At 39.0% G+C, this 72,089-nt stretch overlaps 2 protein-coding genes across 5 annotated transcripts; one reads left to right on the top strand and one right to left on the bottom strand.

Moving 5' to 3' along the window:
* Window positions 1–13,707: 13,707 nt before the first annotated feature.
* Window positions 13,708–14,073, top strand: LOC117273312 (uncharacterized mitochondrial protein AtMg00810-like). The gene has a single exon (XM_033652461.2). It carries the CDS (start codon window positions 13,708–13,710, stop codon window positions 14,071–14,073), a length of 366 nt encoding a protein of 121 aa, XP_033508352.2.
* A 3,831-nt stretch (window positions 14,074–17,904) lies between these two features.
* On the bottom strand, window positions 17,905–31,659 carry LOC104119818 (methyl-CpG-binding domain protein 4-like protein). Of its 4 annotated transcripts, XR_011414494.1 has the most exons (7): window positions 29,293–31,658; window positions 27,321–27,517; window positions 27,081–27,205; window positions 25,955–26,035; window positions 22,332–23,891; window positions 18,888–21,019; window positions 17,905–18,794 (listed from the first exon to the last, which is right to left on the bottom strand). XR_011414494.1 is itself a non-coding variant. In XM_070196513.1 (4 exons), the coding sequence occupies exons 2-4, from the start codon at window positions 31,312–31,314 to the stop codon at window positions 27,100–27,102; spliced, it is 2,325 nt and encodes a 774-aa protein (XP_070052614.1). In that variant the 5' UTR covers window positions 31,315–31,336; window positions 31,442–31,659; the 3' UTR covers window positions 26,841–27,099. The 4 variants fall into 4 exon arrangements, 1 of the variants encoding a protein (XP_070052614.1); XR_011414493.1 differs by lacking the exon at window positions 25,955–26,035; XM_070196513.1 differs by lacking the exons at window positions 17,905–18,794; window positions 18,888–21,019; window positions 22,332–23,891; window positions 25,955–26,035 and having other exon boundaries at window positions 26,841–27,205; window positions 29,293–31,336; window positions 31,442–31,659.
* Window positions 31,660–72,089: the final 40,430 nt, after the last annotated feature.

Below are 72,089 nucleotides of genomic sequence, written 5' to 3'. Positions count from 1 at the left end.
GCTCTGATACCAACTTGTCACGACCCCAAATTTCCTCTGTAGGATGTCGTGATGGTACCTAGTCTCTAAGACTAGGTAAGCCTATCAATGCAGAATATAACTGAATATAAAACTAAAATTTAATCCTTAACAGTCGAATAAATAAAAACTGCAATTTAACAATTTCAACTCCCAAAACCCGGTAGGAATAAGTCACAAGCTTCTAAGAATTTATTCTCTATGTCTCTATACATTAGAGTCTAAAGCAAATAAGGAAGACAACATAATAAGATAGAAGGGGACTCCGGAGTCTGTGGACGCTGGCAGATATACCTCGAAGTCTCCGTACACCGGTAGCTCACTGATATCTAGGCTGCTAAGAAGTACCTGATCTTCACAAAAAGATGTGCAGAAGTGTAGTATGAGTACACCACAGCGATACCGAGTAAGTGCCAAGCCTAACCTCGGTATAGTAGTGATGAGGTCAGGTCAGGCCATACTGGAATACTAAAAGACATGGTGACATGTTTAACAATATAATAACAATAAATGACAATGGAAATGAATCAAGTAAGTAGTATGTCACCATCAAATTTCACAAAATAGAATAAGTAATACCTTGCGGCAGGAAAACAGAAATTTTCAGCTTTAATAAAATCACGACAGTAATCAAAGGCAAATGCAGCCATAAAGAAATATCAACAAGGGCGCTCCCGAGGTACCGCCTCGTAGTCCCAAATCATAAATAAATTCACAATATCTCATTTTCTTATATCACCGCGGGAGCCTTCATATTTAATTTTAAAGAAAATATTTTTTCCGAAATAGCATCCCGCATTTTAGCCACCCTTATCACACCGCATGACTTCTAGGAGTCCCCCTACTAGCCACGCGAATCAAGCCACTCTTATCTCACAGCATGCGTTTCAACACCCAGACCTTATACTACCACATGCGTATCAATATATCACAATTTGCACTTCAAGTGCCCAAATATTTTAACTTGCCAAAATAAATCAACATCTAGAATAGTTTTCCACAATAAGGATCTCACTGCTCAATCACACTAAATACAAAAGTCTTCACCAAATATTCAGCAAAATAATATCCATTATTTTCACAATACGGAGCTCACGGCTCAATCACAATGAATACAAAAATCTTCACAAAATAACCAGCAAAATTAATATTTCCTCAAATTAACATCTTGACTTAACGTCCAATTATTAAATGTAAAATACTTCATTTTTAATAATATTTAATTTAAGGAAATTCAACATTCAAATAATGCACAGAATAAAAGAAAGCAAAGTTTCGACTAAACGGGTAAAAACAATTAGTAGGAAAAATGTCAGGAAAATTTAGGAATATAATATAGATCAATGATGATGAATATAATCGGATAAAATAATTTAATTAATGTGTGACAGAGATATACACAATTTAAAAACCAGAGTTTTTCACATTTAGCCTGTGTACATACTTGTAACCTCGTGTACACGACTTTCAACACATTATAATTATCACATCAATACCAATCCTATGGGGAATTTCCTCCACATAAAGTTAGACAAGTCACTTACCTCGACATGCTCCAATTTAATCCACTAGTAGGCCTTTTATCCAACTCTGAATGGCTCGAATCTAGCCAAAATAATTCAATACAGTCAACAAAAACTATAGGAATCAATTTCATCAGAAAATACTACATTTTTCAATAAAAATTTGAAATTAACTCAAAAATCGCCTGTGGGGCCCATGTATCGGAATCCGGCGAAAGTTACAAAATCCGACAACACATTCAATTACGAGTCCAACCATACCAATTTCACTCAAATCCAACTCCAAATCAACACCGAAATCTCAAAAATTCGTTTCTATGAGATTTCTAAAAATTTTCCAAATTTCAATCTCAAAACACAAATTAAATGGTGAAAGCAGACGATGGATTCCGGTAATCTAACCATAATTGAGTTAAGAACACTTACCCCGATGTTTTCTCTGAAAATCTCCCAAAAATCGCCTCTCCCCAAGCTTCAATTTGTCAAAAATGAAAAATGGGACGAAGTCCCCTACTTAACTTAAAGTTCTGTCCAGGATGCCCTCGATCCTCCCTCGATTCTGGCCCTCTATCATGGCCTCGATCATGGCCCTCGATCCTGGGCCTCGATCCAGCTCCTCGATCCTGGGCCTCGGTCCTGGCCCTCGATCATGGCTTCGATTTCTTCCCCCGAATTTCCAGCAGAAACATTGCAGCAGCTATTTAAGTCCAACTTTTGATCCGTTAACCATCTGAAACTCACCCGAGGCTCTCGGGACCTCAACCAAATACACCAACAACTCCTAAACCATCATACAAACTTATTTGAAACCTCAAATCACATAAAACGGTGCTAAAATCACGAATCATACCCCAATTCAAGCTTAAGGAACTTAAAAATTTCCAACTTCTACATTCGGTGTCGAAACCTATCAAATCAAGCCTGATTGACCTCAAATTTTGTACACAAGTCATAAATGACATAACGGAGCTTTGAAAATATTTGGAATTGGATTCCGACCCCGATATCAAAAAGTTAACTCCCCGGTCAAACTTCCAAACTTAAATTCTTATTTTAGCCATTTCAAGCCTAATTTAACTACGGACATCCAAATAAAATTCCGATCATGCTCATAAGTTCAAAGATCACCATACGGAGCTGTTGGAATCATCAAAATTCTATTCCGGGGTCGTTTACACATAAGTCGACATCCAGCCAACCTTTTCAACTTAAGTTTTAAACTTTGGAACTAAGTGTTCCAATTCATTCTAAAATCTCTCCGGACCTGAACCGACTGCCCGGCAAGTCACATAACAGTTATAAAGCACAGAATGAGTAGTAAATAGGGGAATGGGGCTACAACTTTTAAAACGACTAGTCGGGTCGTTACACATCTACTTGAGATAGCTCGGACACTTTTATTCCAAATGAAGGTTCCTAAACAGTTCTGGGCTGATGCGGTCTCTACGGCTTGCTTTCTGATTAATCGCATGTCGTCTACTGTGCTTGGTGGTAATGTGCCTTACAGTGTTCCTTTTCCAAACAAGGCATTATTTCCGGTGGAACCTAAGGTATTTGGAAGCACATGTTATGTTCGAGATGTTCGACCATAGGTTACCAAGTTGTATCCCAAGGCATTGAAGTGTGTTTTCCTTGGATATTCTCGCCTTCAGAAGGGGTATCGATGTTATTCTACTGAACTTGGCAAATATTTGTTGTCAATTGATGTGGTATTTTTAGAGACTACACCATTCTTCTATACACCTCCCATTTCTACAAAACAGGGGGAGGAAGATGAGTGGCTAGTATATCAGGTTACATGTACTTTGACAGAACAACGAGATGATGTTCCTCCATATCCTAGTTCATCTATCGAGCACCAATCCACTATTCTGCCTTTAGTACCTGCTCCAACTATGTTAGCAAGACCGCCAATTGTTCAAGTTTACTCACGGAGGCAACAGATGAATGATACATGTTCTGCATCATTTCCTTCGTCATCAGTTCCTTCATCATCATATTTGCCTCCACCTGACCCTCCAGAAAACCTTGACCTTCCAATTGCTCTTCGCAAAGGTATACGTACTTGCAAATCCACATATTCCATTTCTCATTTTGTTTCCTACATCCACTTGTCTCCCACATCTAGATCTTTGATTGTGTCTCTAGACTCTATTTCTATACCCAAAATGGTAAAAGAAGCTTTGAATCATCCTGGATGGTCTGAAGCAATGCTTGAGGAAATACATGCCTTAGAGAAAAACCACACTTGGGATTTAGTGGATTTACCTAGTGGAAAGAAAGCAATGGGATGCAAGTGGGTCTTCACGGTCAAAGTTAATCTTGACGGCTCTGTGGCGAGACTTAAAGATAGACTTGTGGCTAAGGGGTATACTCAGACTTATGGAGTGGATTATTCAAACACATTCTCTCTGGTTTCCAAATTTACTTATGTCCGCTTGTTCATTTCTCTAGTTTCTTCTAAGAATTGACCTTTGCATCAATTGGATATTAAGAACACATTTCTTCATGCTGATCTCCATGAAGAGGTATATATGGAGCAACCACCTGGTTATGTTGCTCAGCGGGGGTATGTGTGATGACCCAAAAGGTCATCTTATGTTTTAGAACTCGAATCTGCACTTTTAAGCCTTAAAAATCTCATGTTTACCCTCCTCAATTTGCGTGCGCAGTCCGGGCAGGTTTCCGAAAAACTTTTATGTTGAAAACTAATGAAAATAAGAATTTTTCCTTAAAAGTTGATTTTAGTTGACTTCGGTCAATATTTTTAGTAAACAGGCCCGGATCCATGCTTTAATGGTCCTGGTAGGTCCGTATCGAATTATGGGACCTGGGCATATACCCGGAATCGAATTCGGAGGTCCTTAGCTTGAGTTATGATTTTTTGATGAAAATTAAAAGTTTGGAAATTATTTATTTTTAAGAATTGATTGATATTTGGCATTGTTAGTATCGGGTCCGTATTTTGGTTTCGAAGCCCGGTACAGGTTCATTATGATATTTAAGACATGTCTGTGAAATTTGGTGAGAAACCGAGTTGATTTGACGTGATTCGGACGTCCAGTTGAGGAAATAGAAATTTTAAAGTATTCTTGAGAATTTCATTTGATTTGGTGCTAAATTTAGAGTTCTAGGTGTTATTTTGGCGATTTGATCACGCGAGCAGGTCCGCATGATGTTTTTAGTCTTGCGTGCATGTTTGGTTTGGAGCCCCGAGGGCTCGGGTGCCATTTGGGCGATGCGCGAATTGAGTTCAAACCTCAAAAGGCTGCTGGTGCACCAAATCTGGTGTGCCCGCACCTGCGAGCCTTTGGTCGCAGGTGCGAGAGAAAGCTCCACAGATGCAACCCAGGCCTGGACTTCTTTTCTTCGCGAATGTGGACTTTTCTCCGCAGGAGCGGGACCGTAGGAGCGGGACCGCAGAAGCGGAACCCTGTCCGCAGGTGCGGCCCCAGTTGGCCCAGTCCTTCTCCGCAGGAGCGCATATCCCGTCCGCACATGCGGATGTGCAGGTGCGAAGGTCGCTGGGCAGTGAGCATTTATTTCGGACTCCAGCCATTTTTCTTCTTGTTTTAAAAAGGATAGGAGGCCTAGGGCGATTTTTCAAAGACATTTTCTTCCCCAAATCATAGGTAAGTGTTCCTTAACTCGTTTCTTTCAATCTTTTACTTCATTTTACTAGAATTCAACCAAAAAAATCTAGAGTTTCATGGTAGAATTAGGGGTTAGGGTAGAAACTAGGGATTTCGGGAATTTGGGGATTTAGACCTCAATTTGAGGTCGGATTCCAAAACTAATTACATATACGGGCTCGGGGGTGAATGGGTAAAAGGATTTTGGTCCGAACCTCGAGTTTTGACCAAGCGGGGCCGGGGTCGATTTTTCGACTCTTTGGAGGAAAATTTGAAAAATTTAATTTATGCAATATAATTGATTCCTTTAGCAATATTTGATATTATTGAGTCATTCTTTAATAGATACGAGTGGTTTGGAGGTGAATTCCAAAGGAAAAGCTGTGATTGAGAATTAAGTGGCCTTCGGAGTGAGGTAAGTGTTGTGTCTAACCCTGACTTGAGGGAATTAGGAACCTTAGATTTCTTGCTAAGTGAAATCCATGTGAGCGGCGTATATGTGAGGTGACGAGTGCCTATGCACCGCCAAATTTACCTATTTCTCCATGTTTCTCTATTTTTCTTATATTGTCATTTCCTATGTCAAATTGATACGTGTTATGCTAGTATTGTTCAATTTATAGTGCTTATCATGTTTACGGATTTTCTAGTGATAATTGAGTTCTTATTTCAAGTTGAGATTGATATTATGGAACCAGGTATTGAAGTAAGGTGTGTACTTGTTATTCTGTCTCCCTGTTGTTATATATGCATTGCATTATGGTAAGGGAGAGTGTTAATGCACGAAGGGTGATATCGTGCCATATTGTGAGTGTTAATGCACGAAGGGTGATGCCATGCCATATTATGAGTGTTAATGCACGAAGGGTGATATCGTGCCATATTGTGAGTGTTAATGCAGGAAGGGTGATGCCGTACCATATTGTGAGTGTTAATGCACGAAGGGTGATGCCGTTCCATGATATGAGAGTAAAAGCACGAAGGGTGATGTCGTGTCGTTTCTATTAATTTTATGGTGAGATTGAGAGTAAAAGCACGACGGGTGATGCCGTGCATTTTTCCTTACTATATTCATTATTTCTGTTGATTCATGGTATATTGACTGCTCCGGTGATCATTCTGTTGTAGTTCTATATCTTGTAGTCCCCTCAGTATGTTCCCCTCCCGACATTTCCTATTTAGTTCTTCATTTCTGTTATTTGTATATACACTGTTGAATTGTACAGGTTGATTTGTAGGTGCCTTGCCTTAGCCTCGTCACTATTTCGTCGAGGTTAGGCTCGACACTTACCAGTACATAGGGTAGGTTGTACTGATACTGCACTCTGCACTTTCTGTGTAGATTTTGATACCGGCTCTGGTTGATCGAGATTTTTACTATTGGCCCGCTGTCCGGAGACTCAAGGTAGATCCGTCGGCGTCCACAGACTTTGAAGTCCACGTCTATAATTTATGTTCTACTGTTTCTTTTATTCAGATAGTTGTATTTCTTTCAGACTATTACTTGTAGTAAATTCTAGAATGCTCGTGAATTGTGACTCCAGATCCGGTTAGTAGCAATTAATACAGTTTTATGATATTCCGTACATATTATTTTTCATTTGAGTTAATTATTGTTATTTACTAAATCGAAATAAGAAAATGGTTTATTGATTCTCTAACGTTGGCTTGCCTGGCAAGTGAAATGTTAGGCACCATCATGGTCCCGTCGGTGGGAAATTTTAGGTCGTAACAGTTGGTATCAGAGCTCTAGGTTGCTTAGGTCTCACGATTCACGAGCAAGCTTAGTAGAGTCTGGAGGATCGGTACGGACACGTCTGTGCTTATCTTCCAGAGGCTATGAAGTTTAGGAACAAGTTTCACTTCTATTTTTCTCTGTCGTGCAATTTTGCTTTCTCAATACTGATTGAACTCTTCTACTCTTATTCTCTCGCAGATGGCGAGAAGATGTACCGCTTCCTCTGTTGAGCAGCAGCCAGAGCCTCCAGTGACAGCTCCTACGTGGGGCAGAGGTCGAGGTCGAGGTTGAGGCCGTGCCAGAGGCCGAGGCAGGGGTAGGGCTCAGCCTAGGTCCCGGGCAGCAGCCCCAACAGTGGAGCCTCAAATAGAGATTGACGAGGAGGTTCCAGCCCAGACTGTTCATGTTGGACCAGCTTAGGTTCCGGAGGGGTTCATTGCTACCCTAGTACTTCAGAACGCTTTGGTCTGTTTGGTGGGCCTTATGGAGAGTGTGGCCCAGACTAGCGCATTTCCCATGGCACCAGCAGTCTCTCAGGCTGGAGGAGGAGCCCAAACTCCTACCACTCCCGCTCTGGAGCAGATAGCTCCCCAGTATCAGGCTCCAGCAGCTCAGCCAATCGGATTAGTTCAGCCGGTTAATGTGGCACAGGTCGGAGATGGGCCAGCTATGTCTTCTGAGGCTTTATGGAGATTGGACAGGTTTACCAAGCTCTTTCCTATTCACTTCAGTGGTGCTCCTTCAGAGGACCCCCAGGAGTATCTTGACAGTTGTCACGAGGTTCTACGGAACATGGGTATAGTGGAGACCAATGGGGTCGATTTTGCTGCATTTCAGATGGCTGGTTCCGCCAAGAAATGGTGGAGAGATTACTTGTTGACCAGACCAGCTGGGTCGCCTGCTCTTACTTGGGACTAGTTCTCTCAGCTCTTCAAAGAGAAGTTTCTACCTATCACATTGAGAGAGGAGTGTCGCCGTCAGTTTGAGCATCTCCAGCAGGGCGGTATGACTGTTACTTGGTATGAGACCCGTTTTGTGGATTTGGCCCGTCATGCCATTATTCTACTTCCCACCGAGAGAGAGAGGGTGAGGAGGTTTATTGATGGACTTGCTCAGCCTATCAGATTGCAGATAGCTAAGGAGACTGGGAGTGAGATTTCTTTTCAGGCGGCTGCTAATGTCGCCAGACGAGTCGAGATGGTTCTTACTCAGGGAGGTCAGGGGTCTGACAAGAGGTCTCGTCATTCCGGTGAGTTCAGCGGTGCCTCATCTAGAGGCACGAGTACTTTTGGTAGAGGCCATCCTCCCAGGTCGTTTCATTCAGCGCTCCAGGCATCCTACAGTGCCCCAGGTGATCGTGGCCCTCAGATGTATTATTCTGACCAGCTAGCTTACAGTGCACCATCAGCTCCTATTAGTGCACCTCCACTCCAGAGTTATCAGGGTGGTTATTCAGGTCGACATGGTCAGTTTCAAGGTCAACAATCACAGCAACCGAGGTTATGTTATACTTGTGGTGATCCGAGGCATATTGCTAGATTTTTCCCTCGGGCAATGGGCAGCTCACAGCATCAGAATTCTCGTGCCATGGTTCCGGCACCAGTTGCTGCACCACCTGCTTAGCCAGTCAGAAGCAGGGGTCAGGCAGCCAGAGGTAGGGGCCAGACAATTAGAGGTGGAGGTCAGGTCGTTAGAAGTGGAGACCAGCTAGATAGAGGTCATCCCAGGGATGTAGTTCAGGGTGGTGGGGCCCTGCCTCGGTGTTATTCTTTTCCAGCCTGGCCTGAGGCTGAGTTATCTGACGTTGTTATCACAGGTATTGTTTCAGTTTGCAGTAGAGATGCTTCAGTTCTATTTGATCCGGGATCTACTTACTCCTATGTGTCTTCCTATTTTGCTTCCTATTTGGTTGTGCCCCGTGATTCTTTGAGTGCTCCTGTGAATGTGTCCACACCAGTGAGAGATGCTATTGTTGTATATCGTGTTTATCGTTCGTGTGTGGTCACCATTGGAAGTCTTGAGACTCGTGTAGATCTTCTATTTCTCGACATGGTTGATTTTGATGTCATACTGGGTATGGATTGGCTATCACCTTATCATGCTAAATTAGATTGTCACGCCAAGACGGTGACCTTAGCCTTGCAGGGTTTGCCTCGATTAGAGTGGAGAGGGAATCTTGGCCATTCTGCCAGCAGGGTTATCTCTTATGTGAAGGCTCGGCATATGGTCGAGAAGGGGTGTCTAGCTTATTTGGCTTATGTCCGTGATTCTAGTGCGGAGCTTCCTTCCATAGATTCAATGCCGGTTGTTCGTGAGTTTCCAGAGGTGTTTCCTGCAGACATGTCGGGGATGCCACCCGACAGGGATATTAATTTCTGCATTGATTTGGCTCCGGGCACTCAGCCTATTTCCATTTCGCCATATCGCATGGCCCCGCCAGACTTGAAAGAATTGAAGGAGCAGTTGCAAGATTTGCTGGATAAGGGCTTCATTAGACCTGGTGTCTCGCCCTGGGGTGCACCTGTGTTGTTTGTGAAGAAGAAAGATGGATCGATGAGGATGTGTATAGATTATCGGCAGTTGAACAAAGTCACCATCAAGAATAAATATCCATTGCCGAGGATTAATGATTTATTTGATCAGCTTCAAGGTGCCAAGCTATTTTCAAAGATTGATTTGAGATATGGCTACCATCAGTTGAGGATTAGGGCACCCGATGCTCCTAAGACAGCTTTTCGGACTCGGTATGGGCATTATGAGTTTCTAGTGATGTCATTTGGGCTGACAAATGCCCCAGCAGCATTCATGGATTCGATGAACCGGGTGTTCAAACCCTACTTGGATTCCTTTGTGGTTGTGTTTATTGATGATATCTTGATCTACTCCCACAGTCGAGAGGAGCATGAGCAGCACCTTCGGATCGTTCTTCAGACTCTGAAAGACAGCCAGTTATATGCTAAGTTCTCAAAATGCGAGTTTTGGTTGAGTTCAGTTGCTTTCTTGGGTCACGTTGTATCAGTAGAGGGTATTCAGGTAGATCCTAAGACGATTGAGGCAGTCCAGAACTGGCCCAGACCCACATCAGCTACAGAGGTCCATAGTTTCCTGGGTTTGGCGGGCTATTACCATCGATTTGTGGAGGGGTTTTCATCCATAGCAGCCTCGTTAACCAGATTGACCTAGAAGGGTGCCCCGTTCAGGTGGTCAGACGAGTGTGAAGCAAGCTTTCAGAAGCTCAAGACAGCTTTGACTACGGCACCGGTATTGGTGTTACCCACAAGTTCAGGATCTTATACAGTATATTATGACGCATCTCGTATTGGTCTGGGTGCGGTATTGATGCAGGGTGGCAAGGTTATTGCATATGCTTCACGGCAGTTGAAGGTTCACGAGAAGAATTACCATGTTCATGATCTAGAGCTGGCAGCCATTGTTCTTGCACTGAAGATTTGGAGGCACTATCTTTACGGCGTGCCATATGAGTTATTCACTGATCATCGAAGCTTGCAGTATTTATTTAAGCAGAAGGAACTCAATTTGAGGCAGAGGGGGTGGCTGGAGCTATTGAAAGACTATGATATCACCATATTGTATCATCCTGGGAAGGCCAATGTGGTGGCCGATGCTTTGAGTAGAAAGTCAGTCAGTATGGGTAGCCTTGCATATATTCCAGTTGGTGAGAGACCGCTTACATTGGATGTTCAGGCCTTGCCCAACCAGTTAGTGAGGTTAGATGTTTCTGAGCCCAGCCGTGTTCTAGCTTGTACAGTTGCTCGGTCTTCTTTATATGAGCACATCAGAGATCGGCAGGATGACGATCCTCATTTACTTGTCCTTAGAGACACAGTGTGGCACGGTGATGCCAAGCAGGTTACTGTTGAAGATGATGGAGTTTTGAGGATGCAGGGTCGTATTTGTGTGCCTAATGTGGATGGACTTCATGAGTTAATCCTTGAGAAGTCCCATAGTTCCCAGTATTCTATTCATCTGGGCGTTGCCAAGATGTATCAGGACTTGAGGCAGCATTATTGGTGGAGGCGAATGAAGAAGGACATAGTTGCCTATGTAGCTCAGTGCCTAAATTGCCAGCAGGTAAAGTGTGAGCATTAGAGACCTGGTGGTTTACTTTAGAGGTTAGATATTCCTGAGTGGAAGTAAGAGCGTATCACTATGGACTTTGTTGTTGGACTCCCACGGACTCAGAGGAAGTTCGATGCAGTTTGGGTCATTGTGGACAGGCTAACTAAGTCAGCGCATTTCATTCCTGTGGCAGTTACCTATTCCTCGGAGCGGTTGGCAAAGATTTATATTCGTGAGATCGTCCGTATTCACGGTGTGCCTGTGTCTATCATTTCTGATCGAGGTACGCAGTTTACCTCGCACTTTTGGAGGGCAATTCAGTGTGAGTTGGGTACGCAGGTTGAGTTGAGCACAGCATTTCATCCTCAGACGGATGGGCAGTCCGAGCGTACTATTCAGATGTTGGAGGATATGCTCTACGCCTATGTTATTGACTTTGGAGGTTCTTGGGGTCAGATTTTGCCGTTAGTGGAGTTTGCCTACAATAACATCTACCAGTCGAGCATTCAGATGGCTCCCTATGAGGCATTATATGGTAGACGGTGTAGGTTGCTAGTTGGGTGGTTCGAGCCGGGGGAGGCTCGGTTATTGGGTACAAATTTAGTTCAGGAGGCCTTGGATAAGGTCAAGATTATTCAGGATCGACTTCGCACAACTCAGTCTAGGCAGAAGAGTTATGCCGACCGTAGAGTTCATGATGTTGCATTCATGGTCGGAGAGAGAGTATTACTTCGGGTACCACCCATGAAGGGTGTAATGAGGTTCGGAAAGAAGGGCAAGTTGAGCCCTGATATATCACATTTTGAGATTCTGGAGAGAGTGGGAGAGGTGGCTTACAGGCTTGCGTTGCCACCCAGTTTAGCAGTTGTTCATCCGGTATTCCATGTGTCCATGCTTCGAAAGTATCACGGTGATCCGTCCTATGTATTAGATTTTAGCTCTGTCTAATTGGACAAGGATTTGACTTACGAGGAGGAGCCGGTGGTAATTCTAGCCCGGGAAGTCCGCCAGTTGAGATCAAAGAGTTACCATTCAGTTCGAGTGCAGTGGAGCGGTCAGCCTATTGAGGCAGCTACTTGGGAGTCTGAGTCCGATATACGGAGTAGATATCCCCACCTTTTCACCAGCCCAGGTACTTTTCTATGTCCGTTCGAGGACGAACGGTTGTTTTAGAGGTGGAGAATGTGATGACCCAAAAGGTCATCTTATGTTTTAGAACTCGAATCTGCGCTCTTAAGCCTTAAAAATCTCTTTTTTACCCTCCTCGATTTGCGTGCGCAGTCCGGACAGGTTTTCGAAAAGCTTTTATGTTGAAAACTAATGAAAATAAAAAATTTTGCCTTAAAAGTTAATTTTAGTTGACTTCGGTCAACATTTTTGGTAAACGGGCCCGGATCCGTGCTTTACCTATCCCGATAGGTCCGTATCGAATTATGGGACCTGGGTGTATGCCCGGAATCGAATTTTGAGGTCCCTAGCTTGAGTTATGAATTTTTGATGAAAATTAAAAGTTTGAAAATTGTTTGTTTTTAAGAATTGATTGATATTTGGTATTATTAGTATCGGGTCTGTATTTTGGTTCCGGAGCCCGGTACAGGTTCATTATGATATTTAAGACATGTCTATGAAATTTGGTGAGAAACGGAGTTGATTTGACGTGATTCGGACGTCCAGTTGAGGAAATAGAAATTCTAAAGTGTTCTTGAGAATTTCATTTGATTGGTGCTAAATTTAGAGTTCTAGGTGTTATTTTGGCGATTTGATCGCGCGAGCAGGTCCGTATGATGTTTTTAGACTTGCGTGCATGTTTGGTTTGGAGCCCCGAGGGCTCGGGTGCCATTCGGGCGATGCGCGAGTTGAGTTCAAACCTCAACAAGGCTGCTGGTGCACCAAATCTGGTGTGCCCGCACCTGCGAGCCTTTGGTCGCAGGTGCGAACGAAAGCCCCGCAGATGCGACCCAGGCCTGGACGTCGTTTCTCCGCAGATGCGGACTTTTCTCCGCATGAGCAGGACCGCAGAAGCAGAACCCTGTTCGCAGGTGCGGCTCCAGTTGGCCCAATCCTTCTCCAGAGGAGCGCATATCCCGTCCGTACATGCGGATGCGCAGGTGCGACCAAAGCACCGCAGGTGCGAAGGTCGCTCGGCAGTGAGCATTTATTTCAGACTCCAGCCATTTTTCTTCTTGTTTTCAATGGGATAGGAGGCCTAGGGCGATTTTTCAAAGACATTTTCTTCCCCAAATCATAGGTAAGTGTTCCTTAACTCGTTTCTTTCAATCTTTTACTTCATTTTACTAAAATTCAACCAAAAAAAACTAGAGTTTCATGGTAGAATTAGGGGTTAGTGTAGAAACTAGGAATTTCGGAAATTTGGGGATTTAGACCTCAATTTGAGGTCGGATTCCAAAACTAATTACATATACGGGCTCGGGGTGAATGGATAAAAGGATTTTGGTCCGAACCTCGGGTTTTGACCAAGCGGGCCCGGGGTCGATTTTTCGACTTTTTGGAGGAAAATTTGGGAAATTTAATTTATACAATATAATTGATTCCTTTAGCAATATTTGATATTATTGAGTCATTTTTAATAGATACGAGTGGTTTGGAGGTGAAATAACTAGAAGCACGAAGGAAATTTTTTCTATCTCAGAGAAAGTATATTCTTGACTTATTAGCAGAAACTGGTAAGTTGGCTGCTAAGCCTTGCAGTACTCCAATGGTTCCTACTTTGCATCTTATGAAAGATTATGGTGATCCATTTAATGAACCAGATAGATACATGAGGTTAGTTGGGAGATTAAACTATCTCAATGTAACTCATCCAGATATTACTTTTGCAGTAAGTATGGTTTGCCAGTTCATGTCCGCGCCCATAGTTAAACAATGGGAGGCTTTGGAGAAGATCCTATATTACTTAAAAAGATCTCTTGGACTTGGAATATTATACAGCAATCACAGTCATTCTCGCATTGATTGTTTTGTAGATGCAGATTGGGCTGGATCCAAGATTGATAGAAGATCTACTACTAGTTACTGTGTATTTGTTGGTGGAAACTTGGTATCATGGAGAAGTAAGAAATAGAATATTGTATCTCGGTCCAGTGAAGAATCTGAGTACAGAGCTATGGCACAATCAACATGTGAGATAATGTGGATACATCACCTTTTAACTGAAATTGGGTTGAAGCATCATACTCCATCAAAACTTCGGTGTGATAATCAAGTTGCACTCCATATTGCCTCAAATCTAGTGTATCATGAAATAACCAAACATATTGAAGTTGACTGTCATTTTATTCGTGAGAAGAGTTAGGAGAACTTGATTTCCACTGGCTACGTGAAGACAGGAGAGCAGCTAGCTGATTTGCTCACTAAAGCATTGAATGGCACTAGCTTGAGGGGGAGTGTTATAGCAGAGCAGCTAGCCGATTACCATTGTAACAAGCTGGGCATGATCAATATATATGCTCCAGCATGAGGGGGAGTATTACAGAATGAACCTAGACGCTTTACACAATGAACATAGATTATTTTTTAGTAGTATACATAACCCATATATAGATAGCAGATTTGTAGAAATCTCTTTTATTTCTTTCCTTAATTAGCACCTAATGTACTTGTATATATATGTATCACGACATGGAATAATACACAAATTTGATTCTTCCATACCTTATTAATTACAAAGTGCCATATCTTTACATCTCTAAAGTTCGCAAAATATATTAACGTGGGAATTCTGCTGATTTTATTTTTCCTTCGGGTGAGAGATTTTCATTTTCCTGAGTTAAAAAGGATGAAGTCTGCTTTTTTAATTTCCTTAGATATTTTCTATGCTCTTACTTTGTTGTCAAGTTTGGCATTTCTTCTTGATTTTATTTCTGGGGTTCTGAATAACTCTAATCAAGAATGTTAAAAGAGGAGGAATTTTAATTTTACTCAAGAAAGATTTTACTGAGTAGTACATTATTATTAGGTATGTCGTCACTTATAAAATTCCAGGGATGCAATCGCAATCAACGAATGCGACTTGTAAATCGTAATCCGCTTAAAATGTAATCTTATATGTGACATAGCATATGTGATTGAGTCGCATTCAGAAAACGCAATGTATAAATCGCAATCAATGAATGAGACTTATAAATCTCATTTGATGATGCGGCTTATAAATCGGGATCCTGGAATGCATCTTTTTAATCACAATCATGAAATGAGCTTATAAATTTATATCTCTAAAGTTCGAAAATTTATTAACGTGGGAATTCTGCTGAATGTTTTCCCTTCGGGTGAGAGATATTCATTTTCCTCGGTTATAAAGGATGAAGTCTGCTTTTTTTAATTTCCTTAGATATTTTCTATGCTCTTACTTTGCTGTCAAGTTTGGCATTTCTTCTTAATTTTATTTCGGGATTCTGAATAACTCTACTCAAGAATGTTAAAAGAGGAGGAATTTTGATTTTACTCAAGAAAGATGCTACTGAGTAGTACATCACCTGACTATTATCATGTATGACGTCACTTATAAAATTCCACATATGCAATCGCAATCAACGAATACAACTTAAAATGCAATCCGCATATATGACATAAATTGCAGTCTGCATATGTGACTGAGTCACAATCAGCAAACGCAACTTATTATCGCAATCGATATTGAATGAGACTTATAAAGTATTTAGTGAATGCGACTTATAAATCTCTAGCAGCGAATGAGACATATAAGCCGCAATCATTAAATGAGACTTATAAATTTATATCTCTAAAGATGGAAAAGTATAGTAAAGTGGGAATTCTGCTGAATTTTTTTTTTCGTCAGATTTGTATTTTCCTGGGTTAAAAAAGATGAAGTCTATTTTTTTAATTACTTTTGATATTTTTGTGCTCTTACTTTGCTGTCAAGTTTGGCATTTCTTCTTGATTTATAGAGAAGTAATATTCTACATCCATTTAGAACACAGGACGATTCAAGAGAAACTTAGTAGTAGCTAATTGGTCTTGACTTCTTGATAGTTAGGTTATTTTCATTAAGTTGACAGAATATGGTTCTTAAAAATAAATCAATATTTATGGTTTAACTCATTAAAGGTAAGGTATGACAATTGACTACAGCTCACTAATTTTAGTATGGCCGCCACCTTCTTCAACATGTTTTCAGTTGGATCGTGAGAGTTCTCAAAAGTCTTGGTAAAAGCTTGCCATATTTCATCGTGCTTCGATCGTAAAACAACACCCAAATTAATTCGTAACTGCATAATAACATGGGGATCATGATCGCATTTCTTTATATCTAACTTTTTCTGTTAACACTTAGCTAGACAATATTGCAATAGAAATAAAATAGAAGCAAATGGAATTTATTTCAAAAAAAGCAATTCTTTAACACAACAACATATAACATTGTTAACTAATATTGTTTAGTAGTAAGTAATAAATAATACTATACCTTTTGGTTGCGAAATGTTGTGTAAGTTGTAGAACTCCTGTGTGACAAAGGAAAAGAAATTAAAAATTGATTAGTTGCTTTAGGCATACTGTCAAACACCTTAGCTATAGTATGCACAGCGTTGTAGTAGAATATGCACCTCTGCAGAGAATATTCGTAAGAGGCATTTGAACAAATAATGCATATATAGAACTTTCAAAGGACATGAAGAAAGAACGGGAAAAAAAAGTATCATGCATCAAAAAATACAAAATGGTACACTTTAATTGAGAAGAAAAAGAACAAAAAGGCACAATCCGTAGAGAATTTCATAAGTGAAATGAAGATTTCTAAATCAGTAATCTCTATGACAAAGAGAATCAAACTTTTACTTACTCACTAAGTTGTATCGCATCAGGAGGAACAAAATATAGGCAAAAGACTACAAAGAATATGATTTACAACTACTGAAATCCATGCACAACACCTTAGTAAAATCGCCGGTGAGAGAGGGAAAGGGGTTCGGTATACATTTTTAGATGGTAAAATACGGTACGCGTGTTTTATCAAGAGGAAAACAGTATACCTGTTACGGAACAGTGCAGTATAATAGATTCGTAGTTTCAAATTTGTCGTGTTCTTCTCAGGTTTACAACACAATTTAATTTGCTTTTCACACGATTCTTTGGTGCAATGTTCGTCCACTCCAACTCACTTATATATAGTAGTAAAGTAATTTGACAATATTTAGCAATGAAATAAATAGTATTAAGACAAGAAAATAAATGTTGGATGAAGAACCTGACCAGTCCTTAATTGAATTCAAGCAAACTTAATTCTTTTCCAGGAAACTTGTGACAATTTTGTTCTTCCCTAATAGTTTTAAGTGAGATTAACCAAACCTTTTTTATTTTTTCAAAAAGAAGAAAATTAACTAAAGCTAAGGAAAGAAAATATACAAAACTAAAGTAGTTCAATGTTATAAATAGTAAACAAACATATTTATAGAGAAAAAGAAGACACATTAAATTATACAATGTATACTAATTTTTAAAACGACAAACCAAACGTTCAACAAGAAATAATATTTACATTGTAATCCATGCATTATTAATCCCTACGTAACTAATACCTACATAACTAATCCTTACATAATCAATACATGCATAACTGATTCTTGCCTAACTAATCCATGTATAACTAATCTCTAACTTATGTTCGAACCAAACAATCCCAAAGGTTTGGAACTATGCTCCATCAATGCAATTTTTAAGAAATATGCTCCATCGGTGTCTTACTTGTAGTGTCAATAAAAAGGACAAATAAAAAAAGAAAAATATAAGGTAAAATCACTTCCTTATAAAACTGTATTTTTCTGGAGAAAATGTAGTAGTCAAATATTCTTTTACCGAGTACAATCTAAGATATGCAACTAGACGTCTATACTCCAGCTTCTTTTATTAACGTATATTACTTATCAAAGCAATTAACTAGTATCAAACATTAACAATTTTCTTTAATTTATAAAAGTGCTTAATGAAAATTTACTCATTCTCCACAAAAAAACAAAAAAGATGAAAACAATTAGATATTTACACTATGCATGTCAACCGCTACTTCACCAGAGCATATCTCAAAATAGAAACAAATACATAGTCGTTAAGAAAACATAGTCGAAGTGTCAAGCTTCTATCCAGAAGCGGTTTCGGCGAACCAAATAGTTTTGACCAAAATTCTGTATTTGTGTTAAGAAACTCACAGACTATGTATAAATTGTTTATCCAGAATCCAGTAAACCTTTCGGGTCTCATATTTTGGCCGAGTTTACCGTACCTCCGTCCCCTATGTTAGGCGGCTGTAATATTTTGCTACATTCTACCGCTGTTACGCCAGAATAAAAGGTTCCACACGAGCTCCCGTTATGCGGCGTGGTGGACTCTTATTGTAGTGTGAGCCTTGAAAGTACCCGAAGTTAGGCAATCAGCATGAATTCCTTTAAATGGATCCCTCTTTTTTAATGATCGCTTTTTTTAGAATTCAGAACCTATAAACTCAAGATTCTGGATCCGCAGCTGCTTCTACCCACATACATACTTTACCTTTGCCTGTGGCACCAGCAAGTGTTCCATCCATATAAGGATGAGCAGCCAATCACTACGGATTAGTAGGCATATCATCACTTTGCAAAGTACACACAACCTTCTTCTCAACCGTAGAAATGATATCCACTCCACTTTTGTCATCATCAATCTTCTTTTCAACGTTATTAATATTGTCATCAATCACCTCTACTTTTTTGAGCTTTCCTTTTTCTTTTATGCTTCTGCTTTTCCTGAATCTTGCCAATGTACTCATATGAGTCATCCCAGCCCCAGATTCCTCTGTTCCAAAAGTGGATTAGATATTTTACAAGAAAATAGCTCTTTAAAAATGTAACACAGTTTTCTTGTGAACTTGAAAAGAATTTATGTTACCTTAATGTGGAAATATATTCACCATTTAGGTTGTTGTCGGGTATTAGGAACTTCTCATAGTTTTCTCCTCCAAATAGACCAATAGTATTTTCCAAGCTGTGTTAAACTTGAAATTACCAACGTAACTACTGATCAAGGAGATACCAAACAGTTGATAGAATCAAAACAGACAGTCAAGTTTCTCAAGAAAAGTAAGCAGAAGAACAGAACTGACAAGAGTGGTTTGATGCTTTTACTATGAAGACCTTTTCCTCTTAAATTTTCCTACAAAAACATCTTCACAAGAATATATACTTTCTAAAAGCATTAACAATATTCTTTTGAAACATTTCACTATCAAATATTTGTTTTGAAAGTACTTCTACGATTTGAAGTAATTTTGATATCTAAATTCACTGAATTATCAAATTTCATGACATACTAGTGAAGTTGAACATTTGATTTTTATTTCCTAAATAAGCAGCTTTTATTCCCTCTTTTCTGTCAAATTCTTAAAGCATTTCCTGTATGTAGGAAATTAGGAATCAAAGGGGCTTCACTAGTAGCACAAACTTTGTTGTTGCAAGAAAACTCCCACAAGGTGTAAAGCACGCGGAATGAATTGGACCGCCATGTCTAATAGTTGTCAACGATTTTGGTTGATCTCTGCTAATACTCCTCAAGTCCCACACAGAGAAAGTCCTATCTACAAAGCTTGTAACTGCAATATTAGGATCATCTGACATGCAATGTATCGTATTGATTCTCTCTTCGTGCAATCCCCATAATGATAATAGTGTGCTAGCCCTTAAATCAAATATTTTTAACACTCCACAACTTCGTCACCAAAATATAAACAGTTTACGTGCTCTACTCGATGACATGTGGAATATATTGCATAAATATCCTGATATACGTTGATCATAACTTGAAGTAAATATCTGCAAGTACATATGCAAGAAATGTCGAACTAATTAACTACTATGATCAATAACCACACTAGAGACATGAAGATGATGTTATATATGAAAATTGAAATAGCTCATATGCTGTACATGAATAGCTTTTCATTTTCACTGTCAGTTCTCACATATTTTGGGTTTTAGTTAGATTATTATTACAATAGTCATCACAATTTTTTAAAGTCCTAAAGAAAATTGAAAGAGGAAAAGTTAAATCGAACTTTAAAGGCTTTATGCCAAGCATTACTATGAAATTATATGTCACTAAAAAAACAGGAATTAGCTATGAAAGTTATCGCTAATCTATCACTAAATAGGCTGTAGCTAATAAGATTTTTTGATCATCCGTCATTAATTAGGATTAGCACCCGATTCTTTAGTTTAGCAACTGAATTTGTCTGTCGCTAATTCCTTCTTTTTTTTGTACTTTCCACTTCACTATTTTGATCAGCCAGCTAAGATAATGCAGCAACAATTCAACTTCCTACAAGGTGACTACTTATGTGTAAATATACAGATAGTCCCCACATATATTTCACTTCTAACAAACGTAGTGCAATTCTTTTTCTTTCTTTTGGGTACTTACAAAAACACTATAAAGTTAAAGCTTGTTCGCACCAATTACTAGTTAGCAGAGAAATCTGAAGATTAATATAATCCGACAGACAATAGTATGAATCTTAATTAAGTACTCATAAAAATAGAAAAGCAAAACAGAGTTATCACCTTCAACATGGAGAATGGCTCAATTGAAATTCCAGATATTTTGGAATGGTGAGGTTGAAACAGATAAATTCCAATGTCCCCGTTCTCCTCTTCAAAATCCACATTCCATAGCCCAAAATAGCCAAGCTCATCGCCTACAACAATTACTTTCATATTCGCTGCGGAAGAAACTTCACAGCTGAAATGGCACCTTTCACTATTTGTGTTCTTCCATTGGGGTTCAACTCTAACCTTTCCAGATCAACTTGCCGATCAGTAAGTGTTGTATCCAATAGCGGATCATGTCTTCTCAAACTTCTTATTGTTTTAACCATACCATCGCACGAAAATTCCTCACAAGTAGAAGACTTTTTAGATAATTTCATTGCGTCAATTTTATCACTGAGGCCATCACTCAATTCTGGTGGCATTCCTTGACTTCTACGAGATATGCGGCGAATAATACTTGTCGCTTCAACTTCATCTCTACAATCGAATTCATCATACACATAAAATTAATCAGAACTGGAAAATGATATGCATGTCTATCTACTGGTTCGGGGTACTGAATAATTAAGAGTTTAATAGTACAACAATGCAAACAGTACCGACTGATGTTATTATTTTGGAGAAAGAACGAGATATATAGAACCTTTTGCTTCTTTGCCGCTTGGAAGCTGCTCTTTCGTTATCTGCCATTGCTAATGATTAAGTGAACACGAGAAAGGTCACTCAACAAACAAAGGAGAGGAGCGATGCAGGAGTTGAGGAGAGGAGTAATTAATATGCCGTAAAAGATCAATAGTTTGTAGGAGAGAATACCAAAAGTCATTTGATTAATTGTCTGAATCTTAATCAGTTCCTATCATGCTTCCCAAAGAAGTTCACGAATGAATGAACATAAAGCAATTCCTCTTGGGAACAAATTAGCTCGTTACATTTATATTAAAATCCTTTTCTACTTGTTAAAGCATACAATGGAAAAGGCACTTGAACAAACTGCCTGCCAAGTTTGCCTTAACAGCAGATTGAGCATAGCATATTCGTCATGCTTCCCCAGAACAATAAATGCTATGCTCAATCCGCTGTTAAGGCTGGCCTGTACAAGCACACTCTTCAACTTTCCCTAGATCCGCTGTTCAGAATTTTGAGGAATTGGGTCTTCTTCCACATTCAGATGGGAGTTGGAAACTACTTCCCCGAAGGTATTCCGAGCTTGCCTTAAACTTAGACAAACACTTCAGAAAACCACAAAAATAAGAAACAGAAGCAAAAGCTATTGAAAGCTCTATCCCCGATCAACGTGTAAATCTTTCCCATTTCCATCGTGCTTAATTTCACATATATTGTCCAGAGCTTCACCTCGAGAGAACCCTAAGATTAGTGCAGATTAATAGTATTTTATATGCTAATTTGATTTCTATTAGAGGTTTATTAACTCATTTTCCTCTCTAGTTCGATATAGGTGCTTGGAGATGTTATTGAGTCCCTTGCTGGGTCGATCTTCATTTCAGAGCATACAAACTCTTCTGGAACCATTGATTACACCTCATATAAATAAACATCTAAAAACCCAGTCACTGACTAAGAAACAGCAAGTTTTATCTTATGAACTCCAACACCAAAATTCTCTTAGGTCAATATGCAAAGTCGCCAATCATGTATATATAAACATCTCCCAAAGGCAAAAACAAAGCCTTCAATTATAAAAGCTAATATCATCACAGGAGGTGAGAACTGCTTTGCTTACTGTCTAAAATGCAGCTTCAATATAGATATAAAGACTTCAGATAAGTACCTCTGCAAGGGTTGGCAACATCGCTTTCATCCTTGAAGTTCTTCACTTCAGTTGTAGCTCAAAAATGATTTGACTGAAGTAACCGCATGTAATCTTTATCATTCACATATATCAGCCAATTCAATGTCATACTGGAGCCATGAGTCTGGCGCCTGGCGGTACTGGAGGCCTAGCCTATTTCCCAGAGCTGCATCGACAAAAGGCATGAACACAGAAACTTTTTAAGCGTTGGAATCACAACAAGGAAGTCTAAATGATGTGCATTTTCAGCAAGGACTTGTATATAACCCAAATATGGTGGAACAATGAGTCTTCCCTTTTCACCAACAGGCAAACCTGAACAACTTGTAAGGTTATAGTTTAGCAACGCCTAAGGGACAGTAGAATAGAGTGCTTAAGATATAAAGGAAATGGTTTCAGTCTATGAAAATGATTACCTTCAATGACAATGTTCATTGTTCAATACCTTTACCATTTTCTTGTCACCTGATCAAAGACAGGCAAAATAAATTTAAAGAGATATTTATGTACAGATATCAAAAGTTTTCAGATGGGGCTTACCTTGCCACTTCTTACATTCTTGAAATCATTTATACCTCTCAAGAAGAAAATTTAAAAATCAATTTTGCCTCTTCAGATTCATCTTTGCACTATCCACTTTCCTCCTCCTCGTTGTAGTTTATTCTCTGCTATTACAAAATCTACCAGACCCTTCTTTTCATTTCCTGCTTGGAATGTAACCTGACCATTCTTTTTTGACGGAACCAAAAAGGTCGATTATTGATGCAAATCAAAAGTAAGCAACTCAACCTTGATTTGGGTTCTTCTAATATTCTCCACTCTTAATGAAAGTATAAAGTTTAGGCAAATTCAATTATGGACGTCTGTCCTTTATTCTTCTTTTGATTGTTTTCAGGCTTGAGAACTTAAACTCTCTTATCTCGTGGATACTGGTCATTGTTCAGAAGGCTTCTTATAGTCTGTCCATTAAGATGTATTGCACTGCTATGATTTATGTGATCATTCTGGTTATCCTGTGTCTATGAACTCACAGGAAGCAAAAAAAGGTATTAACCAAAAGGATGTTCTACAAATTAAGGGCCAAAAACGAAGAATATAATAACCTAGAATGACAAAAACGGACAAAAACTTCCAAAAAGAAACGGCACAACAAAATGAAACGAAGAACAGAAGGAAAAGGCCCAGCATAATCTACCCGAGTATAAGTTACTCTCAGACAGGATTTACAACATTTCATATCATTACCCTCCCTTAACTTCGAGCGGGAAAGGGATGATAGTGATTTTTTTTTTTTTTGATAAGGATGATAGTGATAAAAGTATTTCAGTGCAAAGGTTACCACAACAATGAGGACCAATATTGGTAAGAACAAGCATCAGTCGAAATGGGAGTTGGCTTATAGTAATTCTAGTCAAGGAATGAGTCATCCCCAGAGAAATAATAAAAGCGATAAATTGAGCCTAATTTACCAGACAGACGGTGCTTTGAAAAGCCTTACCTTTCTTTTGTCCTTGCTGGTGGAACCATTCTTGCAAACATCTAGCAGATAATTAAAGCTCTAAGTCAATGAGAACTCCATTTGTTCATCATGGCGCAAATAGTGCACAGCGAGAGGAAACAAAAGATGAATGTTTAATATGGATGGTTAAGGATTGCTGTAAGAGGATAATCTTGACAAGTGCAAATAAAAGGAACCTTTTCTGTAAGCTTCAAATCCCCCATAGTACCTTTTCAAGATCTGATGGTATGAACATATCTATGTGCCTTTAACTCACACAAACAATGCCGAATCAAATATACTAAGACAACAAAAGTGCATCACAGTCATTGTATCAAAATAAGAGCATTTAGTAAAAGCTCAAACAGAACGTGACTAACAATTTAAAAATTGTTATTTGAGTTCAGGAGCAAAACACATTCATTTGCTATAGAAGGAAATGAGCGCGCGCTAATCTAATAAGACTTACTTAAGAAACATACAGAATCTCCAGAATTTATTTGCAAACTTAAGTAAATACAAGCCTTTAGTGTATGGATGATGTGAATGTTCCTGTCTCCTCGGCTATATAGTACAAGCCTATAGAACAGAAGGTAAGGTCGTATGAGGTGCACATTCCTGATGCTTCAAAAGACCACCAAGATCCAAACTCTAAGGAACCAATATCCTAAAGGTTCCAAACCTTCCAAAAGTGATAGGTATGTGTTGCTTCTTGACATGAAAGCTCCTTAAGCACACAATTAGGGATATCCTAGTTTCCTTATATATAGTTGGCCAAATACATAAAAGACAGGAAGAGACTATATCTTTTTTCAGCTGAGAAGTTGAATGATGTTGTGGTACATACTAAGATATGATATGCTATGCACATGGATTTCTTCCTGCTAACATTCTTACAACTATTTTTCGTTTACTCTTAAATCAAGCTCTTTCTGACTACAAGTATCATAAGTTCTACAAACTTGATATTTCTACTATCTGGGGCAACAGTAGAGGGGGTTCCTATTCAGTCAAAGAAAGCTATCACAACATGAGCTCTAACAAAGCTTTGATTGACCAGTGGCCATGGAAAGTGGTCTGGAAGACAAAAATTCCCCCTAAGGTTAGTGGTTTCTGTTGGATAACACTACAGGGTGCTTGCCTAACTCAGGATAACCTTCTCAGAAGGGGTTTCCAACTTGCCAACAGATGCCGTATGTGCCTTAGCAATCATGAAACAATCAATCACCTGTTCCTCCACTGTACAGTTGCAGCAGACATTTGGTCGATGTTTATTTCACTTTTTGGTCTACATTGGACTATGCCTCGGAATGTCAGGGATGCCTTTGTGAGCTGGAGCTCCTGGAAAGTTGAGAAGTCCATCAAGAGAATCTGGTCTATGGTTCCTGCTGTTATTTTGTGGTGCATATGGACAGAGAGGAATCAAAGATGCTTTGATGGCATTTCAACTGCCAGACACAAACTTAAGGCTAGATGTTTAGTTTTACTTTTTTGCTGGGTGAACCACACCCCTGCGTATAACCCTGACCTTTTCTTGGACTTTATCAGCTCCATAGTATTGTAATAGGTTTTTGTCCTTCCTAGGAGCTGATATCTCCTTTTCTTTTGTAATCATTGCATCTTCTGGATGCATTTTAATTAATATACAACTTACTTCATCAAAAAAAAAAACTTGATATTTCTACTATCTAATTCCATGATGGGAGGGAAGGGAGATTGGTAGAGTCAAATCACATAACTGCCCGGAGATACACCAATTATCGACTACGTATAGATCTATCACATGCTTTAAAAACAAGAAGTGAATCTTCAAATCTGAATAAGTTGGTTCACTATCAAAAGATAGGCAGCCAGGCTATTGACACTCTGCGTCTTAAAAGTTGATATGCTGCGACGAAATATCTAATAATCTACTCAAGTAGGTTAGTTGATGCATTTCATATAAACAATAGGCTCATGAACCAATATATACCTATATTAATTGTTCAGAAGACTGAGAAGTTCTTCCAACTATTAGAAACATCGACTGCAAACGCAGTATCACTTGCAATATGGCTGATAATTTACCAATTAACTTATAATGCAAAAGCTAAACTGACCATACCTTCTTTTAGCAAATCATAAAGAGTGACCATATCAACACCACGTAGAAAAGGTCCTTCCCACTTAATAATTGATACCATGCCTAATAGATAGAATCATAGGATTCACTAATTATCCAGAAAAGCAACAGCATGAGAAACCAGATAAAATTATAATCAACTGTTACTTTATGATAAGCTTGCTAACACAAACCCAATATCAGGTTTGTACTCCCAAATCCAGTACAGCTTCGCAATTTGACTACCCAAATAGAACAGGTTAGTTTTGGTTGGAGATTCAATCCTTATATCAGAAAAACCAGATCCCCAAATAACTAAAGTGCATGTTCAACCAATTCAAGAAAAATATTATTTATTAACCTAGAAATACAATTGAGTACTAACTAGTAATTAGACATCCTAAAAAGAGTAACACCAATTCAAAAAAAAAAAAACAATTCAAAAATTGCAACAGATAGAAACTAATATCTGGAGCTAAGAAACAGACAATCGAAGAATTGAGAGCATTTAGCCGCATTGGGTCCGTTGAGAATTGCGGTCCAGGAAGGAGCTTACCGCTTGACTAATATCACCTTAAACTATTTTTCAATTACAGTGCTAATTCGCACAGAGTTCATAAAGATGTTGGTTTAGAATACACAGTAATTCTATCGTGAATTTTGTAATTCAATTTTGTTTAAACAATAATTCAAATACACGCTTTCAAGAATCTACTCCTGAATGTGCATGTAAATAACAGGTCCTAATATTAACTTGCATGCACAGAATCAACCAAGAAAATATCCACACACACAAAAAAAAAAAAAAAAAGCGTGCTCATCGTACTTCATACTGTAGATTTGGTTAGACGTAACAAAGAAAGAGAAAGAAAAAATCACAAGAAAGTAATTCTATAGAATGTCGATGGTTTTTTTGTCACTTCAAAACAAAGTCCCAAACATTACATTGTACAACAGCTAAAAATTAGAATCTCCACAATTCCCCTGCCCCACCCTTTGCCATCTAATATAGTAGTAAAAATTCAAAAGATGTAACCGACCCCCCAAAATGTGCCACCTACTACTGAGACCTATTGTCCATAACACTATGCATCGAGCTTTTTGCTATTAACTTATAGTCCATGAATACCTTGAGACGGAGCCACATCTTAAAGTTCATGGAGGAATTCCCAATATTTGTTTAGCATATGATCATCTGGATGTACTTGATGCCACTTGCCCGTACAAAATATTGCATATGCATCAACTGCATACCTGGAAAGTTAAGAGAAGCAAAAGAGTTGTCAAGTCAGTTTCTCTTTTGTGATGACAAGTTAAAATCCATTAGTTGTGTGCTACAGTGCAAAGCTCATTGTATATATTCCCTTACTTGCCAATACCATTAAGATGTGTCACATGAGTCCAACTTTCTCCCAGATATTCTTGAGAGAGCTTTTGAATCATTCGTGCTCTCTTTTTATGTATTCCTAAAGGTCGTATCAACTTTTCAATATCCTCCGGAGCAACCTCTGTAGCAGCCGCTGCATTTGGACAGAGTGTGAAAAACTCTGATAGGACTCTGCAAACCTATGTTCGTTGTGGGCAAGTGTTAGTAGGAATCCATATCCAACAAACATCTCTGGGAAGCTGAAACGGAACTCAGATATTCTTTCAAATAATATTCGGTATACTTATAAGTAGAATCCTGGGAACAAAGCTATTACACCAAATTTAAGACTCAATAACTATATAGCTCTCATGCTTCTTCAGGAGTATCTGCGCAGTTCACTTCTAGTCAACAAGCAACCAAATTGCAGAAGAAGGGGAATGCTAAGGTAATCCTATCTTCTTTCCTAAAGCTTTCAATAATGCTCATATTTTTGTGGTTTTATGCTGTTATGGTGTACATTTTTGTAGATAGGTACAACCCAGTCCTCATCTTTTCTAAGTCCACATCTTATTAGTCCAAGCATCTTCTCGTCAAGATGAGTTTGACGATAGCTACCTTTCTTCCTTGTTAAACCCTAAAAAGAAGTATTATGTGGGCACTGTAAAATGATTGAAAAATGAGCCAAATGATATCAAAGAGAGACTTTCTCTTGCTTTCCCTGTCAGAAAAAATATGAATATACCATATATGTCAGCAAGTGTTAACGTGGATCATGCTCATGTTCTAAACAGTAAGCTACCTTTCAAAGCAGCTAAGTGTTTATTGGCTGCCCCATACAAAATTGCCTTATTTAGTAAGTTTAAAAACAATCTTTGATCATGAAATAAATTTCAAAGTTTGGTCAGACGGGGCAAAGCACGTTTGACAATGTTCTTCAAGGAGGACATCCTCCTTTTTATGTGCGGGCTATGAAATACTCCCTCTGTCCCAATTTATGGTATACTCTTTACTTTTTAATTTGTCCCAAAAAGGATGTCACTTTTCTATATTTAGAAACAATTTAACTTTAAAAACTCAATTCTACCCTTAATAAGATGATTTATAGCCACACAAATATGAAATGTCTAAGGCTTGTTTTAGACCACAAGTTTCAAAAGTCTTCTTTTCTTTCTTACCCTCTGTGTAAAGTCAAACTGTGCCACATAAATTGAAATGAAGAGAGTAACAAACTCTGTCATGATATTTAATGCTTTTTCATTATAAATAAATTCAATTGGACAAAGTATTTAACTTACACATTGTCCATAACTAATGCAAAACAATAAAAAGATCCCCAATGATACTTCAGTTTTGATGCTTGGGCCTATCCTTGCCTATGTTCCATTATGTTGCTGGGATGGTAGTTCCTTCATGGAAAGGCATTCAGAACATCAGAAACATTTACATTTGTCAAGTAGCTGATATTTTGACACAATAATTTTACTAATAAACTGCCTATATATCCCCTTTTTGAGAATGGAAATCTGCCTAAGATACCCTTTTTGGGTCTAAAAATTGTTTGCTTCCTAATTGTCCATTGGATGCTGCTGTCACTGTTTCTAATGTAATTATGAGGAATAAAACGCGTTAACATGGCTTATGAGCACAACAATGCCAGAAAAGACCAAGAATACACCTTTTGTTCATGTTCCGTAACTTAATATACAGGAAACTTTATCTAGCCAGATAAACCAAACATCTCAAGAATCAGCGACAGCTTAAATTTCAGCTCATCATCTTTCAAACCATAATACCAAACAAATGTGATGCCACACAGAATTCAATCAATTCCTACAATGTGAACAAGACAATGCAAATATTTTACCTCCCTACTTCATGACAACTTTATTTACGAACAACTTTATTTACGAACAATCATAAGTTTGCTGTCTGCTTAGGAATGATTAAGAAAGGGAACAGTGGCTACAATTACCTGCAAGCCAGTGGTGCAATTTAGAAGCATACAGATAACCAACACCCTCCAAGGATCATGAGCATGGTCTTCTTGCAGGAGACTGAAATGGGATCGGGGAGGTATCCATGTGTTATCTTCAGTCCTCCTTAAATAAGCCTTGTCTCTCTTCTGGGCAGCAGAGAGATAATTTTTCCGCTTTTTTGAGTCTGTTCCACCTCCTACCGTGCTGATCACTGCATTCTCTTTTTCACAATGTGCATTATGGAAGTAGGGAGAAACCTTTCTCCCAGTGACGCACTTCTTTGAGGGCGAGTTTGGTCTATCCTTCCCTACCTTTATTTCTTCTCCTACTTCTGAGTTATCAAAGTAAGGGGAAACCACTCGAACTTTGGCTCGTGATTTTTTGTCAGTTTTTTCATCTTTTTTCCTCACACGCTTTAGAGTCCTTCCTTTCTTCATTTCGGTTTCTCCATTCTCCGAGAGACAAGGTTTCGGGTTTTTTGAGTCAGTTCCACCTCCTACCATGCTGATCACTGCATTCTCGTTTTCATGATGTGCATTAAGAAAGTAGGGAGAAACCTTTTTTCCAGTGATGCAGCTCTTTGAAGGCGAGTTTGGTCTATCCTTCCCTGCGTTTATTTCGTCTCCCACTTCTGAGTTAACAAAGTAAGGGGAAATAACTCGAACTTTGGCTTCTGACTTTTTGTTACATTTTCCATTTCTTTTCGTCACACGTTTTAGGGACCTTCCTTTCTTCATTTCAGTTTCTATGTTGTCTGAGCTCACGAAGTAGGGGGAAACAACTCGTACGTTCTGTTCAACGCATTCATCATTTACCTTGTCACAATTTGAAACACAAACTCTTTTTGTCTCAATTATGGTTTCATCCATCAGATTCTGAGATATGCAGGGTCTGCTACCTTCTTTCCCAAGAAGTGACAAATGACTCTCAGATCCAGTCATAGAGCCAGATATTGAAGCCTTTTGGATTGTTTTCATCCTATGAGAGAAAGGACTACAAACTTGTGACCCAATGGCATTCTTGTCATCTTCAGTTCTCCTTTTAACAGAACTAAAGTTTCCACTTTTGTATGCAAACTGTGAAAAGAGATCATCAATACTAGTAGCTACAACATTATCACCACGCTTTACCGGCAACGAAGCAACAGTAGTACATCCCTCATCTAAATCACCAGATTGTTTAATATCCTTCTCATTAATATCTTTGCTTGTCACTTCCCACTTGGTATTAGGAGGACCATTCAGGACGGGGTTCACATCCATTTCCCTCTTATCTGGATTTGCATCTGTTTCATAAGTAGAACCAAGTCCGTTTCCTGCTCTCGCATCAGCGATACCATGTTTAGCATTTCTCTTTTTCTTCCTTTTGTTACTCTTCTGATGCATTTCCAAAGTAACCTCCACGCACTCAGTCTTGATAGGCTTCACACACAAATCAGAATTAATAGCTTCATCAGATTTACTACTTCCATTCTCCTCACAGTCAGGCACTTTCTTGAAATATGGAGAACAGCTTGCCATCTTAACTTGCTCTTCAGGACCCTTAATGTCACAATAATTCTCTCTCTGCTTCTTCCTTTTCAATTTTCTCCTCTTTATTCCTTTATTATTCCGCTCCAGAACCAGCATAACATCATTACTGATACCATCGATACATACATCCTCATTACTGGTTTTTGCTTCAGTAGAAACATATTTATCACAACTCAGAGCCGTATTCCTTTTTCTTCTCGCTTTCCTCCTCTTTTTCCCATTATTATTATGCTCCATATATACACATACATCCTGCATATCATCATTACTGATTTTTGCTTCTGTAGAAACATTATTATCACAACTCAGAGCCCTATTCGTTTTTCTTCTCCCTTTCCTCCTTTTTTTTGCTGTTGTATTTGAAAATCCGTCACGAGATTGATTTACCGAGAATGCCATCCCCAATTTCTCATAATTTATCGTCTTTCTATTTTTAACTTCAATTGTTTGTCCAGAAATCGCACAGACACTCTCGGTAGGCTCCATATCTGAGTCTCTATTGTGTTATCTTTTCACCACAAAAAGTTGAAACAAAAATCAAACCCAGTTCTCAAACAAAAAACTCAGTAATTCTAAGGGAAACCCCAGAAAAGGGCTCAGAGAAGAACCTAACCTGCAAAAGTGAACACCGGCGCTTCGGACGGTGGAATTAGGCGCAAAAATCGAAGTGGGTTAGAATATTCTAGCGCTTCTCTGATTTTTCTTTTTTCCTAATATATCAAAAGAAAACATTTTTATCGGATGTCCCCGAAAGGACCAAAAGAAAACATAAGTTCATGAAATTATAATCTCTAATTCTTAAAAAACAAAATTCAGCTTCCCGAGGCTCATTGTTTAAAGTTCCTATATGGGAACTGGGTTTGATTTTTATATGTGTGTGTACGGGTAAAATCGAGTTCGGTGTTCGATCTAGCTTGAAAAATGGAGGGTCAAGGTCGGTACATCTGTAATAGGGTAAAAATCGAAGTTCAAGGTTTGATCTGACATACAACATGGTCAGCCGAAGGCGGAATATAATATTCAAGATCGGACCCAAAGCATCATCAAAACTAGCCATCGAAATTATCACATTTGCCCTCGAGTCTACCGAAGGCGTAACCGGTCATGTTTCTAACGATCTCGGAGAAAGCTCTGCCAACTCATCCGACAAGGGTCTGTGATTCTTGTCATTAACCGATCATTATGGCAGAAATCACGGAATTAGTCAAAAAGGGAATCAACGATCTTCAAAAATTAAGGACTTATGTTTTTTATAGTACAATTAAATAATACCCCTAAGGGGTAGGTCTCCATCAATATATAAATGGGACTTGACAATCCATTAAGGACATTGTAACGTATGCTCATAAGCAATACATTTTCCAAGCTCCTACTCTTTGATATTTTTTCTGTCAATAAAAGTGTATTCAACTCAATGGTGGATGGCATTCATAAATTGAAATCATCCAATTCATGTGGTTTGCAGTTATTTTATCGCTATTTATTTTAATTGCAATCTAATTTATCGCTTTGTATCAAGTTAATCCACATGTCCTTAAAACCACTAAGAAATTCAATTGTTATCCGATTTTGAGGGTAAACAGTTTGGCGCCCACCGTGGGGCTAAGGATAATAGTGGTTATTTGATACAAATCTTCATAACACACACTACTTTACACTTGCTCTTTGAAGTATCTTTGATTTCAGGCTAAAAATGTCAAACTCACAATTAGCACCCCTATATATCGACAACGAGTCCGGTCATCAGGGTGAGAATAACAACATAGCGCCTGGTAACGTAGGGCCACTCGCTGGTCCCATAGGAATTTCGATCGCAGTTCTGATTGATGTTAATTCCCATGTGGCGATCGACGCCAACTTACATACCGACCCCGAAAATAGCATATGTGGTGGGGTCGATCGGCGGCTCGAAACACACGAAACAATGAAGAAGATGGGATCAACCTACGGATGATCTTCGAAATGATGCTAGCTCAACAGGTGGCGATAGCTCAATTGCAGAGCTAAAGCCAGATGCCGAGCAAAGTTGAACCCGATCCGCCCCGTGAAGTCACCCGCATAAATGAACCGGTCATAATAAGGTCAAATGAACAAGAATCAGGTACTAACCCCGAGATTATAAAGATGTTCGAGGAGCTGACAAAGAGGATAGAATCAGGGGAAAAGAAAATCGAAGCAAACAACAAAAAGGTGAAAACCTACAATTCCAGAGTAGATCAAATCCCAGAGGTACCTTCGATATTAAAAGGACTGGATTCTAGGAAGTTCGTGCTAAAACCCTTTTCCTCCAAGCACGGCTCCTAAGCCGATCCCCAAGAAATTATGTATGCCCAAAATACCTAAGTATAACGGGACAACCGATCCAAACGAGCATGTAACTTCTTACACGTGTGCCATCAAAGGGAACGACTTGGAAGACGACGAGATCGAGTCTGTTCTACTAAAAAAAAATGTATCACAACTTACCTTCTAATTCTATTGATTTATTTGCTATGCTTGCAGACTCCTTCGTGAAAGCACATATTGGTGCCATCAAGGCCTCTACAATCCGATCCAGCTCAAAGGGACCCTAACCAGATGTGCAAATATCATGGCACTCACGGTTATAAAACGGAAGAGTGTCGACAGATGAGAGAAGAAATAGCTTGTTTATTCAACAATGGGCACCTTCGAGAATTCTTGAGCGACCGAGCCAAGAACCACTTTAGAAACAGGGATTCTAATAAACATACAGGACAAGAAGATACAGAAACATCAACACGTCATAAATATGATCATCGGTGGAATCGATATCCCACAAGGGGCGATGTTGAAACGCACCAAAGTATCCATCACTAGGGAGAAACGAACTCAAGACTTCGTACCGGGAGGAATTTTATCTTTCAGCGACGAAGATGCGGAAGTGACCATACAACCTCACAATGATGCACTGGTAATATCTGTACTCGTAAATAAAACTCGAATTAAACATGTGTTGATTGATCCAGGTAGCTCGGCCAATATCGTTCGGTCGAGGGTCGTAGAACAGCTCGGCCTACGATACAAAGTCGTGCCTCCAGTCCGAATTCTAAACGGGTTCAACATGGCATGTGAAACCACTAAGGGGGAGATAACGTTACCAGTCAATATCACCTGAACCATACGTGAGGCCAAGTTTTATGTGATCGAAGGAAACATGAGGTACAACGCCCTTTCTCGAAAGGCCGTGGATCTACAACATGAGGCCAGTGCCCTCAACTCTTCACCAAGTGTTAAAATTCCCAACTCCGGAAGGGGTTAAGACGGTCTATGGGGAACAACCGACCGCAAAAGAGATATTTGCAGTCAAATAAGTGATTCCAATATCAATACTCACAACATCGAAAGAACCAAATTCGGGTGCAAACTAAGAGACCAAATAGCAGTCACTAACACCGGCCACGACCCAATCGGATGAGTAGGGGACTTATGAAGACGATGATTATGGGCCCCCCTATATTTTATAATTCCCAATGACTATGACTCAACCAAATCAGTGGTCGAAGAGCTGGAACAGGTTATATTGGTTGAGCATCTCCCCGATCGGAAGGTATACCTAGGCACGTGGTTAATTCCCGAGCTCAGGAAAAAACTTATTCAATTCCTTGTAACTAATATAGATTGTTTCTCTTGGTCCTATCTTGATATGACAGGGGTCCCACCGGAGGTAACCACTCACAAACTAAGCCTAGACCCGAAAATAAATCCGGTCAGGCAGAAGAGGAGGCCCCAATCCAAGGTTAAACATGTTTTTATCAAGGACGAGGTATCTAAACTCCTTAAAATAGGGTCCATTCGGGAGGTTAAATACCCGGATTAGTTGGAAAACGTAGTGGTAGTCCCTAAAAAGGGAATAAACTAAGAATGTGTGTAGATTACAAATATTCAAATAAAGCATGCCCCAAAGGCTCTTTTCCTTTCCCCAACATCGACCGTATGATCGACACCACGACCGGCCACGAGATCCTTGGTTTTTTCGATGCCTATTCCGGGTACAACCAAATACGGATGGACCTAGGTGATCATGAAAAAAAAACCCTTCATCACTAAATACGGCACATATTGTTATAATGTAATGCCATTTGGATTAAAAAATGCTGGTGCCACATACCAACGCTTAGTAAATCGGATGTTCGAAGAACAAATAGGAAAATCGATGGAAGTTTACATTGACGATATGTTGGTTAAGTCCCTGCGAGCAGAGGACCATTTAAAATATTTGCAAGAAACCTTCAGCATATTAAAGAGGTACAATATGAAGTTGAACCTAGAAAAATATGCATTCGGAGTCGGATCGAGTAAATTCCTTGGGTTTATGGTATCCAACCGAGGAATCGAGATCAACTCGGACAAAATCAAAGCCATAGAAGATATCACAGTCGTAGACAACGTAAAGGTCGTGCAAAGGCTAATCGGGCGCATAGCCGCTCTGATGGAGCTCAAAAGATACTTATCGAGCACACCACTGCTTCATACACCAAAGACATATGAACAACTGTATTTGTACTTGGCGGTCTCGGAGATAGCGGTAAGTGGAGTCCTAGTTCGGGAGGAACGAGGTACGCAATCCGATTTATTATGTTAGTAGGACCTTAGGTGAGGCCAAAACTAGGTACCCCCACCTAGAAAAACTGGTGTTCGCCTTGCTAAGCGCCTCTAGGAAACTAAAATCATACTTCAAATGTCACCCCATATGTGTCGTAACAACTTACCCATTAAGGAACGTAATGCATAATCCCAAACTTTCTGGCCGATTGGCCAAATGGGCAGTGGAAGTAAGTGGTTACGATATTGAGTACCGACCTCGGACCGCCATTAAGTCCCAAATTTTGGCTGACTTCGTGGCTGACTTTACGCCGACCTTAATACTCGAGATCGAAAGAGAATTATTGATTAACTCGGGGACTTCCTCGGGAATATGGACCCTCTTTACGGATGGCACTTCAAACGCAAAAGGGTCCGGTCTTGGCATCATACTAAAGCCACCAACATGTAAAATAATTAGGCAATCTATTAAGACTGTAAAATTGACTAACAACGAGGCCGAATATGAGGCCATGATTAGAGGCCTTAAATTAGCCAAAAGCTTGGGGGCAGAGGTGATCGAAGCCAAGCGCGACTCACTCCTTGTGGTAAACCAAGTTAATGGGACATTCGAGGTCAGGGAAGATCGATTACAAAGATACTTGGACAAGTTACAGGTAACATTACATCGGTTCAAAGAATGGACTTTGCAACATGTACCTCGGGATCAAAACAACGAAGTTGATGCCCTCGCTAACTTGGGATCGTCGATCGAAGACAACGAGATCAACTCGGGAGAAATTGTATAGCTTATAAGATTGGCGGTGGAACAAGGCCACGCCGAGATTAACTCAACGAGTCTAACTTGGGACTGGAGGAATAAGTACGTGGAATATCTCAAAACCGGAAAACTGCCCTCGGACCCAAAGGAATCGAGGGCCCTACGAATGAAGGCAACCCGATTTAGTTTGTCCGAGGATGGAACCTTAGTTAGAAGAACATTCAATGGACCGATTGCGATATATTTGGGACCAGGAGACACCGAATATGTTTGGAGGGAAATTCACGAAGGTACCTGTGGAAATCATCCGGGCGCTGAATCACTGGTTCAAAAAATAATCAGAGCCGGTTACTACTGGATCGATATGGAAAAATACGCGAAGGAGTTCGTTCGAAAATGCGATGGATGCCAAAAGCATGCTCCGATGATTCATCGAGCAGGAGAGCCTCTACATTCGGTCTTGTCACCATGGTCGTTCGTGAAATGGGGATGGACATCGTTGGCCCCCTTCCGCGGGCACCCGGTAAGGTTCAATTTATTTTATTTATGACTGACTATTTTTCTAAATGGGTGGAAGCATAGACGAATGAAAAGGTCAGAGAAAAAGAAGTCATCGATTTTATCTGGGACCACATTATATGTCGATTCGGAATACCGGTCGAGATTGTGTGCGACAACGGAAAATAATTTATTGGCAGCAAAGTAAGCAAGTTTCTTGAAGACCATAAGATCAAAAGGATCTTATCCACTCCTTACCACCCTAGTGGGAACGGACAAGCAGAATCCACCAATAAAACCATAATCCAAAACCTCAGAAAGAGGTTGATCGACGCCAAAGGAAAATGGAAGGAAATGCTACATGAGGTTCTATGGGCGTACCGTACAACCTCGAAGTCCAATACCGGATCCACACCATTTTCTTTGGTTTATGGCACCGAAGCTTTAATACCAATCTAGGTCAGAGAACCGAGCATCAGATTCTGACATGCAACAAAGGAATCAAATAACGAGGCTATGAGTACGAGCCTGGAACTATTAGATGAAAGGCGCAAAGCCGCCTTTGTCCGGTTGGCCGCCCAAAAACAGCGGACCAAAAGATATTATAATCGAAGGGCCAACCTTCGATATTTCAATACCAGGGACTTAGTACTAAGAAAAGTTACACTAAACACCTGAAACCCGAATGAAGGGAAATTAGGGCCAAACTGGGAAGGACCGTACCAAATTATCGAAATCACCGGAAAAGGTTCCTACAAGCTCGAAACAATGAGCGGCAAACAATTGCCGAACAACTGGAATATAACTCACTTAAAGCGATATTACTGCTAAGGTACAACATCGTTCTTTATTTTATTTTGCATTTCAAACTAACACTTGCAGGTGACCAACAAGGGATGATGCAAGATACTAGGTCTGAAAGCACGCGTTGCACTCTTTTTTCCTTAAACCGGCTTTGTCCCAAATGAGTTTTTCGACAAGGTTTTTAACGAGGCAACAAGTAAATCGTGCTAACTTAGAATTGAAGGCCAACTACAAACCGGTGATAAGGGAAGAAACTTCGTGATTGAAGGGTCTCGGTCAATAAGATTTATTGTGAGGGCCAAACGGTCAAATGAACTGTGCCCGCTCGAGCCTTGGCACAAAACATGTATACATTTGTGCACAAGAATATAAAAGAAGATTTTTCCTTGCAAATAAATATCTTGTCCTTTGAAATATTTCTTACATCTTTCAAGAAGCCAAAGATATCGAGCCCAAGGGCCACCTTAATCCGAGTTCGAACATTCACTTCACTCGGGACTATAGGCATTGCCCAAATTAAAAGGCTAAGGACATTCTAAGTTGAACACTTGAGGTCATGAAGCTTATTTGGCATTGCCTGAATTAAAAGGCTAAGGTCGTTTCGAGTTAATAACACTCGAGGGCACGAAGCTTATTTGGCATTGCCAGAATTAAAAGGCTAAGGGCATTCCGAGTTAATAACACTCGAGGGCATGAAGCTTATTTGGCATTGCCAGAATTAAAAGGCTAAGACCATTCCGAGTTAATAACACTCGAGGGCATGAAGCCTATTTGGCATTGCCTGAATTAAAAGGCTAAGGTCGTTCCAAGTTAAAAACACTCGAGGGCATGAAGCTTATTTGGCATTTCCTGAATTAAAAGGCTAAGGCTGTTCCAAGTTAAAAACACTCGAGGGCATGAAGCTTATTTGGCATTACCCGAATTAAAAGGCTAAGGCCACTCCGAGTTAATAACACTTGAGGGCATAAAGCTTATTTGGCATTGCCCGAATTAAAAGGTTAAGGCCATTCCGAGTTAAAAACACTCGAGGGCATGGAGCTTATTTGGCATTGCCCGAATTAAAAGGCTAAGGCCATTCCGAGTTAATAACACTCGAGGGCATGAAGCTTATTTGGCATTGCCCGAATTAAAAGGCTAAGGTTGTTCCGGGTTAAAAACACTCGAGGGCATGAAGCTTATTTGGCAGTGCCCGAATTAAAAGGTTAAGGTCGTTCCAAGTTAATAACACTCGAGGGCATGAAGCTTATTTGGCATTTCCTGAATTAAAAGGCTAAGGTCATTCTGAGTTAAAAACACTTGAGGGAATGAAGCTTATTTGGCATTGGCCGAATTAAAAAGCTAAGGTCGTTTCGAGTTAAAAACGTTCGAGGGCATGAAGCTTATTTGGCATTTCCCGAATTAAAAGGCTAAGGTCATTCCGAGTTAATAACACTCGAGGGCAGGAAGGTTTTTTGGCATTGCCCGAATTAAAAGGCTAAGGCCATTCCGAGTTAATAACACTCGAGGGCATGATGCTTATTTGGCATTGTCCGAATTAAAAGGCTAAGGCCGTTCCGAGTTAAAAACACTCAAGGGAATGAAGCTTATTTAGCATTGCCCGAATTAAAAGGCTAAGGTTGTTCCGGGTTAAAAACACTCGAGGGCATGAAGCTTATTTGGCAGTGCCCGAATTAAAAGGTTAAGGTCGTTCCAAGTTAATAACACTCGAGGGCATGAAGCTTATTTGACATTGCCCGGGCTAAAAAGGGCTACGACCATATTAACACGGCTCATGTACGTAACAAAAACAAGGACTTCCAAAAATTATTATAACCAGTTCTAAAGGCTACCCTCGGCAAGCTATAAACCTAAATTATTCTAAGAAAAGTTTTCTGTAACACCGAATCCCTACAATGCCTTAACACAAAGTAGCGTTAAAGGCAAGATTTGTTCGAACCTTCGAACATAATCTAAGTATTTCATGCTAAGGCATTTTGACCTTTGCAAAAACAAATAAAAGCAAAAAGATAGTGCAAAAGCTATGAAAGGGAAAAGGCTTTATATATATATATATATCAAAATTTCTTTACAAAGGATGAATAGCCCCGATACATATTTTTTACAACGGCCGAACGACCTCGACAAAAAGATAGTGCAAAAAACAAAAAGATCCTAAATGTCCTAATCTTCATCGGGGGCCTCACCATCGGACTCACCCGACTCTTCAGACCCCTCGGAATCTTCCTCGGGATAAGCCAGCTTCCTGGCATTGGCTTCGTATATCTTGGCATTTTTGTTTTCAGCCAATACATCAAAAATTTGAGCATGGACTCCCTTGAGGGCCTCCTTTCGGGATTGCCACCTCGCATGCTTCACCATGTTTTTTTCTTGGTCCTGAATCACCTCAACATCAGCTTTATATTGGGCCACATTATCATCGGCCTCGACTCTGACCACATCAACCTCTAATTTGGCCGCCTCAAGCTCCCTGGCTAGGTTCTCTTGACCAGAAACAATCGAGTTCAACAAAGATTGGAGTCCCTCGATCGTATTTACCTGCACCGAGTATTTCTCCCTTATAACCTGAAGCTGAACCTTAGCCGAAGCTAACTGCGCTGAGGCAGTCTCTTTTTTCGAGGCCAGGCGGTCCATATTTTTCTTCTATTCTTCGGTCTCAGCCTTCACCGTGCCCACCTCCACCTGAAGCTGCTCGATCTGATCAAGTCTCTTTTGAACCTGTGGGTTCGAGTCATTAGCTAATGTGTCTGAATCATCATTACTAAGTTCGAATATTCGTCTTACCTGCTCGACCAAATCGGCATGCTCCTTCCGAGACGCTTCTAACTCAACCTGGAGTCTCTCACTAAGAAGTTTGTAAGCATCCTTTTTCTCAGCAAGCTCCCAAGTCACGGCCTGGTGATGCTTGAACTCCTCCCGATATTAGAGAAAGGCCTCGTGATGAAGCACTGAGGCCTGCAAGCACAAAGGAAAACATTACGATTGTTCATGATTAAATGTAAGTACATAATAGAGGGACATTCGAAATTACCCTATTCAGCACGTGTTGAACTTCGTTGAACAGGCATGGCGTTTCCACCTCGTTCATTTTAGCTTGATCCTCTTCGGTCACCAAGCACCGAAGGTAAATGGAAATCCCTACAGGGTAGAGAGAACTTGGGCGTCCTCCGAAATGGACATATAAATTGCTCGTCTCCGAGTAGGATCAACACTCGGAGTTGGGAACTGATTCACTAATTTTGGGCTTGAAGAAGACCCGCCAACTCCCGGGGACGGTATCTTCTTTGGTACCGGTAAATCGCCCAACCCAGTGACATCCTCTGAAGTAGTAGAATCCAGGCCATCAAATAAATTGTGGAAACAATCGGCTGCTCCTTGGCCCCCTCGAGGTTACTTTTCAACTCCTGAGCCTCGTTTATCATAGAATTGGTAAACGAAGGCGATCTAGAGAGATCGATCACCCCAAGCGCCTCTTTAGACACATTACCTTATGACCGAGAAGTACCGGTCACAATTTCTTTTCCGACCTCCCTAGTTCGGGGCAAAACAGTCTCGACCCTCCCTGGTTCGGATACTTCATCCATTGCTTCTTCTACAACCTCCATAGCTTGAAGTAGTTCGGAACCACTTCTCACGCGGTTCACCAATTCAGAATCTTCTCCTTATTCTGACTCATCCCTCAACCGACGGAGTGAGTCCGATGAGAGTTCTCGGGCATTGGCATTCTTAGGTTTGCGCGCCAGCCTCTTCCTCGGTCTCTTCTTTTCAAGGCTCGAGGAACTCAGAGTTATTCCTCTTTTCTTCTCTTTATCCTGCTTCGGAGCAGGGGGATCAGCGTATATATCGTCATCGGCTGATGGAGGCATCATTTTGATATCTTTTGATAAACTTGCAAAAAGAAAGTAAAATGATTCAGAGAGTGATGATGTGAAAGTAAGATCAAATATAACTTAGAGGAAAAAAATCTGACCATGGTTGCGGGACTCCCATTGGCCCTTTGAGAGCTCACGCTATAAGCACTCGGAATAAGGTCTCTATGTCGCAATGCCCTCGACCCACTCCTTGAGTCGAGGAACGGCATCCGGCATTCGGGCAACAACTGCATCATCACATAACATCAATGAGAAGGGAGGAAAACGAAAAGCAATATAAGAAAATTTGAAGGCGAAGTTTCACTTACGTTTTATGTTCCATTTCTCGGGTAATGGCATGTCCGCAGTCGGGATTAAGTTTGAGGTCCTCACTCGAACAAATCGGCCCAACCAACCCCGGTCCTTATCCTCGTCGATGCTCTAAAATAAGGCCGTAGTGGCTCGACATGCGAGCTTGATTAATCCCCCTATGTAAAGTCGAGGGATATACATGTACATGAGGTGGTCGAGGGTAAATGGACACCCCTCGAGCTTGCTCACAAAGAAACGAAGCAGAATAACAATCCTCCAAAATGAAGGATGGATCTGCCCAAGCGTCACTTCATACCTTTTGCAAAAGGCTATGATAACTGGGTCTAAAGGACCAAGTATGAAAGGATAATTGTAAACACTTAAAAAACCTCCACGTGGGTGGTGATCGATTCATCGGGGGTAAGGACCACTATGAGTTTATCTTCCCAGTTGCAGTCCTCTTTGACCTTATCGAGGATGCTGACAGTAATAGTACATATGTACCTTGAGTCCGGCTCGCACCGTCCCGGTACCAAGGGGGGTTTCTCGACCTTGAAGTCGGCCCGGTTGGGCACCCTGAAGGGACAAACGACTTTAGAGGAGGTTCCGGTGTTGGTTCCTCAGTAGCAGCAGGCGAACCATTTTCAGATGGTTTGGAGGAAGAAGGGGTTTCTTTTTTAGGAACAGATTTTGAAATCTTTGCCGTTTTGTATAAATAATTTAGAAGAAAGTATTGGTAAAAGAGGAGGCGTGCTTAGCGAAATAACTTATGTAAACTTTCAAAGGAACTAGAAGAGAGGGTATAATTATCAGATAACTTATAAGAATTCTCAGAAAACCAGAAGGGAAGAAGTTTGAACTTAAGCTCTCATAAAATAAGTAGATGAAAGCGATGAGTTTTCTCAAAACGCAAAAGCAAATCTTTGAATGTAAAAGTTCTAATGAATGAAAGGGGTATTTATAGTTTTCTCAAAATGGCGGTTCGCTTCCTGTAGTGACTGACCATTAACTGACATCCATTTAATGCCTTAAAGACTGGACCGACTGGATGTTTTCAACTGTTCTTATCACTTACGTCATGAATCTGTCGTCATGATTTATCGGAGTAAGAATTGGGAGCCCATATCGTTTCTCATCATTTACTCTCCAAAAAACAAGGGGATTTGACGTCGTATTTTGTCTCCTACGTCATGATCTATCGAAATGAGAATCTGAGACTCATATCGTTTTTCGTCACCTACACTCCAAAAAATGAGGGGACTATTTGTGTACGAGTAAAACCGAGCTCGGTGTTCGATCGAGCTTGAGAAACGGAGGGCCAAGGTCGGTACATCTGTAATATGGTAAAAATCAAAGTTTGAGGTTCTATATGACATCCAACATTGTCAACCGGGGGAGGAATATAATATTCAAGATCAGACCCAAAGCATCATCAAAACTAGCCATCAAGATTATCAGATTTGCCCTCGAGTCTACCGAAGGTGTAACCGGCCAACTCATCCGACAAGGGTCTGCGATTGTCACGACCCGAAATTCCCACCTTCGGGACCGTGATAGCGCCTAACATTTCACTTTCTAGGCAAGCCAACGTTAGAATATAATTAGCCATTTTAACAAAAAATTTAAATTAATAATAACAATAAAACAAATGCGAAAATAAAGTCTGAAATAAAGTGATTAATCCATAATAATCGCGATATCTAAATACCATCCCAGAACTGGAGTCACAAGTGCACGAGCTTCTAAAATAATACAAATATATGTGTGAATAAAATAAAGCTGCCTAAAAGCAATCACACAGGTAAAATAAAGTAGACGGGGACTTCAGAACTACGGACGCTGTGCAGTTATACCTCAAGTCTCCTCTGGGTAGCTGAAATCTGAGCAAGTATATGGTATGCCGTTAGGACCAACTCGAAAATCTGCACAAGAAGTGCAAAGTGTAGTATCAGTACAACCGATCCCATGTATTGGTAAGTGCCGAGCCTAACCTCAACGAAGTGGTGACGAAGCTAAGGCGAGTCACTTACATTAACATGCACGCAATAATAGTAATAACAACAATAATAATAACGGGAATAGTAGTAAGACCAGTAAATAATATTAATAATTGAAATCAATTCAACAGTCACAATCCCTCAACTTGTTTCCATTTCGACGTGCAACCCGTTCCCCTAATATAAATTTTAAACAAGTATGTTGCGACGTGCAATCCGATCCCCCAATATAGGCTTTTAAATAAGTCTGTTGCGGCGTGCAATCCGATCCCCCAATATAGTTACTTTCATTTCCGTTGCGGCATGCAACCCGATCCCCCAATATATTTTAACAACTCATAAATGTAGTAAATATTACTCCAATAAATACCACGTTTAATGAGAAACTATTAATCATAAAGGCACACAATAATTATAATTTATTTTTGAACAAACAATGACAATTAGCAATTAATTGTGAAAATCATGGAGAAAATAGGCAGTTTAATATTTAGTATGCTAAATGTCAAATAACAATTAAGACACATAAGTTAAATAAGCATATAACAATTATTGCAAGAATTCACGAATTAATATTTGACAAGGAATATGAGTGAAACAATTAATATAATAATTAATTCATGATTTAAAACGATTTATGATTTTTCAAGTAATTATGCAAACAATTAATTTCACGACATATAGACACTCGTCATCTTGCCTATACGTGATTCACATGCATCTCACATAGCAAATAATTTAAGGGTTCTATTCCCTCAAGTCAAGGTTAACCACGACACTTACCTCGCTTTGCAACCAAATTTCAAGAATCCAATAAACCTTTGTCTCGCGAATTCGTGTCCAAAATCCTCAAATCTAGGCATAAACAATTCAATATACTCAATACAAATCGTAGGAATTAATTCCATATGAATTTATAAATTTTCCGGATAAAAATCTGAAATTTATTTTAAAAATAACAGTGGTACCCACATCTCGAATCCCGAAAAAACTCATGAAATCCAAACACCTGTTCCGATACGAGTTCAACCATACAAAAATTATCAAATTCCGACATCGAATTGACCTTCAAATCTTAATTTTACATTTTTGGAAGATTTTATAAAAATCTAATTTTTCTTCCATAAATTCACTGATTCATGATATAAATAAGTATGGAATCATGAAATATAATTAATATAGGATAAGAAACACTTACCCCAATGTTTCCCCGTGAACATCGCCCAAAACTCGTCCTACCCGAGCTCAAAATCGAAAATGGTGGAAAATGAGTCGAAATCCCATTTCTAGAACTTAAGTTCTGTTTGCCCAGATTTTTACTCATCGCGATTGCGGGAATTCGTTTGCGATCGCGTAGAACAATTTTCTGCCTATCCATTTTACTCTTCGCGATCACGGACAATTCTTTGCGATCGCGAATCATGTTTTGGTTTCCCAAAATTTTAACTCTACGCGATCGCGTAAATGGTCATGCGATCGCAAAGAACATTTTCACAGCCTTATGCGATCGCGTACTGACTTGTGCGATCGCGTAGCACAAATTTGGTGCTTCAGCTTCTGCCTCATTCCTTCTTCGTGAACGCGGCTTTGCCCTCGCGTTCGCGGTGCCTTAGCTTTTCCAACTGTGCGATCGCGTACAATACTATGCGATCGCATAGTACAAATTTTCATCAGTGAACAACAAGCCTTCACGATCGCGGATGAAGCCGCGCGATCGCGATCAAGGAAACCAGAAATGGGAAATACTAGATTTCCAGGCATTTATTTTTGAACAAAAATGGTCTGAGGCTCGTCTGAAACTCACTCGAGCCCTCGGGGCTCCAAACCAAACATGCACACAAGTCCAAAAACCTCATACGAACTCGCTCGCACGATCAAAACACCAATTTAACACCTAGAATTATTAATCGGACACCGAATCAGATGAAATTTTTAAGAAAACTTTAAGACTTCTATTTTCACAACTGAACGTATGAATCACGTCAAATCAACTCCGTTTCTCACCAAATTTGACTGACAAGTCATAAATGACATAACGGACCTATAAAAATTTTCAGAACTTGAATCCGACCTCGATATCAATAAAAGTAAATTTTGGTCAAACTTTGAAATCTTTAAGCCTTTAGGCTTCTAGTTTTCGCCAACTGGCGATATTTCAAGCTAGGGACCTCCAAATTAAATTCTGGGCATACGCTCAAGTCCCAAATCATGATACGGACCTACCGGTACTGTCAAAACACTGATTCGAGTCCGTTTACTTAAAATATTGACCAAAGTCAACTTAGTTGAGTTTTAAGGCTTTCACATTTTAATCTATTTTTCACATAAAAACTTTCCAAAAATTATACGGGTTGCGCACACAAGTCGAGGAATGATGAATAGTGCTTTTTAAGGTCTTAGAACACAGAAATAATTATTAAATTTAAAGATGACCTTTTGGGTCATCACATTCTCCACTTCTAAAACAAACATTCGTCCTCGAACGAAGTTAGAAAAAGTACCTGAGCTGGTAAAAAGGTGTGGATATTTACATTGCATGTACGACTCGGACTCTCAGATAGATGTTTCTACCGGCTGACCTCTCCATTGTACCCGAACTGAAGGATAACTCTTAGACCTCAACTGTCGGACTTGCCGGGCTAAAATAGCTACCGGCTCCTATTCATAAGTCAAATCTTTGTCCAATTGGATTAAGCTGAAGTCTAACACATGGGATGTATCACCATGATATTTTCGGAGCATAGACACATGGAACACCGGATGAACTGCTGATAAACTAGGTGGTAGTGCAAGCTTGTAGGCTACTTCACCCACCCTTTAAAGAATTTCAAAGGGTCCAATATACCTAGGGCTCAACTTGCCCTTCTTTCTGAACCTCATTACACCTTTCATAGGTGAAACCCAGAGCAATACTCTTTCTCCAACCATGAATGCAATATCACGAACTTTACGGTCGGCATAACTCTTTTGTCTAGACTGAGATGTGCGAAGTCGATCCTGAATAATCTTGACCTTATCTAAGGCATCCTGTACCAAATCGGTACCCAATAACCGAGCCTCTCCCGGTTAAAACCATCCAACTGGCGAACGACATTGTTACACCTTGTGCGTCCCAAGGTGACGTAATGAATATGAGACTTTTTAATCATGATTTAAATGATTTTAAAGTCATAATGTGTCTATATATGATGTTTGGATAGAAAATATGAAGTTTGGGAAAAATCGGATTTAAGTTGCGGAAATATCAACTAAGGATTTGCCCTATAACAGAGCTTTTTGAGAAATATAGTTTGTGTACTATATGAGATCTTTTTGGGAAATATTATATACCAAATTTAAGGTCTTGAAATGTAGTTTCCAATGCACTTAACCGTTCATTAATACGGCACTCGGATAAAAAATTATAAGTTTTGGAAGAAGGGCCAATCATAGGGTGCCAAGTAGCACCTTTTTTACTTTTTTAAAAAATGGGATATTTACATCCCATCTCGCCTCTTTCTCCATTTTTCCAGAAAGCTCGCCCAAATAACACCCCTAACTTTACTCTTAAGCTCTCTACAAGATCTTCAAACAAGATTATCATCCCGGGCACGGAATCAAAAAGCGATAACATTAAAACGATCCCTACGACGTAAGTATAGCTATATCGCCTCTCTTTTTCTTTGTAGTTTGAGTTTTGGAAGGTACTTAATAGTTAAGAAAACGTGTACTTTCTGTATTTAAGTGTTTAAATATCAAGGAATGTTTATAAATTCGTTTTCTAATAGTTAGAACTTACGGGACGGTGATCGGAAGTCGTGAGTTCGAGTTATTTGACTTGTAGTGGACTGTTTTGTGGGTTGTTTCGTGTTGCCTTTGGGTTGTATATTTTTCTACTATTTAATGGAGTTTTGGAGGATAAATGGTATGGAGAAATACCACATAATGATGGAATGGTGGGCTGGTCGTTCGTCATTTTATTTTTTTAAGTTGTTTGGCACTACTTTGGTTGTCGTTTTATGTATGAAGTGATTAGGGTGTGTGGGCTGTTTTGTGGTATATTGTGATAGAGATAAGGTTAGAAAATGATTCTTACATATTATTATTGTTGTGTTCTTGTTGTTGTTATTGTTGGTATATGGTATTGGAGGAGGGCCTAGTTACAGGGGAAATGCTGCCCAAATTTACGTAAACGAGCTACTAGTTTAAGTTGCGGACTTAACCTTTACTCAGCACTGATTTTAAATCTCCTTATGATGTGGTAGATTTAATTGAGTTGTTTTAAGAATTTCTTGGAAGGTATTAAGGACTCAACGGAGTTAAGGTATGTTAAAACTATCCCTTCTTTCTTTTTGGCATGATCCAAATGATACAAATGAAACGAGCAAAATACGCAACGTTCATAAATGACTCTATTCATAGAAATACTAGGGTTGTCCATATTCTTGATTCCCCGTGTGAATTATTATTATATTCTCTGTTCATGGGTCTCAGAAAAATACGTATTTGATAAAGTTTGTCCGAAAAACATATTGATTTTATGATATTCGAGAAATCTTATTAACGTATTTCTTATGCATTTCATGCATTTATGCATGTACATTGACCCGTGACCAGAAGGCATTATATACGCATATATTATATGTATATGAGATATGAAAAAAGGTTATGGCGGTGTATACGCACTACCACCTGATCAACTGGTATACATTGATGATTTTTCCCACAGTGGCTGAGATGATATGATACGATGCCCTCAGAGGCTGGATGATGTTATGTAAGCATATACCTATGCATGGTATGGCATTTATACGCACATGCATGACATTATAAATTTTCATGATTCATAGAGCTATTCAAAATTTCAGGTTGAGTTCTTTTACTCCATGTTTCTCTCATGTCTATTATTTACTGATTTTCATTCCTTACATACTCGGTACATTATTTGTGCTGATGTCCCTTTTGCCTGGGGACGCTGTGTTTCATGCCCGCAGGTCCCGATAGACAGGTTGAGAGTTCTCCTAGTAGGCTATCAGCTCAGCATAAGGTGTTTGTGCACTCCACTTGTCCCGGAGTTGCCTATTTGGTCAGTGTGATTTGAATATGTATTGATTGGTATGGCGGGGCTATGCCCCGAACTTTATGATATTTATGTACTCTTAGAGGCTTATAGATAGATGTCATGTATACCGATACTGGTATGGCCTTATAGGCCAGTACGTCATATGTATAAGTCGGTATATTAAGTTGGGTCACCCTATATTGAATATTTCCTCATGTTTTATTCTACTTATCTCACGACAGCCTCTCCGGCTCAATTACCTATGATAGTATGATATGAAAGATACATTACGTTGGTACTCAGTTGAGTAAGGTACCGGGTGCCCGTCGCGGCCCATCGGTTTGGGTCATGACAGAAGTGGAATCAGAGCAGTTCCGTCCTAGGGAGTCTACAAGCCGTCTATAGTAGAGTCTTGTTTATGGGTGTGATGTGCACCAAACTTATAAGCAGGAGGCTACAAGGCATTTAGGACTGTCACTCTTTCTTCTTACCCTAGTTCGTGTGGTAGAGATCAGCTGTAAGAAATTCAAATTCCTAAATTCTATTTTCTTCGTTATACAACGATATCTACATCCAGAAAGACAATTGGTAAGAGATTGAATGTGGTTATGGAAGAGTTGAGTCAGGGGAACTCGATTTTGCGTCATGCTTATGATGAGTAAATGTAAGGCCTTCAGTAAATATGTGTGTACTACGACGTGTGAGCCTCTTGATAAGGAGTCCTAAGGCATGAATATCTATTTACCCCTATGGTACAAAGCAAAGAGAGAATCAAAAGGTAGATACAAGTTTAAACAAGTAAAAGAAGCTAGGTGAAGAAGGATATGAGGTACCCAGTTAGTGAAGATTATCTGTATTTACAATTCAGGCAGAGAAATATATGCATTCTGAGTTACTTTCAACAATAACAAAGATATATTCACTTGACAACACCCATTTCAGTTATGCCCTGTGGGGGCTAACATATATAATTTAAGAGAGTGATGGGATATCGGCATCTAACTGGGGTTAGAGTAACCCAAATTTGTGGATGGATTGTTATCATTAGCTCAAATTTCCGCGGGATATTGCAAACATGGTAATGGTTCTCCTTGTGAGACACCCAGATAGTGCACTCTAGAATAGTACAATCAGATATGAATACTAGAATGTTCATAAATTTCAGAAGATTGGCATTGGAATCCTAGAAGGGATAAATATTTACCTTTGTATGGCTCTCGTCCCTAGTAAAGAGAGTGTTAGGCGACCCGAAGAGCCAGTGAGTTTAATCAAGGGGGCTAAAAGTGAAAGAATGTTTTAAAGAAGTTTTCATAATAAGGTGATATACAGAAATATTACCAGGAGAATAAGAAGAAAGTAAATGAAGCATTATGAGTAAGATGTGATAAATGGATGATAACGGTAAATCAAAATATGACAGGACTACAGATTCTATAGTCAAGTGAAGGAAAAGATAAAAAGTTACATGCCTTGAGACAATAAAAGAGTATAATCCATAAAGTCATGTCCCCATTTCGAGAAATGAGTTGGTGACTCATACGTAATTACCAGAAGGAAAAGTTAGACCCCGGAGTAATAGAAATTAGTATGGGCTAGTGAATAAGATAAACTGAACATGAATTCGGGACCGAAGGATTTGATAATAGTTGACATCGTGAGAATTTTAGAGATCGCGTTCCGGGCGATAATTGAATGGACAACATAAGAATAACTTTTAAAGGTTATTCAGGAAGACGTTTACCTAAAACAAGCACTGTGAGCAGAGTTAAGCTTAAGGGACTAAGTGTGCCAGTTACACTAGGTGTCACCTTTGTGTGTAAGAAATTAAATTATCCCTGGTACAGAAGGGTTACCGCAAGGCAAGTAAGAGTCCGTGAAGATGTGAAAATATGCCAAATATGAAGAGGTGAAACATTTATAGGTGAATCTTCATAGCAATAAATGTTAGTACTCCCCTAAAGGGGGAAAGATAGTGTGATATGGTATTAAGTCGGAGTTATGTAGTTAAAGTAACTATGGAATAGTAAAGGAAGAATGTGATAGAAAGGCGAAAGGAATGAGGTTGCATTTATTCAAATCCTACGGATATGATACGACTCCAGACCATTATGTAAGCATGACGACGGGGAGAGGCAGTAAGGGTTCCATCACTAGATGCTATTGATAAATAAGTGCAAATGAACACTAGATACATAAGGAGCCAGTGTACGGGGTAAGTTAAGACAAATGATATAACTCACGAGAGATTACGCAGAATATAGATATGATAATGGACTAATGTGTAGTTAGTAGTTGATTCAGGAAGAGCCTAGCCATGGCTAAACAAGAGGATACAGACAAATCAACAGGTTGTACAAGATAAACATAGTGAAACCCAATATAGGTAATTCAGTCTCGCAAATATTATGACATCGTAATCCTTGAGAAATATTCAGATAGGAGTTGGGGTTGTTAAAGGTACCGTATAAGTGTTACGAAAATAAAAAAACGGTGCCACTGAGAAGACAGTCAAAAAATTTCAGTTCAGAATCAACCTTACGAGCACAAGGGCGTAGAGATAAGTAATTAAGGATAATTATAGGTGAGTAATAACATCAAAAATTCTTTCGGGTATACGATGTAATAAGCTCGCAGCTTTACAAGAGTCAAAGGGTCTCTCTTAAGTACTACCAAGAAAGACTAGCTGAGGGAATTAGGAAGAAGGCTTCAACTTAAGCATAGTGACATAAGGAAGAATTGATCTTATAACAACAGTCTCACAACAACATTGTATGCACTCCATAAGAAAGTGGCACCTATCGTGGCTAATAAACGGGAAGAAAAAAAATCAAAAGATGATATTTGAGATCTTATGAGTTACATGAAATTCCAGTATTTGTGGGCAATGAGATAAGCCATGTATTCATGCAACAAGTGGTAGAACGACCATGAAAAGTAATTGCTTATGTTTAAAGACAACTAAAAAAGTACGAGACGAATTGCCCAACCCACGATTTAGAGTTAGCCATGGTGATTCATGCACTAAAGATGTGGAGGCACTATTTGTATGGCATTCATGTTGATATCTATACGGATCATAAGAGCCTTCAATATATCTTCAATCAAAAGGAATTGAATTTACGCCAAAGGAGATGGTTGGAGCTACTGAAAGACTATCACGTTGATAGTTTATACCATATGGGGAAAGCGAATGTAGTAGCCGACCCCCTCAGCCATAGATCTATAGGTAGCTTGTAATATTTACAGCCAGAGAAGTGTGGGATAGCCCATGAGATTCATCAACTAGCTAGTCTTGGAGTTCGATTACTGGACTCAGGTGATACTGGAGTTACTATTCAGGACATGGAAACATCCTCTTTAGTAACTGAAGTGAAGGAACACCAGTATGAGGATCCCGTGCTAGCTCATTACAGAGATACGTCCCCTCAAAAGTAGAATACACCATTTGAAATTACAGGAGATGGAGTCTGCAAATATCGATGTCGATTATGTGTTCTAATGTGACAGGGTTGCGCCAGCAGGTTATGGGAGAAGCTCACTATTCTCGTTATTCTATTTATCCAGGAGCTACGAAGATGTATCATGATATCAGGGGAATATACTAGTGGGACGAGATGAAGAAGGATATAGCAGAGTTTGTTGCTCAGTGCCCAAATTGTCAGCAGGTTAAGATTGAGCATCAGAAACCTGGTGGGTTATTATAGGCTATAGAGATTCCGACTTGGAAATGGGAAGTGAATAATATGGATTTCATCATAGGCTTACCTCGTACCCAACGTAAGTTTGATTCTATATGGGTTATTATCAATAAACTTACAAAATCAGCCCATGTTTTGTCTGTCAGGACTACTTATTCAGTAGGGGATTATCCAAGGCTTTACATTAGGGAGATAATACGATTTCATGGTGTCCCTATATCTATTATCTCAGATAAAGGTGCTCATTTTATAGCTAGTTTCTGGAGGTCCTTCCAAAAAGGATTGGAGACTCCAGTACGTCTTAGTACAACATTTCATCCCCATACAGACGGTCAGGTTGAACGTACTATTCAGACACTGGAGGATATGTTACGGGCTTGCGTTATGGACTTCAGGGGTAGCTGGAATGATCATCTTCCACTTATTGAGTTTGCATATAATAATAGTTATCATTCCAGCATTTAGATGGCTCCATACGAAGCTCTTTACAGACGGAAGTGTAGGTCACCTATCAGATGGTTCTAGATTGGGGAAACTAAGTTAGTAGGACCAGAGTTGGTACAATAGGCAGTTGACAGATTAAGCTTATACGGGAAAGGCTATTAGCAGCTCAGAGTCGTCAGAAGTTCTATGCCGATAATTGACGACGAGACTTGGAGTTTCAGGTAGATGACTGGGTATTCCTAAAGGTATCACCGAAGTAAGGAGCTATGAGATTCGGTAAGGAAGGAAAGCTTAGCCCTCGGTACATTGGACCTTATAAGATTATATGTAGAGTAGGCCAAGTAGCATATGAGTTAGACTTGCCTACCAAATTGGAGTATGTACATCCAGTATCATGTGTCTATGCTCCGTAGGTGTATTGGAGATCCCTCTAAAGTCATTCCAGTTGACGATGTTCGGGTTACAGAGCATCTATCATATGAGGAAGCTCCCATTGCTATACTAGATAGACAAGTTCAGAGATTAAGAACTAAAGATGTAGCTTCGATTAAAGTACTTTGGATTAACAATAATATGGAGGAGATGACTTGGGAAGCTGAAGAAGAAATGAAGACTAGGTATCCTCACTTGTTTCCACTTCCAAAGAAGGATCAGACTGAGACATCACAGCCTTTAGGTACGTATATGGTACTTTATTCTTATGTTAGTTATTGTTATTGGTCGTGTGAGGCCATTGATGTTATTGGCCCTGTGTGGCTTTGTATTGTTGGGTTTGCTGTATGGTAAGTTGATAGTAGTAACGTTACAGAGGAGACTCTGCCAAAATTTCTATAGATTTCTCGGAGTTTAACATTCGAGGACGAATGTTTCTAAGGGGGGAAGATTGTTACACCATGTGCGTCCCAATGTGACGTAATGAATATGAGACTTTTTAATCATGATTTAAATGATTTTAAAGTCATAATATGTCTATATATGATGTTTGGATAGAAAATATGAAGTTTGGAAAAAATCGGATTTAAGTTGCGGAAAAACAGACTAAAGATTTGCCCTGTAATAGAGCTTTTTGAGAAATATATTTCGTATGTTATATGAGGTCTTTTTGGGAAATATTATATACCAAATTTAAGGTCTTGGAATGTAGTTTCTAACTCACTTACCCGTTCATTCATACGACACTCGGATAAAAAGTTGTAAGCGTTGGCCTCCAATCATAGGGTGCCAAGTAGCACCTTTTTTAGTTTTAAAAAAATGGGATATTTACGTCCCATCTCGTCTCTTTCTCCATTTTTCCAGAGATCTAGCCCAAATAACACCCCTAACTTTACTCTTAAGCTCTCTACAAGGGCTTCAAACAAGATTATCATCCCGGGCACGGAATCAAGAAGCGATAACATTAAACGATCCCTACAGCGTAAGTATCGCTATATCGCCTCTCTTTTTCTTTGTAGTTTGAGTTTTGGAAGGTACTTCATAGTTAAGAAAATGTGTACTTTCTGTATTTAAGTGTCTAAATATCAAGGAATGTTGATAAATTCATTTTCTAATAGTTAGAACTTACGGGACGGTGATCGGAAACTACAAGTGTGAGTTATTTGACTTGTAGTGGACTGTTTTGTGGGCTGTTTCGTATTGCCTTTGGGCTGTATATTTTCCTACTGTTTAATGGAGTTTTGGAGGACAAATGGTGTGGAGAAACACCACACAATGACCGAATAGTGGGTTGGTCGTTCGTCATTACATTTTTAAAAGTTGTTTGGCACTACTTTGGTTGGCGATTTTATGTATGAAGTGATTAGGGTGTGTGGGCTATTTTGTGGTATATTGTGATGGAGATAAGGTTGGAAAATGATACTTACATGTTGTTATTGTTGTGTTCTTGTTGTTGTTGTTGTTGGTATATGGTATTGGAGGAGGGCTTAGTTACAGGGGAGATGCTGCCCAAATCTACGTAAACAAGCTACTAGTTTAAGTTGCGGACTTAGCCTTTACTCAACACTGATTTTAAATCTCCTTATGATGGGGTAGATTGAATTGAGTTGTTTGAAGAATTTCTTGGAAGGTATTAAGGACTCAACGGAGTTAAGATATGTTAAGGCTATCCCTTCTTTCTTTTTGGCATGATCCAAATGATACAAATGAAACGAGCAAAATACGCAACTTTCATAAATGACTCTATTCATAGAAATACTAGGGCTGTCCATATTCTTGATTACCCGTGTGAATTATTATTATATTCTCTATTCATGGGTCTCAGAAAAATACGTATTTGATAAAGTTTGTCCGAAAGACATATTGATTTTATGATATTCGAGAAATCTTTTAACGTATTTCTTATGCATTTCATGCATTTATACATGTACATTGACCCATGACCATAAGGCATTATATACGCATATATTATATGTATATAGGATATGAGAAAAGGTTATGGCATTATATACGCACCACCACCTGATCAATTGGAATACATTGATGATTTTTCCCACAATGACTGAGATGATATGATAGGATGCCCTCAAAGGCTTGATGATGTTATGTACGCATATACCTATGCATGGTATGGAATTTATATGCACATGCATGGCATTATAAATTTTCATGATTCATAGAGCTATTCAGAATTTCAGGTTGAGTTCTTTTTCTCTATGTTTCTCTCATGTCTATTATTTACTGATTTTCATTCCTTACATACTCGGTACATTATTTGTGCTGACGTCCCTTTTGCCTGGGGACACTGCGTTTTATGCCCGCAGATCCCGATAGACAGTTTGAGAGTTCTCCTAGTAGGCTATCAGCTCAACAGAAGGTGTTTGTGCAATCCACTTGCTCTGGAGTTGCCTATTTGGTCAATGTGATTTGAATATGTATTGATTGGTATGGCGGGGCTATATCCCGACCTTTATTATATTTATGTACTCTTAGAGGTTGTAGACAGATGTCATGTATACCGATACTGGTATGGCCTTATAGGCCAGTACGTCATATGTATAAGTCGGTATATTAAGTTGGGTCACCCTATATTGAATATTTCCTCATGTTTTATTCTACTTATCTCACGACAGCCTCTACGGCTCAATTACCTATGATAGTATGATACGAAAGATACGTTACGTTGGTACTCGGTTGAGTAAGGTACCGGGTGCCCGTCACGGCCCATCGGTTTGGGTCATGATAGGCATCACCTTCCGTATAATGCCTCATATGGAGCTATCTGAATGCTCGACTGGTAGCTATTATTATAAGCAAACTCTGCAAGTGGTAAGAATGGATCCCAAGAACCTCCAAAGTCTATAACATAAGCGCATAGCATATCTTCCAATATCTGAATAATGCGCTCTGACTGTCCGTCTGTATGTGGATGAAATGTCGTACTCAACTCAACCCACGTGCCTAACTCATGCTGTAAAGCCCTCCAGAAGTGTGAGGTAAACTGCGTACCTCGATCTGAAATAATAGACATGGGAACACCGTGAAGGCGGACAATCTCATGAATGTAAATTTCAGCTAACCGCTATGAAGAATAGGTAACTGCCACTGGAATGAAATGTGATGACTTGGTTAATCTGTCCACAATGACCTAAACTGCATCGAATTTTCCCTGAGTCCGTGGGAGCCCAACAACAAAATCTATAGTGATACGCTCCCACTTCCACTCAGGAATTTCTAGCTTCTGAAGCAAACCACCAGGCCTCTGATGCTCGTACTTAACTTGCTGACAATTCAGACATTAAGCTACAAATGCAACTATATCCTTTTTCATTCTCCTCCGCAAATAATGTTGCCGCAAATCTTGATACATTTTGGTGGCACCTGGATGAATGAAATACCTGGAACTGTGGGCCTCTTCCAGAATCAATTTATGAAGCCCACCCACATTAGGCACATAAATATGACCCTACATTCGCAGAACTCCATCTTCCCCCACAATAACTTATTTGGCATCACCGTGCCGCACCGTGTCCTTAAGGACAAGTAAATGAGGATCATCATACTGTCGCTCTCTGATGCGCTCATATAAAGAAGATTGAGCAACTGTGCAAGCTAGAACCTGACTGGGTTCCGAAACATCTAACCTTGCGAACCGATTAGCCAAAGTCTGAACATCTGCAGCTAATGGTCTCTCACCAACCGGAATATACGCAAGACTGCCCATACTCACAACCTTTCTACTCAAAGTATCGGCCACCACATTGGCCTTTCCGGGGTGATACAAAAGGGTGATATCATAGTTTTTCAACAACTCCAACCATCTTCTCAGCCTCAAATTAAGATCTTTTTTAATAGATATTGAAGGCTACGATGATCAGTTAATACCTCACACGAGATACCGTAGAGGTAATGTCTCCAAATCTTCAGCGCGTGAACAATGGCTACCAATTCTAAGTCATGAACATAGTAATTCTTCTTGTGAACTTTCAACTGCTGCGACACATATGCAATCACCCTGCCATCTTGCATTAATACTGCACCAAGCCCAATGTGAGATGCATTACAATATACTATATAAGATCTTGAACCCGTGGGTAATACCAACACTGGCGCCGTAGTCAAAGTAGTCTTGAGCTTCTGAAAGCTTAACTCACACTCGTCTCACCATCTGAATGGGACACCTTTTTGGGTCAGTCTGGTCAATGGGCTTGCTATATATGAAAACCCTTCCACGAACCGACGATAATAACCTGCCAAATCCAGGAAACTCTGGATCTCTGTAACTGAAGTAGGTCTAGGACAATTCTGAACAATCTCAATCTTCTTAGGATCCACCTTTATGCCTTCTGCCGATACAACATGCCCCCAAAAGGCAACTGAGTTTAACCAAAACTCGCTTTTTAAAAATTTAGCATATAACTGATTATTCTTCAAAGTCCGAAGCATACTTCAAAGATACTGCTCATGCCCCTCTCGACTGCTGGAATAAATCAAGATATCATCAATGAATACAACTACAAAAGAATCCAAATAGGACTTGAACACCCGATTCATCAAATCCATAAATGTTGTTGGGGCATTTGTCAACCCAAATGACATCACTAAGAATTCGCAATGCCCATACCGAGTCCGAAAAAATTTGTCTTAGTGACATCAGACGCCCTAATCTTCAACTGATGGTAACCAGACCTCAAATCAATCTTCGAAAATACTTTGGCACCCTGAAGCTGATCAAATAAGTCATCAATTATTGGCAACGAATATTTGTTTTTGATAATGGCCTTGTTCAACTGTCGATAATCTATACGCATCCGCATAGAGCCATCTTTCTTCTTTACAAATAGTACTGGTGCACCCTAGGGCAAGACATTGGTCTAATGAATCCCTGATCAAGCAAGTCTTGTAACTGCTCCTTCAATTATTTCAACTCTGGCGGGGCCATACGGTATGGTGGGATAGAAATTGGCTGAGTTCCCGGAGCTAAATCAATACAGAAGTCAATATCTCTACCGGGTGGCATTCCCGACAAATCTGCAGAAAATACTTTGGGAAATTCACGAACAACTGGTACTGAGTCCATAGAAGGAACATCCGCATCGGGATCACGAATATAAGGCAAATAGTCTAGACACCCTTTCTCGACCATACGCCGAGCCTACATATAAGATATAACCCTCCTGGTAGAATGACCAAGAGTTCCTTTCTACTCTAACCGAGGTCACCCAGCATGGCTAGAGTCACCGTCTTGGCATGACAATCAAATATAGCATGATAAGGTAACAACCAATCCATACCCAAGATGACATCAAAATCTATCATATCAAGAAGTAGAAGATCCACACTAGTCTCAAGACTGCCAATAGTGGCCACACACGAACGATAGACATGATATACTACAACAGAGTCTCCCACTGGTGTAGATACACACAGAAGTACTTAGAGAATCACAAGACACAACCAAATATGAAGCAAAATAGGAGGACACATAGGAATAAGTAGATCCTGGATAAAATAGAACTGAAGAATCTCTATGGCAAACTGGAATAATACCTGTGATCACAGCATCAGATGACTCAGCCTCGGGCCTAGCTGGAAAAGTATAAAATCGAGGCCGGGCCCAACCACTCTGAACTGCGTCTCTAGGACGACCTCTAACTGGCTGGCCTCCACCTCTAATGGTCTATCCTCCACCTATAATAGCCTGACCTCCTCCTCTAGCTTCCAGACCCCTACCTCTAGCTGGATGAGCAGGCGGTGAAATAACCGGTGCCGGTATGATGGCACGAGAATTCTGCCGAGATCTGTTACTCGACAACCTAGGGCAATACCTCCTGCTGTGACCAATGTTCCCACACTCATAACACCCATCCTGATGTCGTGGCTGCTGAAACTGAAGCTAACCCAAACGGGCCGGATAACCGCTGTAGTGACTCTGGAGTGGTGGTGCACTGATAGAATCTGAATGTGCACTAAATTCTGGCTTCCTAGAGTAAGGCATAATAGGACCGTGACTCCCTGAAGTACCGGGAGATGTCTGAAGTGCTGAATGAAACGGTCTGGGAGGATGACCCTAACTAAAATTACCCCTGCCTCTAGACGAGGTACCAATGAAACCACCGAACTGATGAGGTCTCTTATCAGACCTCCGCCCTCTCTCCTGTGCAAGAACCATTTCGATCCTCCTCGCGATATTAGCAGCCGCCTGAAAGGAAATCTCACTTACATTTTCCTTGGCCATCTGAAGCCTGATAGGGTGAGTGAGTCCCTCAATAAACCTCCCCACTCTCTCTCCCTCAGTAGGTAGTAAAAGGAGAGCATGACAGGCTAAATCCACAAAATGGGACTCATACTGAGTAAAAGTCATACTGCCCTATTGTATACGCTCAAATTGCTTGCGGTAATCCTCTCTTAGTGTGATAGGAAGGAACTTCTCCAGAAATAGCTGCGAGAACTTCTCCCAGGTGAGTGCAGGCAATCCAACTGATCTGGTCAATGTATAATCTCTCCACCACCTCTTGGCGGAACCTGTCATATGAAATACAGCAAAATCGATCCCATTGGTCTCAACTATACCCATATTCCGCAGCACCTCATGGCAACGGTCAAGATAATCATGTGGGTCCTCTGAAGGTGTATCACTAAAGTGAACTAGAAAGAGCTTAGTAAACTTATCCAGTCTCAATAAGGCCTCAAAATACATGGCGGGCCTATCACCGATCTGTGCCGCAACAACTGGCTGAACTACCCCAACTGGAGGGGTTGCTGGAGCCTGATTCTAGGGAGCCATCTACTCCAGAGCGGGAGTAGTGGGAGTTTGTGCTCCTCCCCCAGCCTGTGAGACGCCTGGTTCCACTAGAAATGTATCATTTTGGGCCACACCCTCCATAAGACTCACCAATCGGACTAGTGCGTCCTGAAGCACTGGAGGAGCTATGATTCCTTCCGGGACTTGAACTGGTCCAACTGGTATAGTATGTATTGGAACCTCCTCCTGAAGATCCACCCGAGGTTCTACAACTAGTGTTGTTGCTCGAGCTCTAGACTGAGCTCTACCCTTGCCTCTGCTTCGGCCTCTAGCACGACCTCGGCCTCGACCTCTACCCCTGGTCATAGTTTCCATCAGGGGCTCTGGTCCCTGTCCATCGATAGATGTATTACGTGTTCTCACCATCTGCGAGAGAATAAGAATAGAATGGTTCAATCATCGATGATAGAATAAAATCGCACGACACAATAAAAAAGAAGTGATATTGTTCCTAAACTTCATAGCCTCTGAGAGAAAAGTACAGACGTCTCCGTACCGATCCTTCAGACTCTACTAAGCTTGGTCGTGACTCGTGAGACCTATGTAACCTAGTGCTCTAATACCAACTGTCACGACCCGAAATTCCCACCTTCGGGACCGTGATGGCGCCTAATATTTCACTTGTTAGGCAAGCCAACGTTAGAATATAATTAGCCATTTTAACCAAAAAATTAAATTAATAATAACAAGAAAACAAATGCGAAAATAAAGTCTGAAATTAAGTGATTAATTCATAATAATCGTGATATCTAAATACCATCGCAGAACTGGAGTCACAAGTGCACGAGCTTCTAGAATAATACAAATATAGGTCTGAATAAAATAAAGCTGTCTGAAAGCAAACACACAGCTAAAATAAAGTAGACGGGGACTTCAGAACTGCGGTCGCTATGCAATTATACCTCAAGTCTCCTCTGGGTAGTTAAAATCCGAGCAAGTCTATGGTACGCTGCTGGGACCAACTCCGAAATCTGCACAAGAAGTGCAGAGTGTAGTATCAGTATAACCGACCCCATGTACTGGTAAATGCCGAGCCTAACCTCGATGAAGTAGTGGCGAGGCTAAGGCGGGTCACTTACATTAACATGTATAATAGTAATAACAACAATAATAATAACATGAATAGTAGTAAGACCAGTAAATAATATTAATAATTGGAATCAATACAGTAGTCACAATCCCTCAACTTGTTTCCATTTCAGCGTGCAGCCCATTCCCCCAATATAAACTTTAAACAAGTCTGTTGTAGCGTGCAATCCGATTCCCCAATATAGACTTTTAAATAAATCTGTTACGGCGTGCAATCCGATCCCCCAATATAGTTACTTTCATTTTCGTTGCGGCGTGCAACCCGATCCCCCAATATATTTTAACAACTCATAAATGTTGTAAACATTACTTCAATAAATACCACGTTTAATGAGAAACTATTAATCATCAAGGCACACAATAATTATAATTTATTTATGAACAAACAATGACAATTAGCAATTAAGTATGGAAATCATGAAGAAAATAGGCAGTTTAACATTTAGTATGCTAAATATCAAATAGCAATTAAGACACATAAGTCAAATAAGCATATAACAATTATTGCAAGAATTCAAAAATTTATATTTGACAAGGAATATGAGTGAAACAATTAATATAATAATTAATTCATGATTTAAAACGATTAATAATTTTTCAAGTAATTATGCAAACAATTAATTTGATGACGTATAGACACTCTTCACCTTGCCTATATGTGATTCACATGCATCTCACATAGCAAATAATTTAAGGGTTCTATTCTCTCAAGTCAAGGTTAACCACGACACTTACCTCGCTTTGCAACAAAATTTCAAGAATCCAATAATTCTTTGTCTCGCGAATTCGTGTCTGAAATCCTCAAATCTAGGCATAAACAATTCAATATACTCAATATAAATCGTAGGAATTAATTATCAAATTCCGACATCGGATTGACCTTCAAATCTTAATTTTATATTTTTGGAAGATTTTATAAAAATCTGATTTTTCTTCCATAAATTCACGGATTCATGATATAAATGAGTATGGAATCATGAAATATAATCAATATAGGATAAGGAATACTTGCCCCAATGTTTTCCCGTGAAAATCGCCCAAAATTCGTCTTACTCGAGCTCAAAATAAAAAATGGTGAAAAATGGGTTGAAATCTCATTTACAGAACTTAAGTTCTGTTTGCCCATATTTTTACTCATCGCGATCGCGGGAATTCATTTGTGATCGCATAGAACAATTTTCTGCCTATCCATTTTACTCTTCGTGATCGCGGATAATTCTTTGCGATCGCGAATCTTGTTTTGGTTGCACAAAATTTTAACTCTACGCGATTGCGTAAATGGTCATGCGATCGCAGAGAACATTTTCACAGCCTTACGCGATCGCATACTAACTTGTGCGATCCCGTAGCACAAATTTGATGCTTCAGCTTCTGCCTCATTCCTTCTTCGCGAACGTGGCTTTTCCCACGCGTTCACTGTGCCTTAGCTTTTCCAAGTATTAGGGATGTGGATCGGTTGGTTCGGTTTGTAAATATTATCGGTTTAGCATATCGGTTATCGGTTTACAAATATGGTAAACCGATAACCGAACCGATAAGATATCGATTATCGGTTATCGGTTAACCGGTTATCGACCATTATCGGTTTAACCGATAAGATAATTCAATCTAGAGTTAAGCAAAAAAGAGAAGACAATTCACATGTAGTATACTAATTTCTGCGTTCTAGCCACAACTAATATTTGAAGCTTCTGCTTGGAGAAACTAATATTCACATATTGAAACAATTTGACAACATTTGCTTCTGCTTCTATAGATTGAAGATAATATTTTCATAAAGCAAAAATAGATTTGAATGAGAATCTATAGAAATACACAATCCCTTTTGGAAGATAAGGTTATGTTTGTGCTTGTAGACCAAGTCAACTCTCACCAACCTACCACCTTTTTGTGGAGAAAATAGAAGAACAAAAAACCCAAGAACCAACTTTCCAACACTAAAAATATCAACATAATTAGATCAAGAGACTATGAAAAAGCCTCACGTACTACCACCCACATGTAAATTAAAAGAGTACCATTTGTCATCCATCATCCAAAACATAATGACCGAAGCAGTCACAAAATCTGCAACTAATATTCACACATTGAAGTAGTCAAGAATGGGATGGCATTGATAGATCAAAAAAGGAAGATAGAGTACTTTGCAGCAGGTATTTGCACCAAAATGCCATTCTAGTATTTGCACCAAAAAATAATGCACTCTCTGCTGCTGCTAAGCCTGAACTGCAGAATTTGGTGTCAAAGCTGCTAGTAATTCAATAGTTATCCAAAGTCCAAACACAACTGAAATAGTACTAATTCTTCAACAACAGTTGTCTAAATACATTAATAACAATACAAAGTAGTAGCAATTTCACCTTAAAATTAACAAGTCCAAACAAGATGACAATGACTACATCTTACTTTTCACCATCTATCATCACCTTCTTCAATCCTTTTTGATTGACTTGTTACAACATCTAAAGGCATTTTTTTTTACAATTGGTCATATACGTTAGCAGTGATTTCGTACCATTATCTTTTGTATCAGCAAAATATTCTCTTTTGCAATGTTTACAGACACCCTTTTTATTTCCTTCAGAATCAATAATTTGGTCAAAATGATCCCATGCAGGAGACCTCTTTTTTCTTTGTTTCCTTACTGTCGATTGAACTGATTAAGATTGTGCTGTCGCATTTGAATTAGAAGCTCCACTTTCACTAATTACCTTATCAATTATGATATTTTCAGCCATGTGTTTGTGTCACTGTGAGTTTGAATTTATAAGAAATCAAGCAGCGAGGCAAAAAAATCTTAAAAAACGAATCAGAAGAATCTAGACATAAGGCAACTGAACAAAATAAATACTGGACCTTCCCATTCATAATTTATATGTGCCTTTTAATGTACAAAATCTAACCATTCAAAGACTAAAATAGTATTTTGCAGCGCAATTTAAGAAAGTATTTTCCAGATTGACTGTGTAAAGCAGTAAAGGTATTAATTCTTAGACAGTTTCAATCAGTTTTTCTCAATAGAAATGCCATGTGTAGGACTCCCTGAAGCCTAAGTATATATTATGCAGCTACTAGAAGATCAAGATATTGTTGTCTATTGATTATTAGATCCTTTTTTTTTTTTTTTTCCTTTTAGACTATTTCAAACAGTTTTTGCTCAATAAGAATGTCACATATAGCATATATAGAAGTTTAATTTATGGAAGTTTTATATACTCAAGGTATCTTGTAATTATTTAGGCATAAGTTCCTTCTTCTCTGTCATCCACTTAATAAATGATTGAATCCACATGAAGAATTAAGATAAAGCAACTGAAGATGAAGATGAAGCAACTAAAGACTTACACGAAGAATGAAGATGAAACTGAAGAATGCGGTTGAGAAATGTGAAGCAACTGAAGAGCGAAGACTGAAGAATGCGGCTGAGAAAGAATAGGAAAGAATAAAGTGAAGCCCTAGCATATGTATATACTTAAGGGTAAAATAGTAATTTTATTAATCATTATTGGGTTATCGGTTAACCCATTAACAAAATTGGCAAACCGAGACCCGAACCGATAACCCTATAGTGAAAGAATTCTAAACCGTTACCGAACCGTTAACCCAATAACCCAATAAATAATTAACGGTTCGAGGTATCGATTTTATCCGATATATGCCCAGCCCTATTTCCAACTGTGCGATCGCGTACAATACTATGCGATCACATAGTACAAATTTTAATCAGTGATCAACAAGCCTTCGCGATCGCGGATGAAGCCTCGCGATCACAATCAAGGAAACCAGAACTTGGAAATACCAGATTTCCAGCCATATATTCTTGAACAAAAATGGTCTGAGGCTCGTCTGAAACTCACCCGAGCCCTCGGAGGTCCAAACCAAATATGCACACAAGTCCAAAAACCTCATACGAACTCGCTCGCGCGATCAAAACACCGATTTAACACCTAGAATCATAAATCGGATACCAAATCAAATGAAATTTGTAAGAAAACTTTAAAACTTCTATTTTCACAACCGAACGTCCGAATCGCGTCAAATCAACTCAGTCTCTCACCAAATTCGACAGACAAGTCATAAATGATATAACGGACCTTTGAAAATATTCAGAACTCGAATCCGACCCTGATATCAATAAAAGTCAATTTGTAGTCAAACTTTAAAATCTTTAAGCCTTTAGGCTTCTAGTTTTTGCCAACTGGCAATATTTCAAGCTAGGGAGCTCCAAATTAAATTTCGGGCATACGCCCAAGTTCCAAATCATGATACGGACCTATCGAAACTGTTAAAATACTGATCCGAATCTGTTTGCTCAAAATGTTGATCAAAGTCAACTCAATTGAGTTTTAAGGCTCTATTTCACATTTTAATCCATTTTTCACATAAAACTTTCCAAAAATTTATACGGACTGTGCACGCAAGTCGAAGAATGATGAATAGTGCTTTTCGAGATCTTAGAACACAGAAATAATTATTAAATTTAAAGATGACCTTTTGGATCATCACAATGATTCTTGCCATTAACCGATCACTATGGAGAAAATCACGGAATTATTCAAAAAGGGAACCAACAGTCTTCAAAATCAAGGACTTATGTTTTTTATAGTACAATTAAATAATACCCTAAGGGTTAGATCTCCCTCATAAGAAATACATTTTCCAAGCTCCTACTCTAGATATTTTTTCTGTCAATAAAAGTGTATTCAACTCAAGGGTGGTTGGTATTCTTAAATTGAAATAATCTAATTCATGTGGTTTGCAGTTATTTTATCGATATTTATTTTAATTGCAATATAATTTATCGCTTTGTATCAAGTTAATCCACATGTCCTTATAATCCACTAACAAATTCAGTTGTTATCCGATTTTGAGGGTAAAGAATGGGAATTATAAAAATATGATTAAAGTTCCTAAAACTCTTTGATAATTCCCATATAAAAGTCAACATTTAAAATTCCCATATTTGATCTTCTCTTCTTTTTGTTTATTTATTTATATTCTCAAGCTTAACTTATCAAATTCTAGATGATTTATATAAATTCTAGAAGTCCGCTTCCGATTCTCTTTTATATGTCTCCTTCTTTTATTTAAAATATTTAATAGTATTATAAAAACACAAATCATAAGTCTGTGATTGGACTGTTCTATTTTTCCACAAAAATGAAGTGTAGAATTGTCACTAATAAAAGAATATTGTCGTTCACATATTTCCTAATTACTAGTTCATCGCACGTGTATGTCAAATCATAAGATACACAATTTTATACAATAATTTTTATATTAGTAAAATAAAGTTTTGGGTAAATAATTATATATGAAAGAAGATGGTCTAGTTTATATGGATAATTAATATGGATTGTCGTATGGTGACTTATTTATCCAAAGATGATGAATCTCTCATAAAGCAACAATTATATGATCATACTCATGCATGTTTTAAAATTACAAATTGCATATATTACATTAACTTATCTGTATAGTACATTAAATTAAATTTTTTCATAGAAACTCTTATAATTTTAATTTACCTTACGTTGTAACTTCATCCCTTTTCTCCTTCTCTATCATTCTTTAATAAGTGGTTCTCACGGTTACTAACATGTATATTACATCTGAAAAGTATGTTAATATTAGTGATAAATATCAAGTGATTATGTAGGAAAATAATTCATAAATTTCTAAAGATTATTACCTAGGCTAGCGCGGTTATTAAATTTTTTCGCCTCTTCAAAAGATACAAAACCATTTGAATCGTCGTTGCCCTTTAAAGGAGCGGGCACAGTGAACTCTAATTGTGAAAATATTGGAAGATCTGGTCAAAGATATTTGTTTTGTGGGAGTGACATTGTCGGATTCCTTTACAATGGTTTTGTTGTCATTCCATGTATTTGTGCACTAAGAGTAGTTGGAGTTAACATAATCTAATCCACCATTCATAAAATAGCAACTCTTAGTTGGTTTAAAGAAGTTTTTTCACTTTTCGACATGATTATTGAAAAGTATTGCTTGGATCTTGTCCCATAGTAAGAACTTAATCCGTATTTGATGTTATTAATAAAGGCATATAAATAAGTAAAGAATATAATATAAATTCAAAATTGGTATTACATCTCCTTCGATTAATATTTATAGTCCTAAAAATACCTTCATGTCTTGGATTCTTGTATGGTGTTACTGAACCTTTTCGAATTAGTAATACTATTATCACCGCATCAAATGAATAAGAATGATCCAAAATCCCACTAGTTGTGATGGTACCCAACCCAACCCGTTAGGTAAGTCAATTTTCATCTATCTAATTTCAATAAAATTAATTAAAAGAAAATATCTAAAACCAATACATCTCCCCAAGAACTAGTAGTACAAATCATGCGTTTCTAAGAATAGAGTGTACAAAGCGGAAATGAAATAAATACATAGTCTGTTTGAATAATACATAAACAAAGCTTTTATAAATCTAAGGCTACCCTGAACAAGTGGCAGCTACAATAGGAACGCAGGTACATCTTCAGATCCCGCAACCATCGAGCACAACAATAACAGTAGCCAACATCTGCACGAAATATGCAGAAGTGTAGTATCAATATAACCGACCCCATATACTGAGTAAGTAACAAATCTAGCCGTAGGTTGAAAGTAGTGACGAGCTTCTACCAAGGTCGGGTCCAAAACCACTAGTCCACAACAGTCCATAACAACATAAAACAAATAGTACCAGAAGAAACACAGAGATAAAAATGCTCAGCCGAATCATGATTTAAAAAATAATAGTTCTTCCTTTCAAATACATCAGTGAAAACCCAAATCGTTTGCCGAAATTGCCAAATATATGAATAATTTGAGAACAGTAATTCTTCCAAAAATTATTTCAATAGTAAATAAAATATCTCATTTTCTTTCCCACATAACCAGTGTAAAACAAATGCATCACTATGCCCATCTGTCAACATGTGTAAAAAATCATGAATAATGTGATATCGTACAACATGAGAAAAATACATCTCTATGCATATATGTCATGTGTACATGTCAATACAATGTATCTCAGAGATTGCACTCATGTACTCACAGTCTCAGAGTACTAAATCTCATTATCTCGCATTCTTTCTCACTGTGCTCAGCACACTCAATCACTCAGCGCTATACAATACCCGCTGCGGCGTGCAGCCCGATCCCTGTTTATAGTCGACTGTGCTCATTGGGGGTGTACAGACTCATGAGGGGCTCCTACAACCCAGGCGCTATAAGCACGGACAACTCACGTGCTGCACGGACAACTCACGTGCTATAATATCATATCTGGATCCGCACGGACAACTCATGTGCTGCACGGATAACTCACGTGCTATAATAATATCTGGATCCGCACGGTCAACTCACGTGCTATAATAATATCTAGATCCGCACGACCAACTCACGTGCAATAGTATAATATATAGATCCGCACGGTCAACTCACGTGCAATAGTATAATATATAGATCTGCACGGCCAACTCAAGTGCAATAGTATAATAATATATAAAGCCAATATGGCCTGCTATGGCGTGCAGCCCGATCCCAAAAATATCCTCACAATCAGGCCCTCGGCCTCCCTGAGTCATCAATCTCTCCAGTCTCTCTTTCATGGGCTCACAATGTCACGAGAATAGCCCAAAAATGATGATATGATGTATCAATAAATAACAACAGAGACTGAGATATGACATGGAATGAAATGAATATGACTGAGTATAAATTTTTATTTTAAAATACATATTTCACAACAATATGACCTCTGTGGGTCCCAATAATACTGGCACATAGCCTCAACATGATTTTTAATATGCTTTTCAGCTCAATTTCTTTAACTCATAAAATCGCATGAAAAATGCCAAGATCATTTAACTACAAACTTTCACAGAAATAATTATGTCATAATTTCTATAGTGCACGCCCACACGCCTGTCACATAGCATGTGCGTCACCTCCCAACAATTCACGAAATACATATATTCAGGGTTCATACACTCAACTCCAAAATTAGAAGAGTTACTTACTTCGAACAAGCCAAATCCAATGTCGAGCAAGCTAAGCAATGCTCCAAAGATTCCATTCTACGCGTATCAACTTCCAAACGGCTCGAATCTAGTCACAATTAATTTGATTCAGCTCACAAAAATTATAGGAATTAATTCCATATCAAAATATTAATATTTTTCAAAAATCTGAAATTACGCCTCAAAAATCACCACTGGGGCCCATGTCTCGGAATTCGATAAAATTCACAAAATTCGAACCCCCATTCAACCATGAGTCCAACCATACTAAAATTACTCAAATCTGACCAGAACTCGGCCTTCAAATCCTTAATTAAAGTCTATGAATTTTTCTAATATTTTCAACCCAAAACACTAATTATTTGATAAAAATAATAATAGATTCGTGTAATTTAACTAAAACCGAGTTAGAATTACTTACCCCAATCCATATGGTGAAAATCACCTCAAAACTCTCTTCAATCCGAGTTCCATAGCTCCAAATATGTTAAAATGGCCGAAACCTCGAAATATATCTTTTGTCCAAGCATTAATCTTCGCGATCGCGAAGCAAAAAAATTTTCAGCCACAAAATTGCTCTTTGCGATCGCGGAAAATGCTTCGCGATCACGAAGAACAAACTTCCCAACTCTTCCAGACAGCCTCTTGTATAATAGTCATAACTTTTTGTACAAAAATACCAAATTGCAATTGGTTTAACTTTATGAAAACTAGACACCAAGGGCTATAACTTTCATTTGTTTCTCATCTCCCAATTCCTTATATATTGTTAGATATAAGCTTCCAAAGTCAGCCCTATACAACAGAGATTTCTAAATTCTTTCTAGATAGCCTATAGTTTATCCACCATAACGTTTTATACACAACTCCAAATAACAAATGGTTTACATTTCTGAAAACTAGACATCAAGAGCTACAACTTTTATTTTTGGATCATCTCAAAATTCCTTATAGATTGCGAGATATAAGCTTCCAAAGCCGGTTAGTGCAGCAGAGATTTTGTTCTACGCGATCGCGAAAGAGCTTCCGCGATCGCGATTCACAAGGTTCCAATCGCGATTCACTAGGCAGAAACCAGCAACTAAAAATGGCCTAGAAATGGTCCAAAACCACCCCGAAACTCACCCGAGCCCCCTCAGGACCTCAACCAATTATACCAACAAGTTCTAAAACATCATACGAACTTAGTCGAAGCCTCGAATCACATCAAACAACGCTAAAACTACGAATCGCACCTCAATTCAAGCCTAATGAACTTTGAACTTTCAAATTCTATATCTTGTGCTGAAATATATCAAATCAATCCGGAATGACTTCAAATTTTGCACACAAGTCATAAATGACATAACGAAGCTATTCCAATTTTCAGAATCGGATTTCGACCTCGATATCAAAAAGTCAACCCCCCGGTGAAACTTCCCAAAAATTTAACTTTTAGCATTTCAAGCCTAATTCCACTACGGACCTCTAAATAATTTTCCGGACACGCTCTTAAGTCCAAAATCACCATACGGAGCTATTGGAATCATCAGAATTAAATTTCGAGGTCGTTTACACATAAGTCGACATCCTGTCACTATTTTAACTTAAGCATTAAACCTTGGAACTAAGTGTTTCAATTCATTCCAAAATCTCATCGGACCCGAACCAATTGCCCCGGCAAGTCACACAACAACTGTAAAGCCCAATTTAAATAGTAAATGGGGAAACGAGGTTGTAATACTCAAAACGACCGGTCGGGTCGTTACAGAAACGACATTAACTTAGTTCCAAATAGGAAAAAAATTGGCGCTGACATGGGAAAATAATGAAGATACTTTGATTTTGACGTTCTCAACTACAAACATCTACTTCTCTGATCTATTACTAATTTTTATTATGATTCAATCAAGAAAATTTGTGTTTTTTGAATTTGTAACTTCACCTAAATCCAAATAGTTCCTACAGTACTACATTTATCCGCAAGAGTCAAAACCACATTTTTTCCCCAAAATAGTTCACTCTATCCAGTAATTGAGGACTTTGGACAAAGACTCCTCACACGCAATAAGAAAAGATTCTACGAGAATGGTTACTTTGGCGGGTAAGATCACAAATCACAACCAATAAGAAAAAATATTCTCTTGAAAACAAAGTAAAATTCCCATATTACAAAAATATTAAGGATATTTTATATAAAATTGATGAGAACTGAATATTTCATAACAAGAGGTAATTCGAATATATAAGATGAGAAAAAATAATTATGATAAAAATAATTTGCACCTAAAATTGCCAAAGCTTCAAACATTGTATCGCAAAATGAAAGAAAACAAATATAAGCCCTACGATAATAAAAATTAAAAAGAAACTTAAATAGGTAACTTCATACCGGGCCTTGGGCTCCAGAGCTTTTTCACCAAGGATTAGCTTATTCTCCTGAACGACTCGCTTCTTCTTTGTATTAGAATTGAAAGCGCCAATATTTTATATATATTAGAGAATTTGAGAACATAATAATCAATTAAATCAGATAAAGATATGCATGAATTGAATAATGGCTGTGACTAGAGAAAACGTTAGGGGTCATAAATCTCACTAAAAGGCATAAACATTGCTTTGTCTTTACGGTCAAATACCTTAATATTAATTAGTACATATAAACATTAAAATCATACAAAGAGATCAAGTAGCTTACCCGTTGAACATATGTGAATAATCCGAATATATAAAAAGATTAGGAACGTAATTTAGATAAATCATTAGACTTTCACCATGCTTTATTTACACATCCTAGTCTGAGAAAACAACATCATCAAAGATGCATCAACCAAAATTTTGTATGACATACAACAGTCTAATATATTATTGATCACCTTAAGAAGATTATAAATAAGTTATACTCCCTCCATTTGAAAAGGAATGAACCTATTACTATTTGGGCAGTCAAAATTT

The sequence above is a fragment of the Nicotiana tomentosiformis genome, chromosome 2 (assembly GCF_000390325.3).
Source record: "Nicotiana tomentosiformis chromosome 2, ASM39032v3, whole genome shotgun sequence".
Classification (NCBI taxonomy): domain Eukaryota; kingdom Viridiplantae; phylum Streptophyta; class Magnoliopsida; order Solanales; family Solanaceae; genus Nicotiana; species Nicotiana tomentosiformis.
This window is presented reverse-complemented; position numbering and strand designations above follow the sequence as displayed.

What these genes read in the sequence shown, in the direction of transcription:
- LOC104119818 (XM_070196513.1), bottom strand. Translation starts at nt 31,314, where the DNA reads ATGGAGCCTACCGAGAGTGTCTGTGCGATTTCTGGACAAACAATTGAA. An exon ending in ATTGCACCACTGGCTTGCAG is followed by an intron (nt 27,518 to 29,292) that starts GTAATTGTAGCC and finishes CAACGAACATAG; the next exon opens with GTTTGCAGAGTCCTATCAGA. An exon ending in CATCTTAATGGTATTGGCAA is followed by an intron (nt 27,206 to 27,320) that starts GTAAGGGAATAT and finishes TTAACTTTCCAG; the next exon opens with GTATGCAGTTGATGCATATG.
- LOC117273312 (XM_033652461.2), top strand. Translation starts at nt 13,708, where the DNA reads ATGGTTCCTACTTTGCATCTTATGAAAGATTATGGTGATCCATTTAAT.